Source organism: Lichenostomus cassidix, chromosome 1 (assembly GCF_008360975.1).
Source record: "Lichenostomus cassidix isolate B80296 chromosome 1, HeHo_3.0, whole genome shotgun sequence".
Lineage (NCBI taxonomy): Eukaryota > Metazoa > Chordata > Aves > Passeriformes > Meliphagidae > Lichenostomus > Lichenostomus cassidix.
Genome location: NC_139479.1, coordinates 87655109 through 87722823, shown reverse-complemented (window position 1 = coordinate 87722823; position 67715 = coordinate 87655109). Strand labels below are relative to the sequence as shown.

Below are 67715 nucleotides of genomic sequence, written 5' to 3'. Positions count from 1 at the left end.
GGCAAGGCTCCCAAGTTTCAGGTAAACATCATGTTCAGGAAAGTAATTTTTTAGATGTGTTTACAACATCAGCAGGGACAACTCACCAGCTGCCTTGCTTCCTCTCACTGTACTGCGGACAGCTTATCTCCCAGGGTTACTTCATCGTCCTCCTCGTGCTGTAGTTCCCAAAGAGCTAAGCTCAGCAGCAGTAGTGTTAGCTAGTCACAGCACATCTTGCAAGCTTGCCACTGTCTCTCCCCCATATCATACACCTGGATACTTCTTTTTCTTCGGCATAGACATATGGCTGGAGGGAGCAGTTCCTGATGAGAAGCAGAGCAAATTGCAGACAGTTTCCCTGTCCATCATGTCCTTTTCTCCCCTACTAGCTCCATCCTTCCCTCATTCCAGCTCTTTGTGGGATAGGGAAGTCACCGTGTCCTTGTCAGAGGCTCAGCCTGCCATCTCCTGAAGTCACGACTGCATTTGAGCCAGAATACTCAGCCCTGGAACACAGGACAGAGTGGGTACCTGCAGACACCCATTTTGTCACACTGCTGCTGTAGTTTGAGCCAAATCCAGCTGTTGCTGCCTGAGACAAAGCCCAGGCACTCTTGGGGTGGCAATCTTCAGAGACTATTCCCAGGAAGAGGTTTCACAGTATCACAGAGTGGCTGAGGTTTGAAGGGAGCTCTGGAGGTCATATGATCCAGCCTGTCCCTGCTAAGGAATCACCCGGGGGGCTTCCATCAACCAGGAGCCAATGCTATGTACTGGCCTCCCACTAGACTTTGTGCCACTGCTCGCCACCCTCTGTGCCCAGCCATTCAGCCAGGTTTCAGCCACAAGATGTATGTTTGCTTATCCAGCCCATGCATCAGCAGCCTGTCTGTGAGGGTCTTGTGGGAGACAGGGCCAAAGGCCCTGCTGAAGGTGAGGCATTTTTCATAGAAGGTTATCAAGTTGGTCAAGCATGACTTTCCCTGGGTGAATCCACGCTGGCTATTCCTGATGATTTTCTTGTCATTCATGTGCCTGGAAATGATTTCCAGGATTACCTGTTCCATCACCTTCTCAGGGATCAAGATGAAGCTGACTGACCCCGGATCCTCCTTCTTGCCCCTCTTGAAGACTGAGAGATGTTTGCTTTCTCCAGGTCTTCAGGTACTTCTCCCAGGTGCTTTGACCAATCAAGAGTTATTGAGAGTGGCCTTGTAATGACTTCTGCCAGCTCATTCAGCACTTGTGGGTGCATTCCATCAGGATTTGATGTAGTTCTTCTGTTTCAGAGGCAAGCAGATCCAACTGCCTGTATCCATAAGCGTGTTCTGTCTGTTTGACAGAGCACTGTCCTTTTCTCATTTTGCACTCTTTGTCTTTATGTTCCTCACACTCCACAGTGCTGTCTGCTATCTGGGTAATTTTCCACTATTTGAGCTGAGTGCACAAGAGTTGCAAACTTGTTCCTGGGCCCTCTTACTAGACCCAAAAGCTCCTGGATTATTTATCTGGATTATTTCTCCAGGTGAAAGCTTCTCTAAATAGGGCTTTAGGGAATCCAGATGTGTCTGGGTATTCTGCCTTGTGGAATGTGAGACCCAAGGGCACATGTTTCCCACCCAGTGCCTCATTGGAAGCAGCAAGTCCTTGAATCAGGGCAGATGAGTCCAGAGATGCAGCAAGTAGCATTCTGCAGGTTCAAGTGCTTTCTTCCCACTCGTCTGGCTGAGCTCCTCCTCCCAGACAGGCTGGCATAATGATCTCCACATCCTCAGGGCAGTTCTCAGTCTCGCCTAGATACTCAAGAGTTCCTAGAAAATCTTTTGCATCATTGCTGGGCCTCATTTTAGCAAGGATGCTTGTGTTTTCCAGGAACTCCCTCAGCACCACGGTCACCTGGGGCTTTGTTTCCTCCAGCCTTGCAGGCAGAGCGAGCATCTGTCGCAGAAGTCTTGGCTCTGTCTGAGGAGCAGCTGCCACCTGAGAAATCGCTCTTTGCTCATTCCCTGTCTCCTTTTTCCGGAGTGGGGCCCTCCAGGCCTGCCAGCTGACAGCTTTTAGCTTCCTCCAGGTCAGCTCCCATCATCTGCACATCCTTGCCATGGCAAGTATGGCCAGTGCCCTTTTGGGTCAGCAAGAGGGAAGGTGCTGCACACATTCCACATGTAAAAAACTACAGAAAGTAGAGAATAAACTTAAGAAATTTATTCTTGCTCCCCCAAAACTTCTGGAGATCAGGAGCCCAGCACAAAGCCTGGCTGGACAGAAGGATGCTGAGCAGCCTGTCTAGGGCAGGATTTGTGGCTGCCCTTTATCTTGAACCTCCTATAAGTCACTGATTAAGAAATACATACCTAGCAGCAAACACTTTAAAACTTTGTTTTAAACATTAGGAATTTCTAAAGCACTAATGTTTTAATGCCATGAGAAAGGTGAGCTGGAAATGGCAGCAGCATGGGTAACAGGGTAGTGGTGTAGAGAGGGAATCCCTTTGGCCATTCTTTGCTTCCACGCTTGAAGCTTCTGCAATCACCATATATTAAAATTGCCAAAATTTCCAGCCCTGGCTCTTGTGCACTGTACATCTCTGTAGCTGTGTTGGCAGTCCTGGTCTGCATTCCCTTAATATGGAGCCTGGGATGGGGCTGAAGCTCATGGCAGCAGCAGCATCCTTCACCTTAGACACCTTAGCAGCCTCTGTGGCAGAAACAGCAGGACTGCAACTGCACAAAAGGGCAAACGGCCTGATGCTGCCAAAAACCACATGAATCCTCCCCAGCTGTGGCTGTGCCAAACCTGCTGAGCTAGCTGAACTTGCTGGAGATGGCTTTCCCCCACCCCAGTGACTCTGCAGTGCAGTGGGTCAGGACCTGCTCTCTCGGTGAGCACTGGTGTGCTCTTCCCAAAGCACTGCTGCCACATGGCTGCATTTTTATGAGCTGATGCTTGCCAAAAAGTTGTTGCCTTCGGTGTTGTTGCAGAATGGAGTGCCTGGTGAAATCTCTACCCCAGGACGTCCTAATCACATGTAATCTCCTTCTGTCCTTGAAAGTGGTGCACTGAAAGAACCTGGGTATCCCATGGGCAGAAACACTTCACCTTTTATCCCAGAGATGGCAGCCAGAACCCCTCCTCTCCTGCCCCTAAGGGACTGGCTCTCCCCTCCTTGCTCACCCCCTCCGGTCCCAGGTAACATTCCCACTGATCATCACAGAACACTTTATACTTGACGCAGCGAATGCAGACAGAGAGCTGACAGTCCCTCTGGCAGCTGCCAGCTCAGAAGGAGCACAAGTAAGCCTGCCTGGGCATGTACTTTAACTCTAAATGCCCTGTTTTTCCACAAGTTTGCGTTTTGATGAACATAATGTTCTGGGAATGAATGAGCTATCACCAAGCAACATTAACTCTGTGTTAACAAAGGGTTTTGACATTGAATTTAAGCCTGAGGACAATGCTGGCACAAGAATGAGTTATCACAAGCTGGGCCATGGGTACACTGAGGATGGGAATCAGACAGAGCTTCCCACCTGCCAGTGCAAAGATGTGGAACAGCCTTTCAACAGCAGCAGTGAGGCCAAGAGACAACTTGTTTTGGGTCTGGAAGTCTCTGAGCAAGAGGATGCAATGGGGCTGCCTGCCACAGGCCATGAGATCTCTGCCAGATCTCTGACTTCTTATGCAATTGCAAGACATTTTCCTAATAACTTTGCCCTTAAAGCAGCTCAAGCCAAGCTGGCTGCCTGGGGCTCGCCTGGAAGTGGGGCTGTTTGGGGTTGTGGGATGGTGTCCTGGGGATACAGCAGAGTGCTGTAGGGCTGTAATTACCCAGAGAGTGCAGGATGTGCATCCTCCTGCCTCCAGCGGGCAGAGAGCTAAGCATAGAAATTGGAGGGGACAGTATGTGACAGGCAGGCCCAAAATCAATTGCTTCAGATGATGACTGGGTGTCTTCCAGATATGAGGGGATTTCTGATGGGCACAAGAGGGCTCCTCCGCACCACAGCCCAGGGGAGTGTGACCTGGGCACTCAGGGGCTTTGATACCACCTCCTGCACTGGCTTAAAACCTAGCCAGGGTACTGGTTAGTGGCCAGGGTCCATCCATCATCCCTTACCCAGAGAGTGCAGTCAGTTGAATGAGACCAGCTTGGCACAGGATGGCAAAAGGGGACGAGAGAAGGAGATGCCCCAGGAGCATCTGTCAAGGGCAAAGATGACAGCAACTCTCCCAGGGCAGCCACAGGCTGGGTGCTACAGTGAACCAGCTGCATCTGCCTTGGAGCACTGCTTGCCTCACTCCTTTCTGCTGCCAGCCCTGGACACCAGCAGCCCTGGACACCAGCAGCCCTGGCATGTGGCCCACAGCTCCAGCCACCCCTGCATCCCAATACCCACCTGCACAGAAATCCTCACATGAAAGACTTCACAGCCACATTACAGTGGATTATATGAGCAGGGGATAAAACAGGAGTTACAGCAAACTCAGTGCCTGACTGTCTCTTTTCTGTTCTTTAACAGACGATTAAGGCCTTGCCAGAGTGACGTCTACATCTTTCCTCTGTGATGAAGGTTAGGGGTTTCAAGCCTAGCTGCTGACTCATAACCAAGAAGAGGAGAAAAGGGAAAATTAGCATGAAGAATGTTGCTGAAATGGCTTGAATGTGTTCAGAGATTAGTGTAGATAATATATTGCTGCCTGTGTTATGGCTGGTGTGTTTAGTAGATGTTTTTAATGGGATCTGATCTTTTTAAAAACATGGAGCACCTGTATGTAGAGCATTTGCCTTATATCTGCAGATCCACTGCCAGAAAGGGCAGATTGTTAACAAGCTTCTCCAGAGAGCATCTTTAATTCCTCACCTTGTAACATCAGTGCTTTCTCCTCAGCCTAGATGCCTTTGGGTATTTTGGTGAGCTGCTGAACCACTGGATGGCATGTCCCTGTCCAGAGTCTAGCTTGACTCTGCAGGGATTAAAATTTGCTCCCCATGAATACGTGTCTGCAGACCCTTCTGGGACATGAGTTTGGTGCTCCAGCTTCCCCATTAAATATTCAGTTTCTCACTGCACAAACTGGCAAACTCAGCTGAGGCCTGGAACACGACCTTCATCTAAGCTGTGTCACCTCCAGTGCACGTTTCCTCTGGATCAAGGCTGAGGCAGGCGGGGGAGGCTCAGGCTGCTGCTCCTGAGATAACTGGAAGGATCAGGGGAGCTGGGTGAGTGCTCAGTCTAAACAATGGCTTCAGAGTCAGGGCTGTGATCATACTCAAATTAATTTCAAATATGCACAGTAACACAAGAAGCAATTTGCATAAGACGTCACATGGAGTTGCATACAATTTCGCATATTTAAACAAAGTACAATAAAGCACAGCTCGGGCGGGTATGTGAAATCACTTGTGCAGTGAACCGTGCAGAGAAACGACGTACAATTATCACCAAAGAAGAAAACAAATGGCAGCAACCACCCAGGATGCAAAGTCAGCTCAGAAGTTGTGAAACACCAGCTTCTTCCTTCATCCACCATCCTGATAGATGCTTGGAGTCAGGTTATCATGTGCTTCTTTTCCAGCAGGTGCAGAGGACGTTGGTCACTGTTTAATACCACTACTCACTCCTTCCTTCACATTTGCATCCGTGGCTTCAACTTTGCCAAGCATCTTCTTCATGCAGCATTCTTTCTGGGATTCATTTCCAGGCCTGAGGGACTCCTCCCTCACCAGCCACCACTCCTGGTGGTAAAGGCTAGAGGCCAAAAGACTGGCTTTGGGAGCCCAAGGGCAGACACTAACAGCTTCATTTTTGGTGATCTCAATGCTGTGCATGTTCAGAGTGCAATCCCTATGGCTTAGTTCTTGGTACCTCTGTAGGTCACATGAAGTGGGCTCTTTCTCAGCTCCTGGAAAATGACGGCTGAACAACCAACCAAGGAACCAAGAAAAGGGAGCAACATCCTTAAGTGGAAATGTATCATCCTTTGCAGCAAACATCAGAGGGCTGAGACCTTTAAACCTGCAAAAAGGACTTTCAGGCCCTGACCTACATTCTGTGACAGCCCTGCATCTCTCACACATGGGTTGGGTCAGAACTGCAGCAGTGAGGCTGAGCTCTGAGGGCTGACCCATGAGCACGCACTTCCCCTTTCCTCCCCAGGAGGCAGGCAAGCAGGGGAGGATTCAACTGCTGCTCCTGAAACAGCTGGAAGGATCAGGAGAGCTTGGTAAATGCTCAGGCTAAACTCAGGCTTCGGTGTTGGCAGCACCCTGGTCCTTATGAGCTCCCAGAGCCCTGCTTCATCCACCTTGTCTTCATTTACCCAGTACTTTAATTGCCCCCTAGCTCTAAATTTCTATTCTGAGCCCTTCCTCTGACCTTACTTCTCCTTCCAGCCCCATTATTTAATCCTAGTCACAATTTCTGATTCTGCCCACTCTCTCCTCACCCTGCTTTTTTCTGTCCTCCTTCATGTTCCTGCTCCCTCATACCTCTCTTTAAGCCTTTGCTTGACAGCCTCAGCTCCTTGTATATTAGTTAGGCAATTTGTTTCTCTCTGCAGGATTGCCTGAGTATCAACAAAGAATTGTCACCAAAACCCTGGAAGAGGCAGTGTTATGCTTAGTCACCCTTTTGTCCCAGCCCTCCTCTAACTTGCAGGTGCAAGGGGAAAATCTGTCTTTTCCGCCTATCCTGCACTCAGAATTACTGCACTGCGTAGGGAGCTACAAGTCAGCTAGCCAATTTGAGTAGCTACAAGAAACCCCCATTTATCCAGGCCAGTCTTTTTAGTCTCCAGTTTCATCATGGAGGCCCTGATGCTTGGTATAAGAGAAATCTCATTATATAAAGGAACCTCTTAGGGCTCCTGCTGTGTATCCAGCCAACGCAGGGTAACACTAAGCAGAGCCTCGGACCTCATTTGTGTGATGTTCACTCACATGTGATATGTCATACAAGAAAAGAATTGGCAAAGCAGAAAAAGGCATGGGAGAGAAACCATTTCAGGTTTAGATAACTCATCCTGGTGTTGCCAAAAAGGTCTGAATCTACATAATAAGACTGGCACAAGCCTCCACTGTAGGTGTATTTAATGACTGCACTCATGTTTTGGATAATGAACTCATTCAGGCAAAACTATGTGTGTTCACAGTGCACTAACCTGGCTAGATTGACTCCCCCAACACTAGCAGAGGACACCCACCATGGACTGCCTCTTGGTTTGGGAAGGGCTTAGAAAGCTTCTGCTGTCTGTGTCACTTTACCAAGGCTTAGATGGTACCTGAGAGAATCACGATGCGTGTGATTCTGGTGCATCCTTTCTTAGGCAAACTAATGAGGAAATCAACTGTCTCCCTAGCCAGGCCTGGCTGTAACTCAGATTTGACCAGTGCATGCTGTAGACATCACACTATGTTCCTCTGACAGAAAACAAGTCACCCCAGGCTTGTTTGCTTGCTTGTTTGTTGAACCCTTGTGGTATGTCCAGCTGTCGACAAAGTCCGAGCTTCAAACTAGACTGGCTGCCCTAGAGCATCTGCTCTCCTGCCACTGGAGTGCTAACTAGGAGGCACAGAGAGGCAGGACAGGGCCCTGGAGCAGAGACTGGCATTTGCTTCCCTGCCAGATCCCTTGTGAGGATTGATCTGAGGTTGAAGATGGTTTTGCTTGCATTCTGGTCACTCCCAGAGAAAGCTGGGCTTTGGATCAATGTGGAATGCGTCACTGAATGGCCTATTATTCACTGAGTGCAATGTGCACTTGGAGACACAGCAGCTCTCAATAAAGATTCAATTCTGCCTCTGAGGATCAAAGCAGGAATGAACCAAGGGAGCTACTCAACTCTTTTACATGATGCTGAAATGAGAGGTTGCTTGTTTCAGGGCGACTCTTTATGGCAGTTTCAAGTTGTACATTTCTCCTAATTAAATGGCCATCCACACACTCAGGTCCCTTTAGGAGAGTGCAGAGCTACCTCTGATTGAAGCTCTCCGTTCCCCCTGCACAAAGGTTCACACTTGAGTTCACATAGCTTGTCCACACTGCCATGCCTGCTCCACACCCACCCCGAGGAGCACAGTGATGCCCACAGCTCCACAGGTGTTTTCCCATCGCTCCCCTCATGCCTACAATGTTGGGATGGCTCTCTCACAAAGTGCACCACGAAGACACACAAAGGAATGATATCCAAAAGGACAGGCCTGGGAAGGAGGGCAGAGACAGAGCACATGGAGTCCGAATTTCCAGCCACAACTCTGGACAAGGTCCTTGAGCGGGGGAGGTAAACAAGTGTTGTTAGTTGCTGCCACATCCCTGCAGTACAGACACTTCCAGCTGACAGTTGCCTGATTTTTTTTTCCCATAATGGGATAATTTATTGCAGGTTATCGAAGGCACTCAGCTGGAGGGAATCCCAGGTTTTGGAGATGTTTTCAAAATGTTTTTCTGAACTACTCTCTTTCCCAGGAAATCACAGCGGTCAGCAACACCTCATGCTTGTTTTTTGACCACTCATTAGGGTGATTTTTATGTGTCTTGAAGTCATTGTACAGGTTTTAGATGTTCTTCTTTGATTTAAATGATTGCATTCATTCCTTCCATCTCTGCTGTCCTCATTCAGCATACAACTCCCAGTGCTAGCTCCCTGTTGGAGAACAGGATGCGGGGGAGATACTAGGGAAGGAAGCAAGGCTGGAGAATGGAAAGGAAGAGAGACACTGGAAAAGGAGGCAGGGCTGGGACCAGACTGGAAGGGTGGGAAGTCAACATGGACAGGTGGGCAGGAGTGATATAGTGAGGAGCGGTGACAGGACTAGACCAGGGAGTCAGTGTTTCAGGAAGCCTGAAGAATAAGGGACAGCTTGTAGAGCTTCTCCTGTGAGTCAGAGAGTTAGTCCTAGTGAAAGAGGGTATGTTTGGCTGAGTGCCTTCAGCCCCAGCCTGTGCAGAGAGGGCACCAGAGGAAAAGCATCTGATGACAGAGAAGTCAGCAGGAAGGGCTGAAGCTCTGGCTGGAAGCAGATGAGGTTTGTGCAAAACATTTCACTGCACCAATGAGTACATGAGTGTAATTTCAACACAATGACAATCTATCACCACCTCTGTCAAGTTTCTCCACCCTGCCTAGCCCCAAAGCCACTGACTGGAGAGGATCTTCCACCTAAAGCAACAGAGGTGAAGGACTCTGGCCTCCCACACTCAGCACAGGGGCAGAAGAGGTACTGTTCAGCCTCTCATGTGTGTGTACTCTGGGATAGCGACCACAAGAGTGTGTCTACTCTCTGCTGGGCCTGGGGCCACCTCCAACCCGCAGAGATCCTGTCCAGGGCACAGGGTGCCTGCAGCAGGAAGGGTCCTTCCAGTGGGCAGAAACCCCAGAGACCGAGGTCAGGTCTGATCTAGGAAGCCTGTTCCTTCCTATAACAGTAAAGCAGTGGATTAGGGACACCTCCAGTGCCCAAAGGACTCAGACAGCGACAGGACAGAGGGAGAAGGGGCTGGGAACCATCCCCATCACCAGCTGTCTTCCAGCCATTGCCGGGGAGCAGCCCTTCGGAGTGGCCAGCAAGGCTGGTGCGCCCCCCGCCCCCAGCCCCGACTGCCGCCGGGCTTGCGAAGTGGAGGAGTTGCAGGAGACAAGGATGCTTAATTACAGAGCAGCCCTGGAAACCAGCAACAGCAGCAGCACTGTGGCCAGGAGGGGAGGCAGCAGGGCTGTAAATAGAAATTGCGGAGGCAGCCGCGGGGAACAGAGTGAGGGAGGCTTCTGCGCCTGCAGCGCTGCATGTCCCTCCCATCCCCGCGGCTTCTGTCACCTCTCCCGGACACCCTGGCCCCCATCGTGAGGCGGCGTGTGACAAACAGCCCCAGCGCGTGCCTGGGAGGCAGCAGCTCCAGAGGCAGGACAGCAGCTTTGGGTGGGGAAGTGGGTGAAGGGCTCCTCCGCCACCGGGGGCCACCTCCCATGGAAATGAATGCAGGTTGTCAAAGGACCTCTTTAGCCAGCAAAGAGACCAAGGCAAGATGGACACGGGGCCAAATTGTCCCCTCTGCTCGCAAGAAGAGAGTATGGGATGTCAGGAGTCTGAGCCCCTGTCCCAGGGTGCAGACCCTCTCATCCTGCACTGACTTTTCCAGTGTAGCACCTTCCACAGCAGCAAGAGCTCTGCTTTCAATATTTTGCAAAGTTTTATTTAAAAATGTTGAAACTAACATCCCACAAGATTTGAATATTTCACCACAAGGAGAAGAGAAATCCTACAAAAATATATATCACAGCGCACAAGGGCAGGGGAGGGGGAAGAGCAAGACTGAGCAGGGGAGCAGGAGGGAGGCCGGAGGGGAGGATGGAAGCCGTGGCAGAACGAGACCGAGTGGCAAAGGGAGAACAAGAGAGGAGTAGGGAGAGTGAAACAGTAGGTAGGGAGAGAGAACCAGGAGGGAGACCATGGTACAGGACAGGAGTGGGAAGTGGGAAAACAGTGGGAGAGGGAAAACAACAGGAAAAGAGGAGTAGAGGGCCAGTAGTTGGTGAAGGAAGGGGACCTCTCTCTATGGATGGTCCTGCCAGGGTAGGGCCAGGACTACAGTGGGACGTTAGCAGGGATGCAGCTGGGGAGCTGGAGTTTGACCCAGGACTTTTGTGCTGCAGGTCTCAGCTCTAAGGCTGTGCCACAGGTGTGGTTTGTCAGAGCGAAAAAACAAAACCACAGTTTAGTTCAGAACAGTCTCAAGGTGGTTGTGTTTGAGAACTTGCAGGGAATGAACAAACCACTCCTTTCCAAGTGTTTTTCTGCAGTGGGGAGTGGGAAATGAAAGGACCAGATTTGCAAGGGCACTTGGGTGCCATTGAGGAAGAGGTAGATAGCCCTCTCTAAAATTTTGGGATGCTTGGCTGGACATGAGTTCCTGGAAACTGGACTGGAGGAGAGGTGTGGAAGCTGCCAGAGGTCTGCTCCCTGCCTACCAGTTACAACCAACCAGATGGAAAAGCCCAAGCAGGATTTGGTCCTGTGGTCATATCACACCCTTGGGTAAAGAGAAGGACACTCCAGTTCCTGCTTCAAAACAGTACAGGGCCAATGAAGAGGGGTTCTCCCTCAGACCTTGCCTCCCTTCCACTGCACTCACAGAGAGACCACCCTTGTGCTAACAAAGCCAGGGTTCTCCAGGAGCCCAGCAGAGACACAGTTACTTCATCTCACTCAGCCCACCTGGATGTTCCCCTTCAATAGCAGAGGAATGTTGAGCAGGATTAGCCCAAGACTATGAACACTTGCAGTTGGTTTCCCTGCACACTTTTCTCTCTGTAAAACTTCTAATGGAAAAAAAAAATTCTCCTCTGTTCATCTAGAAGACCGGGAAACTTGATGGGCTGTGACTAAGAAGGTGCTGGCCTCTGCCCTGGCTTGGTACTCAGTGCTGTCAACCCATCCATGTACACATCCTACAAAATATTACCCTGGGAGAGGGTAGAGACCTGAGGCATGCTCTGGCTCCAGTCTGTGTAGGGGAAGATGGTTTATAAGGCTCCAGTCATGGAGAAAACAGATCCAGAGAGATTATTTATTGACTGGAAGAAGCCCGTGTGTCCACATGTGTTCTGAGTGTTTTGTTCCAGGGATAAAGCATAGCAATGAATGTTTGGGCAGGACAATGAAGTTGTTTCCCTGTATCTAACCTGTTTTGTGTGACAGATTGAATGACTGTCATAAAAATGTATTTGGCTAGGAAAATGGTTCTTAGAAAAGATGTTCATCATACCCAGGCTTCTGTTATTGTAAGAGTTTTGTCTACGTAGCTTCACCAGCTTTCCCCTTACCACAGTATCCATGGAAGGTTTCACTCCCTGGAGATACTTTTACCAAAACCAGAGACTTGTAAAAGGGGGAGGAAAAAACCCCAAACCACCAAAATCTGATTTGTTTGGAGAATTCACAAAAGCCTGGCCAGGAGAGCACAGGGCTTCCCCACATCAAGTGTTGGAAAATGTTTTCATTATGCCTCCTGTGGTCCCCTTTCTTACAAACCTTCTCTCCATGCAACATCTGGAAAGTCCAAGGACAGCCCTTGAAGTGGAAGAGTCTAAACTCTGGCCTTGTTTCAACAAATGCTGTTGATCAAAGAACAATCTAATTAATCTGGTCTGGAAGATTACTTCAACCAGTTCAAGGCATTATATTGTAAATTGTCAGCAATCAGCAGTGCAGCCTCCTGCAGGCTGCATGCAGATGTCCTTCCCCAGCAGGGACATGCCAGGGAGAGGGGGAACAGGGGCAGCAATGAATGGGGCAGCAAGCAGGAACATCCACCTGGTCCTTCCCTGTCCAGCTGCAGCTTAAATGTCCACCAAAGCCTTGCATGGATCCTGAATAAGAACAGGCTCAGTAACAGATCGATCTACGGTAAAGCACCAATATCCCCTGCTGTAAGCACAGACTCAACCTGTGCTTAGGCTAGAGATCTCCAGAGTCCTTTTCCACCTACATCTTTCAGCCACTCTGTGCTTTTAATAAGCCAGTAATTTTATTTGACCTGTCATTTTCTCCAAATCTCTACTGTTTTTGGGAAGCTTATTGTAATTTACACTCTCATTTAAATGCCCTTCACAGTGAGTCAGATGGGACCAAAGAATACCTAATAGTTCAGCTGGGTAAACGAGCAGAACCAGGCCTCTTATGAAATTCCCTGTGCTTTGTCCTATAAAGAACATGCTTCTAATGCAGAGATAAAGGATGAAAGGGCTGCTTCCCTCTCTCTGAGATGACTTTTGTCAGAGACCTTGTATGGTGCATTAGGGCCTTCAAATTGTGGGTGATTTTCCTGCCTCTGGTCACATCAGTCCAGCAGCTGAATTGTTTGTACACTGTAGGGACAACCTTACCTAAATGTGCATCTTTTCACTTCTGTCAGTGTCAGTGTGGGGTTTTAATTAATTTGAAGGTGTCTATAAAAGCTAAAGAAGAGCAACTATTGTCAATAGGCTGAAATTTGCCATCTCACATGTCCTCAAAGTGACACCCATGGATCCATGCATAGGAAGAGGTGGAGATGCACGGATCTTATTCACACAAATAAGTGACAGTGTGGCTGCCTGTCCCACAGACCACCACAGCCCTGAAGGACATGTGCAGGCAACCAATTTGGACTACTACCTGTGCCAGTGCTTTCAGTTTCTAACCAGCTGGAGAATTGAATGAAGCGTCACCTGGGAGCCCAGATACCGCTCTCTCATGCCCTTGGTGAGCACTGCCTTGTGGGTTTCCTGTCACCTTGCACTCCAGGAGAGTGTACTTACCTACCAGCAGTACATGGTAACCCTTCCAATCCCAGGCACACAGTCCTGTCTGCTGCCTTGTTGCCAGTGCCAGGAGTGTCTGGAAGCAATTCCCTACCTCAGCCCAGCAAAACTCAAGTTCCTCATGCCCAGCTATGACTGCATGCCACACTTTAGCTGTGTACAGGACACTTGCTAAATAACATGGTGAGCAGAGGGCTCCACCTTGGATTTTCTGGAAAGTATCATCATAGGCAGGTGTTCTTCAGAAAACCCTTGCTGAAGGAGACTGAGGGGGTGGAGAGGGACAGCAAGGAGGCTTTCAACAGATCAAAACATTTGGAAAGCTAAAAGAATATTTTCCAACTTTAACTGGCAAGAGAAGTGGCAGGGGGATGGGAACTGATGGAAAAAAACTGTAGATGGAGAGAGGAAGAAAGATACAAGCTGAAGAGAAAAAAAAAACCAAAGGAGTGTTAGGCAGAAAGAAACTGGAAAGATGTGAATATCTTCCATCTAGGGGAAAGATAATATTTCCTTCAAGGAAATGGGTTGTTGAGAGGGCCCAGGTGCTCTGTGAGCCTCTTCTGCCCAAGCTTCACCCACCCTTGGGACTCTCAGGAGGGCCAAGGTCACAGGAACAGACACAGTTGCCACCATCTGAGTCACCTGGCGGGCAATCCTGCAGCCATTGAACTCCAGACGTTCACTGCAAAGCACACGACATGGGAAGGGACACACGGAGGGGTGAGGGCCCACGGGGACAGGGGTACGCCTTTCCACCTTGCCTACCCCCGATGTCAGGCATGCACTGGTGAGAGAGTCATGGAGATCCAAGTGTGTCTGTGCACATATGCTAAGAGAGGGGCTGGGGAGGTCAAGATTTCACACCACCACCAGCTGTCTTCCCTCCCACCCTCCTGCTCTCTCGTCACCCTGTCCTGCGTGGCCAGGGCGGGTCCCCAACCTTCCCCCAGCAGGAGGCTAAGGTGGCCCAGCTCATCCATTTGCCCAGGCACGTCCCAGTGGGGTTGGTTAATAATGGTGGTGGTGGTGGGCCGTGGCACAAGGAGGTTGATTTTTTCCTGGGGTAGCAGAGGCGGCGGGAGTCTGTGCTCGCCAGCTGTGATAAGAGGATGGGGGAGCCAGCTCAGCCTCTCCCGGGAGCTTCACAGGTTCACCAGTGGGATTCTGGGGGAAAGAGGGAATTGGAAATTAATTAGTGCTTACACTGCCCCAAACCCACCACCCCCGCTAACAAACGCCACCTTTATACTCCCTCATTGTGCTTGTTCCCCTGTCCCCTGCCAGCCCCTCCTGCCCCAGCTCACTGGCACTCACCGGTTGAGCTGGAAGGCTGCATTCTTCCCATGGCCACCCAGTTTCTCTGCACCCTCCTGGCCCTGCCTGGACTGCTCTGTCTCAGGCGTGGGGGTCAGGGGGTCACCGTAGGGCCCCAGGATGCTGACGGTGGTGGGGGAGAGGTCCGTGAGAGGCTGCTGGCTCTCCTGCTGCCTCCCACTGCTCTGCTGCCCCGAGTGACGCCGGCGTTTCTGGTTACGGTCCCAGCTTTGGAGAGAGTAAGGGGTGAGGTAAAGAGACAAGCCCCAGCCCTTGGGAGGTTTGTGGGATGGACCCCATTATGCTCAGCATTAGAGCCCAGCGTGGCCAAATGCCAAACCTTGCAAGGGATTGCAGCACCAGCTCTGCACCCCTGGGACAAATGGATTCCAAGCCCACAGTCCTCTTGTAGACACTGGCCCAGTTAGAGCTTCCATTGGCCCAAACCCCACTCACCAGAACTTGAATATGATTCCAGTGGCAACCAGGACAATGATTATGGAGATGGTGATGGTGACGTACAGCTGGGGGTCCACACCTGCGAGACAGAGGAGTGGGAGTTGTGATGGTCACTCCCTCCGGTCCCCAGAGAGCAGCAGGACAAGGGGAGCTTCCTGAAGAGTTTTGCAGAAAGCGCTGCTCCTGAGGGGTGAAAGAAGCGAAGGGCAGATTTACCTTCCCCCCGGGGCCCGAACAAGAAGGGCCGCAGGGTGGCCGGCGTCTCGCGCAGGTTGAGCCCCGCGTTGTGCAGGAGCGAGTGCGAGTTGGGCTGCGCCGTCGCCATCCCGTGCGGCGACACAAAGGTGTATCCCAGCGGTGGGAAGCCTGGGTTGGCCGAGTTTGTGTCCCCTCCATCCTCGTCCGACACCGTGGGACCCCACACGATGGCCCAGGGGTACTGGGAGGAGGGCATGCCGTCCTCGAATCCCGAGGGGGTGGCAGGCCGTGCCCCCGCGGCCTGGCGCCTCAGCCGCACCACATGCCGCAGCTCTGCTCCCCGCACAGGCAGGGCACGCTGGCGCGGCAGGGCCGAGCGGGAATCCGAGCGGGAATCCGAGCGGGAATCCGAGCGGGAATCCCGCTCCGGCTGCGAGGTCCTTTCCCAGATGCAAATGGAGCGCGGGGCCGAGGGGCTCCGGCGGGTGCAAAGAGGCCGAGCGGCCGCCGGGCCCCGAGAGCGAAGTGACCATATGCCAGGAGGAGGGACGGCCAAGACGACGAGGAGGAGATGCCAGAGCTGCAGGGAGTGGATGCGAGCGAGGAGTGGGGGCATCCTGCTGCGGGGTGGGGGGAAGAAGAAGAGAGCCTGATCTGAAATGTCCCTCCTGTTGAAAGGCCAAGCAGCCCACCGCCCACACTCCTGTTTTCTTCCCGCCTCACCTGCCAGCGTGGGAAGCTGTGAACCTACCAGGCACTGGGCTCCATCTCAGATGCAACAGTGTCTTTGCTCAGTCAGGATCTTGTCTCATCTTCTTCACTGGGAACAAAAAGGGAGGGGTGTCAGTGTCCCCTCATGCAGCGGGGACAGCTCTCTCCTTGCAGGCAGCGTGTGCCACCCCAGGCAAGTTCCTGGTCCCGCAAGGCAGGATAAGGGGAGTCCATGCACACACACGTGCACCTTCTCCTGCTCCCATGCCTCCCAAGCACGGAGGTGCATCGTCATCGTGCCCCCCATGCCAGCTCCACACAGAAACACAGGCGTTAGCATATGCTCACAGAAGCAAGGAGCGATCTCTGGAGCACACGTGCCCAGGCACATGCGCAGCTTCCCCAGGGACTCTCCTGTCTGAGGGCCGAGAGGGGGATTCGGCATCTTTGTTTGCTTATCACTGGAACAAGTTGGAATCTTAATTCCTGTGTTTATTTATAGTGTAGAGCGTGTAATCCATTTATTAAAAAAGAGCCTCTTCATTGTGTGCCAGAGCGAGGGAGCAAGAGGGGAAGCACAAGAGTGATAAACCAAGATGACTGAGAAAGAGTGAATCAGCGAGAAAAGTCCAGCCTCACTAAAGAATATAAGAGAAAAAATATGCCTATCAAATATTTAGTATTTACTTTCCTCTTAGCTAACAAGAAATTACCTTCCCAACACTCCTTGTCTTAATGTCCTCTGCACTGTCCCATCCCTCCCCTTCTCCCCTATTCCTCCCTTTTCTCTCCCACCTCCCAGGGCTGAGCAGCAAACACACAGTGAGGTCAGCTCCCCTCAGCCGTATTTCTGCCCCGGCCGCACAGCACCCTGCGGCACCAGCCCGGGGCAGCACGGCTGCCCTTCATGCTGCCTGCCCCTTCCCTTGGCTGGGCACAGCGTGGTGCCAGCCCTTCCCCGTGAGCTCTTACGTGCCTGAGCCCGGATCCTCTCCGCGACTGCACGCACACACAGGACAAAAAAAAATCATGCGAGATGTTCAGCCTGCTCCTTCATCGTGAAGGGGAAAGCATGAATGCCGACAACCCCCGGTCATGCCCTCCTGTAGCTGCCAGGATGGAGAAATAGGAATGCTTGGCTGAGGGAGTCAATGCAGAGTCCAACCCTGCCCCTCCAGCCCTGAGCCAGCTGTGCTGCACCTCCTAGCCTCCAAGGGGTTACTGCCATCTGCCCCTGCTCACCCCATGCCCTGAACTAAAACTCCAGCCCCTCCTGGGTGGGAGGCTTTCTCTTCCTGAGGAAAGAGCCCGGTGCTTGCTGTGATGTACACCTGAGAAGAGGGGCCAGGAGGAAGGGCACCCAAGACTAAGTAGCTGTCTAGCTCCTGCTGCATTAACTGGGGATATTTTTAGTTTCCTTCTGTTAAATATTTAAACAAAGTTCACAGAAAAAAAAAGAATTGTTGGCTAATGTGCCCTGCCCCTCCCTCCGGGGCAAGATCAGTCTCTGGAGGGATCCTGAGATGAAGATGAGGAGAAAAGAGCAGCTATTCTCAGCATTTCTTTGTACTTTGCTCCTGAATCTCTAAGCCTTGGAGGGGACTCACTATTAAAACGCAGCTCTGCAGAGAAGCAGCAGAATGGAGCAAGTTTCTTCTGAAGCCAGAGACTGGCGAGATCTTGGCCATCTGGATTATGATCACGATGCTGTTGGAAGATCATGTCTGGCAACACAAATCCACGACAGAATTTATTTTGGACTATGAAAGAGAGGGAATTCCAAGCATGGAGGACCTCCTTGTGTGAATCCCCAGGCTAGAGGGCACACAAGTTGCAGGAGGGCTTTCAAGGTGGCCTGGAGTGCCTGGGGCCGTTCCTGGGACTCACCATGGGGCAGAAGTTCCCTGGGTTGAAGAGCCTGCTCTACTTGTGGCACGGCACTCTCAGTCGCAGCTCAAGTCTTTGGGGGTTGGGGGCTGTTTTGATCAGGAAGCAGGAGATGTGGGTCTGGACTGTGCCATCCCAGCAGGGGCAACATTCTCCGGGTGCAGGTAGACCTCAGTGCCAGTGCCACAGGGAAGTGTGGTACAGTAGGGGTGCACACATAACCTCTGGCATTCCTCCTAACAGCGATGGCTCTACCCTCAGAAACGTGCCTGGGTGTAGGAATGCTGGGGTCACTGTGCTCTCCTCGCTTGTTGAGAGGCCTCAGAATGGAGACATCGCTGTTCTTCTCAGCTGAGATTGTGAGCTCTGGCAACGACACCCCAGACTATGGACTTCCAGGGTCAAAAGCCTGGGAGTAAGAAACCCTGCAGAGCCAAATCCTGGATGGCTTCCACACACGGTTGTCTAAATTTCAGCCCTACAGAGCAGGTAATGTCTGGAATGAGCCAAGGAGGGGTGAGTCCCAGCACTGACAGCCTCATGTGCTCATGATGCTGAGGAGGTGACAGCCCAGACATGGGGTGCAAGCCTCAGACTGGAGACATTGCTGTGCATGGGTTCTGCTGCTCACAGTGAAGACCTGGTGAGTCCTGGTGCCCCAACCCCAAAGGTGGCTCCAGGTGAGTGCAGGAATGATGTAAACTCAGTTGGTCTCTGTCAACACATTCTGGTTTGCTAATCAGATCGTGGTCAAAGACTAAGAGTGGGTCCTGCACTGGCACACCCAGGACTGATTGTGCAACAGCTGGAAGCAGGACAGAGGTGTCTCCCATAGCATGGAAGGTGTGGGACCAGAGGAAGGGTTCAGGTGAAAATACCAGCCAGTGCAGGCTGGATTCTGCCGTGCTTGGAGCATTTGTGTTTGAAATGGAGCATAGATGTCCCTGTGGATTATTGACAAACCAGCAGACAAAGCATGTCTGGGGGCACTCTGCGGTCAGCCACAGGCAGTGGGATTGTGTCCTGGGCACAGACCCTGCTGTGTTGGAGGGCAAGAGTAACACATGCCCTTCGTTTGGCTCTGGATGCAGCTCCCAGTGTGGATCCTGAATAAACTGGTAGATCTTCAGAACAGAGGAGGGGATGCCAATGCTCTTACTACCTGGGTGTATAAATCCCACGTTATACCATTCAAGAAGCCTTTGTGTGCCAGAGCAGAGAGAGTGGATTTCTACACCAGTACCTCCTGGCAAGGCTCCTGCTTTCATATGTGTTTCTCAGGTCTAATGGCAATAAAACTGGACAGGGCTGCTCCCAGAGTCTGAACAGGAACCTGTATGCTTTCACTCTAGGTACAGAGCCTTCAGCTCAGCGTTTCGTCCTGTGATGCACAGATGACAGAGTGTGAATGACAAAGCTATTTCCCCGGGGCACTTCATTGAGCTCAGTTTGTGAATCTTGGTGCTTGAAAGCAGTGAGTAAGAATTACACTGTTCTGTGCTACTGCATATGGACCCTACCATCAGTCCAGACTGGGGCTAATCTGTTAGGAGCTGCTCTCATTGCATTTGCAGGATGGAAGCATGGATCCTGCTGCTGTTCCCCACACCCATCTGTGCTTTCTCTCTCTTTGTAAGTCTCCCGCAGCATGGACCCACTGCTGCTGGGACATGAGAGAGCAGATCTTGGTAGCCATGCCCCAAAGCATATATAGCAGCTCACCAGGGGGGCTGGGAATTTACATCCTACCTAATGGCTAGGAGCAAAGCCTGCTACACTCCTGCTCAGAGCAGGGAGCTCAGACTAAACCCTGAATGTCACACCCTGAGCTCTGGAGTTCAGATACTACCATGCCCCAGGAAAGCCCTAGGATTCGCTTACGATAACTCCTTCTCTGTGTTCAGGATCCTTGTATACCTTAACGCCATAGATAAATCCTATCCAAATAAAAAAGGCATCACAGGAATAAAAGAACCAGCCGTGTGCTGTAGCTCCCTCGCATCAAATGCAATCTGTAACCTTCTGTTACAAAATGCTGAAGTTTGACAAATTCAAATGAGGAACAATACTATTAATAAAGAGGGTCACACACCAGCAGAATTCACCTAGGCAGGTGGTGTGTTCCCTACTGCCTGCAGCCTTTGCCTGGCTGTATTCCTAAAAGAGATGCTACAGTTCAATCAGAAGTTATGGGCTTGGCGCAGGAAATTAAATTGGTGAAATTCTCTGGCCTGTGCTCTGCTGTAGGTCAGTCTCAATGATCAAAATGGTCCCTCTGGCCTTAAAATCTGAGAATCTCACAGCTTTCTCGATGCCTAGCCGAGATCAGCTCTGACTGGAGAGCAGTTGGATGAAGCCAAGCGCACACAAGCCGTGTTAGTGAGGAGCGGGTAGAGTCTCCTTCCATCCGGGAATGGGAGAAGAGTTGCACCCGATTCTGTCTGGCTCAGCTGGCAGATGATGATCTATCTGTATTTTTGTAACATCTAGAGCTTGACTGCTGTGATACTGTGCCTCTAGGAATGAAGCTGTCTGCTCTCAGAGCGCTCCAGCTAGTTGAGAATGCAGCAGTCTGTTTGCTCGGCAACTCAAGCTGCCGGGAATGCATCACCGTGCCCCTCTGCACCCCACATCCCCTCGCCTTTGAGCACAGAGTCTGGTTCAAGGTCTCCAAACCAGCATTCAAAGCCCAGCATGGGACAGGCCCCAGTGACCTAAGCAATCAATCACCTCTCCTTATGCAGCGATGACCTCACATGACGGATATATTCCACTGGAACAATGAAATTGCCAACCAGTTTGGGGAGAGGGGGAAGGGATGGAAGAAGGGTAAAGAGGCTCATGACCCTGAAAAACGGAACATTTACAAGAGCTGGGCCAAGATTATGAAACTTACTGCTGGCTGAAATAACGCTCGCCATTAGCAACCCCGCAGCACCGAGAGCTTCATGCAAATCCTTGCTTCACCCAGCTCCCCCACTGCAACGATTCCACTCGAAATAGTGATGAAAAAATCAAAACAAACCTGAGGAGGACTCAGCCCTCCTCACAGAGAAGCAATGCTAGGTTGGCTGTCATTTTTTAAACTCCCAGCCAGCATTAAGGGCTATGGTGACAGCTAGTGATACGAGACTGTGATGTGGGACCACAGAACCTAGCAGCTGTCTCCAAGCACTGAGCAGAGCGAGTTCAGGCACTGGCAAGCGAGACCCCCCCCACACTGTGGTGCCCTGGGCACACCACACCTGTATTTTTCTCAGTGGCCATGAAACACCCCGGAGTTCATGGTCCAAGAGGCAGAGATGCAGTCATTACTGGTTTGGCAGCAGGAAGCATGAACCCCAGTGTTGGTGAAAAGGGCATTACATATATGCCCTGCTGTATTCGGCTGGGTGGGGACAGGGAAAGGGAGGAATCCCAGAGCAGATGACCCAGGGAAACAATTCTTCTGCACTCGGAGGAGTTTTGGCAGCTGGGACTGTGAATCCAAATGCTGGTACCCTGGGGTGGGAGATGCCAAGCCCATCCGGGAAGAGTTTCCGCTATGCGTGGGGCTGGGGACAACACCTCCCAAAGCTGGCTGAATTTGGGGGCTGGCAGTTGGAATGCAGTGCCTCACGTCAGGCTGCTCTACCTGATGTCTGAGGCTGAGAGGGTTGGTGGCAGCACCCGGGAGGATCCAGCAGGATCACGGAGGGGCTGACACTGCTCGCCCTGAGTCAGTGCGGGTCCTGCAGCGTTCAGTGACTTGCCGATGGGAATTCCCGTGCCAGGCTACCAGGGTGAGCACTTACGGGCTGGTATGGCAATCCTAGGCTGGGGCAAAATGCAGGGCTGGAAGGGTGATGCTGCATTTGGGCATTTTCATAGCGAGGGAATGGGCGTGTGAAGCCCATCAATGGTCCTCTGAGCTTAAGTCTCCCTGCATTTGGGAACTGTGAGTGTGGCCCCATTCCAAGCAGCACTCTAGGATGCCGGTCCCCTGCCATCTAGTGCCTGCCTGCAATACATGTCATGAGTCTGACAATCTTCTGCCTCCCAGTTTCCTACTGTTCCCGGGCATCCAAGTGCTTCAAGTGCTGAGTCTCCACATCTGAATTGCTCTCTCTTGCATGGTGCACCCTTGGCCAGGCAGGAGGTGGGACTGACCCCTCTGTTTCCTTTCTCCAGCTGCGCCAATTTGGCTGAAGTCGCCTTCCTCAGTGCAGGCTCCAGTGCTCCAGCACAACAGGTCTGTGATGGAGCCCGGAGCTGGAGGGCAAGAGGCAACGATCCCTCGGCTGTGCCCCCTCCCTCCTGGCCCCTCAGGCATCCCCTGCCCCCGACTAAAAGAGAAGGAAAAAGAGCGGGGAGGAAGGAGACAGCCGGCTAGAAGGAGACAGAGCACCTAGATGGGGAAAGGGAAAAGAAAAAGGGGGAGAAAGGACACAGGGAAGGAGACGGGGAGAGATGACTTGGAGACGGGCATGCAGCCTCCCTCCCCCCCACCCCTGCAGCCCCGTCCCCACTCTGTCCCCCAAGCCCGGGCGGAGAGGATGAACTTACCTTACGGGGAGACGAGTGGGGCGCAGCCGGGGCGGCGGAGCAGGGGGCTGGGGGAGCACAGCTGCTGCTGCCCGTGCCTCTCATGGCCAGGACGAAGAAAGGAGAGGAGGAGGAGGAGGAGGAGGAGGAAGAGGAGGAGGAGGAGGAAGGTTTGCTGAGGCTGAGCCTTGGCTGAGGGAGAGGGAGCGAGAGATGCCTTGAAATAAACAGCTGCCGAGGACTGGTCCAGCCCCTCTTTCTCTCTCTCTGTCTCTGTCTCTCTCGCTCGCTGCCTCCCGTTAACCCCATGGCTGCTGGCACGGGCGCGCCCGGCACCGTGGCCCCGCTGCAGCCCGCGGGGGGCGCCGGGGCGGCCGGGCGAGAGCAGCGGCCGGGCGGGGGCAGCGCGTCCCCCCGGCCCGGAGCCCCCTGCCCCGGCGGCCGGGCGCGAAGGCTCCTCCCGCTCCCTGCCCGCCCGCGCCGCGCTCCCGCAGCCCCGCGCCCGCCGCCCGCCGGACCTGCCCCCCGCCGCCTCCCCGCCGCCGCTGCCCGCACGGCTCCGCTCCGCTCGGCTCCGCTCGGCTCCGCTCCCCCGTCTCGTCGGTTATTTCGGGATCTTCACAGGAAGCGATTAGGTTGCCATGGAGAGAGGTGTCTCCAAGGGACCCGTCGCTCCAGCTCGCTCCGGCGAATGCCACCCCCGGACGGGTCCGTCCTTAGGGGCGGAGGCCCCCCGGGATCCCCCTCCCCCGAGCCGCCCCCCGGGGCTCACCCCCGCCGTCCCTCGCCTTTCCGCCCCGCAGCAGTGCCCTCGGGGAGATGCTACCCCCCGGTCCCGCCCCCCGTCCCCGCATCCATCATCCCCGGGCTTCGGCCCCCCGGGCCCCCGTGGCCGCCGCGGTACCGGGCGGGGGGGCGGCAGACGGGCGGCCCCGGCGAGGCGCATCCCCAGCGGGGCAGGCGGCGGGTTCGGTCAAGCCTCACGGGCAGAGCCCGTGGGACACGCGGGAGAGGTAGGAGCGATGGGGAAGGGGGGAGAGGAGGGGGATCCGTCCAAGGTGTGTTTTACCCGTTGAGGGATCACCCAGGTCTTCTGAGCGTGTCCCCGAGAGCGCTTCTGCCAGGGATCGATGGGATGCGTCTGGAAATGGTAGGGATGTGACAGCAAAATTAAAGAAAGAAGCTGATGTGCCTTTGAGGGGCCGAGTGTTTCACAGGGAACATCTCCCTCCACCATCAAGAACCAAACAGAAAGCACAGACCAAATCAGAAGGGAGCAGCTGAACAACCAACGGGCGAGAGAAGAAAGTCAATGACAGAGAGACAGTTTCCACTCCAGGGCCTGAAATATGAGGAAGCAGGAAAGTAATTTCCTCAGATCCTCAAAAACAATCAAACTTTTCATCATAAAGCGATGAGGAAAGACTGTGACTGACCCTGGGAAAAAAAAATACCATAAAGAAATAGTAGAGATAGCACTGAGCTGTAAAGCAAACTGCCACTGCATCAGGGATGGATGCAGGTGACAAATGGACACACAGTACCAAACCTGAGCACGGCAGGATGCCCAGAACAGGTCGTGCCAACTTTGGACAGATATCTGAAGGGGCTGAGCCTGTTGTTCTTCATCAGGCCTCCTGCAAGCTCCTGTGCCAATGAACCAGGCTGCTCCAGAGCTTTCCCACACCAGGATGCTTGAGTCTCGCATGTGTATTTGTGAGCATGTCTGGGAGACTCAACAGGTTTTTCGCATGTTCGGGAGCGATGTTGGTGTGTATTTGGATGTATCAGCACAGGGATGTGGTTGTGTTAAGGCTTACTGTCCCTGGGAGGCTGGGGTGTGGGAGGATGGAACTGCTGGTGGCAGTGTCATGGCTGAGGTTTGTGTGAGATGCTGCACCACTGTGTGCCACCAGGCATGCACACGGCAACCCCCCTGGCTTTTGTCCCCTTCATGTACATGGGGCTTTATGTCAGAGATTATCCAGGCTCCTGTCGCATTCTCCAGCCTTTTCATCTCTGGCTCTCACAGGACTTGTACAAATCATCTGTGCAAACCTTGCTCAGTGATCCCTCACACTCTCATCCCAAGAAACCCCCCGTGCAGACATGGTGGAGCAGCACAAGTCGGCGTTCAGCTCGCCTTGCTCTCTGCGCTTCTTTTCCTGCTTCCTCACCTGGGAGTAGCAGAGGGTAGAAAGCTCTGGAAGGGGCTACATCAGGCACACAGGCTCTCTCTGACCTTTTCAAATCCTGACGAATGTGTTTAGTATAATTGGGAAGCACAAAACAGAGGAGAAATTTCAACCAGGGAAAGGTCAGCTAAAGGGTGAAAATCCAAATGACGCAAACACTGAAAATCCCCCTGAAGAGTAAAACTACAGAAGGCAGCAAATGGAGTCAGAAATATGACAGAGGACAAGGAGCAGGATTTTGTAGGGACCTTGAGAGATGTGGTGGGGGGAGTCAGGAAAGCCATCGAGATGATGGGAACAGAGACCTCAAGGGCTGATGTCACTTGTAGCTCACTCTTACATGATATAAATGGAATGGCTTGTTTGGTTTGCTTTTCAAGGGAAAGCTAATGTAAAATTACATGGAAATTTGAGGGGAGAGATGGAATCAGGTGTTCCTGGCTGTTATTTCTGTCTGGCAGTGATCATGTACAGATCATTTACACCCAGGAGTCCTGAGGCCAAGCAGGCCACTGCTGCTGCTTTTAGTGTTGTTTCCTAAGGGGAGAGAGACCCATGAGGTTTCCCTGCTACCTGCAGAACCCCATCTGTCTGTCTGTTAGTTGCCATGGATTTGACAAAATAACTGTCGTCTAAAAGGTAAATAAACTCGAACAAATTGTATGAAAACCAGCAGCCTGACAGAGGAAAGAGATGCTTCCAATGCCTGTGCTGGAACAGAGCCCACAGCCATGCTGCTGGACAAAGCCCCACAGGTCAGAGCAGTCCATCCAGCAGGCCAAAAGAATTAAGCAGAAAATGTTGGGAAAGCTGTGTTATGTTAGAAACACAACAAAAAGCTACGTAAAAAAGCTATGTAATGTTAGACAGTGGTGGAGGAGCCCAGTGATACAGCCTGATGATATAGAAGAAAGTGCCCCTCACAGATGTGGCAAGCTGTGGAAAGGGTACCATCAAGAGACCCCCGCTGAAGGTATGGTAGTGGAAAATAAAGAACATACAGGAAAAAAGTCCACAGAGAACTCGAAGTTTCCTCTCCCCTTTTGCTCACCAAACAAGGGGTTAATAAGCTTTGGAATATCAGAGACATCCCAGAAGACTGGAAGAGAGCTGTGCCCTGCGAATATTTGTAAAGAGCAAACAGAAGACCTGAAAATTCTAGGCAAAGCAACAAAGAGCTGATATGAGATTCTCCAGTTAATGCCAATCAGCCTGGTTTGGAGGAAACTGATCTTGCTGCATAAACTTGTTTTGTTCTTGTCAGTCTTTGATGTGACTACAGGTTTGTTTGGAAAAGGTGATGGCTTAGATCTATACAGGCTTCTGGAAGTGTTAATTTCCCAAAGCATGCCAATAAGAAAAAAAGTGTTATGCAACATTAACAGAGCAGGAGGTTAAGTGAGCTGGTTAACTCCATTTAATGCCCTGTAAACACAAAGGAGGTCATCCCTGGAAGCCCACCATTGAGTGGCAGTGTTTCTTATGTGGATGCCCAGGAATGAGTCCTGGGTCAGGTATGACTCACCATTTTATTCAGTGCTTGGTGAGCAGATATAGTTCATTCTGACACAATTTACTGTGGGCACAAATATTGTTAGAGTGTTAAAAATAATGAGGATAGGACCAGGACAGTATGACCTGCCCCTCTCAGTTAGGTGGTCATTCTCATAAAACTTCTTATAAGACTGTTGAGAGCAAATTGTACAGCCATGAACAGGAAAAAAATGTTCATGTCTACAGGGAACAACTTCCAGTCCCGAAAAGAGGTGCCCTGAAAAAGATGTGGTGGATCATAACAGGCAGAAAACTGAACAGAAAATCAGTGGTCCAGGCTGCAGCAATGGATCTGAAGTGATCTCTGGCTGTGTAAAGGATGGGAATCAAGGAGACGATTAAACCTCTCTCTGTGTCTGAGTAAGTCTCATGCTGGAAAACTGTACAGTGCTTTATGCTCCATATTTTAAAAATAACTTTGAATCAAAGGTGATCCAAAGGCTGGAAATCTCAGTAATTTAAAGAGCTCAACCTGTTTAATATATCAAAAAGCAAAATGAGACATGACTTGCTTGCAGTATCACTCCATTCCTGGAGAAAAGTCTACCAAATATTCTGGCAGAGAGTAACAAGAGCCAGTCGCTGGAGAGTAATTAATCACAGAAACAAACTACCAAGTGAAGTGCAAGATCCTCTCTCTTCTGGAGTCTTTGAATCACAACCAGAGGCCTGTCTGGAAGACAGTTCCTGGTCTCCAAAATCCTGAGGGCTGTGAGAGCAGATCAGAGGAAGAATTACTGTGCAGTTACTCTCAAGCAGCTGATGCTGAGCTGACTTATGTGTAAGCCCTGTGTGCATTAGCCCAGTACAAGCTAAAGGGTTAAAAGCCTTCTGGATTGTTTTGGTATCCAAGAGAGTCACTCCAGCCTCCTTTGTCCTTACAGTGTTTTTGTCTTGGAGTCTGTGTTACACACAGTTGTGAAAAAGCGTCTCATGAGATGTGACTCTGCTATGTTTGGAGAAGGACTGGTGAAAAAAATATCTTCAGCGTTTTGACAAGTTATTTGGATTCTGTGGTGGTGAAGAAAGGAACAACCTAGAATGAGCCTGTACAGCTCTACAGCTTTAAAGTGGGACAGTGAGCACAGAGGGAAGAAAGTGGATCTATAGCACAAAGAGAATGGAGGTTTCTTTCTGCAAAGATCAGAGTGAGATCAGAAGAGAGGGATGATGCTGGGGGGTGGTTACAGCCAGGATCAGAAATCCCAAACATTCAGAAATAACAACACAGAACGTTTCCATGTCACAAGATTTATCTTAAAATTATGAAATGTCGTACAGACTTGCTTTCATCTGCACTCTTCGCCTCCTACTTTCGGCTCTTTTGGTTACATGAAAATCACATTTCACAGTTTCCCTGTGACCATAAGATAGGTGTTTGCTTTGTGAGGAAAGCAAAAGCATGGAAGTTACTGACTCCAGGAGGCTGGAATTTAATTTCAACACCCAGCACCCTGATCTAGGGATGAGGCCAAAGCTTTGATAAGTTGTGGGGATGTTACCCATAACTTTTCCACTCATGAGGACAATGACCTTCTCATTTGGAGAGCACATTCAAAGGGCCTTCTCGTCTTTGCCCTTGATGCAGGATAAAGAAGGAGCAGACAAAAATGTGGGGACCCAGCACACAGGACATAGGACCTGGGGCTGAAGTGGAGGAGAAAGAGAGAGCATCATGTAGGATGCTCAGGCTGCCAGGCTTTATCTAACTAATAATGAAAGGCAGCAAGCGTGTCAGAGTGTGAGAGAAACAGATCGATAGAGAGATAAAACTGAGATGGAAGGAGCTGGCAAGGGGGTGGGGAAGAGAGTAATAAAACACTACACACCAGCAGGGTTACGTTTGCACCTGATTTGAATGCACTCTGCATTGGTGTAAATGAATACAGCAGGTAAGAGGCTATATTCACCTAGTTCCTCGTGAATCAGGCCTACACACAGGAACAGAGAGGCAAAAGCAGGGAGGAGATGGAGCTCTTGTCAATAGTGCCCTGTAACCTGACTTCACAGCTCTCAGCCAACCTTATCTGCCCTGCTTCTCCTTTCATCTTGCTATGTGGAGAAGCCCAAATTTTGCTTGCCCTGAGAATACAGACCAATAGACTTCCCTGGGTCACCATGATTTTCCTGAAGAAATACCTGCTGGGTAAAATGTGTCTCAGTCACATTTTAACTGACTTGAGCATAGGAAATGCTCCCTACTACCTTGTTCATTGAGGACCCAGGGTAGCTTCCAACAATGCCCTGAGCCAGTGGGTGTGAGGCACTTTCCTAGGAGAGTTGATTGACTGTGCTGATGCACAAGTACCATTGGAAACCAATCAGAGAAGCTTCTTTGTTCAGCTTCAGATTTTTGAGGCAAAGATGCTGTGGCATCTGTAAGCTAAGATCTCCAGAGCACATAAGTGAAAACATGCCCTACAAGAGCAGGACTGAGGGTCTGGGTGCCTTCCCTGCTTGGAGTACATAATTGCTTCCTTGGCCCACGACTCAGAGCTGTTTTCCTCCTTCTGCCTAGAATTAGTTTAAAGTGATGGCTAGCTAATCCTCATGGCATGACCATTAACATTAGAAGTTCAGCTTTCCACACTGACCATCGCTGTCCACACTGCTCCCTTCTTCTGTCAGCAGCCTCAGCGAGGAGACCAAGCACTGAAGGAGCCTCAGGGACTGAAGGGGATGACTCTGAGAAAGGCTAGTGACAATCCACATGGCTGTTCAAATGAGCTTGGGAGACAATGATCCAACTCCCCAAGGCAGCCACGGGTATTTTCTAGCTCTGAAATTGTGTTTGGAGCAGAATTGTACCCCAAAGGAGCCTTCTCCGTGACTCAGCCACAGCAGCTGTGTGACAAGAACGAGAGTCAAAGCAAGAGCAGGGAGTTGTTGATACTGGCAAGTAAAACCCTAACAAACGTAGACTTTACCCAGATGAAGACTTCAAGATGTTACACTTATTCCAAGATGTTATGCTTACAGAAGTCTGGCAAAGCACAAGTCAACTGCCTTTAATATGTGCTAAACTGATCCAGCTGAAGACCAAATCTCTTGCTAGCAATCACGTGCTGGAGTGCAAACTTGCCCTGATAGCTCTCTGATTTTAACATGCTAAAACCATGCTGCCTGCATAGATTCCCATCAGGCTCCCATCAATTTGTTGCCTCTTTTTCTTTCATGGAAAATCATTGATGATTTCTAAAGGAGCCAGCCATGAGGAAATTGGTGATGCACTGAAAGGTCTTAGCCAAACAGCTTAATATTGCTTATTGAAATGCATGCTGACTGCACTCCTCCCAGTCCCCCTCACAACTCACCTCTGCCTACCATTTATAAAAGATGAGAAGAGCTCTGAAGGTGGTTTTTTTACCCCAAAATGACCCCAACTTTTTAATTTCTCTCACCTGGCACAGGGAACTGTGCCCTGGACAATGCCTCCTGACCGCATTGCTGTAACTCATACACCCACGAAGAGATACTTAAGGTGCACCATAAACATTTCTATCCTTGTGGAGCGTTTAAACTATCTTTTTATGGCCATACCCTGCCTGCATAAGGGATGCATTTCTTGACAAGTGCGATGGTTAATGATTCAGCAGATAGTAAAGTCATTTTTTCGTAAAAATTAATGCAGCAGAGGAGGGGAGGCATGCAGAGATTTAAGAAATTCACAGCTTAAATACTTAAATACGGTGCTTTGCAACATAAGATTTTTTACATTTACATATCCCCAAAACACTGCCCAAAATAGTGAGATCTTAATGGTGTGAAAGCAAAAATGAGAGCAATGTGTGGGCACACACAAGGTATTCCATGCACCTCTTTTAATTCTGGTGTGGTACTTACAGAACAGATCATTGAGATGTGGAAAACACCACGCCATATAGTAGTGCATCTGTTTTCTCAGCAGTTATTTCAACATTAATCATAGAATCACAGAATGGTTTCAGTTGGAAGGGACCTTAATCATCTTGTTCCAACACCCCTGTTGGGGGCAGGGATGTGTCCTATTAGAGCTGCTTGCTCAGAGCCCATCCAGCCTGGCTTTGAACATTCCCAGGTGTACGGACGAAGAGCAGATATTCAGCAGACTGGAAAGATCCATAAATAGGTGGATATTCATCTGGCATCTGCGACCGGCTTGTTGGGGCACATCTCACCATGGCTGGGCAGCCTGGCAGAGTTTTGACAGAGGATGGGTCGTGAAAAATAGGGTAACAGTGAGCAGGCGCTGCTGGTGAGCAGGGTCGGGCATGAAAAAAGTGCAGAATGGAGTTGAGGGCTGGCTGGTGCCTGTGACCAGCAGGACCAGGGCTGGGGACCAGCCGGTGGCCGCTGTCAGCCTGAGCGGAGGCTGCGCCTCGGGCAGACCGCCGCCTGGGCTGGCCCGGGGACATGACCGCTGCCGTGGGAGAGTGGCAAGGGCCGCCAGGAGTGGTCGGGAATGGCCGGGAATGGCCGGGAATGGCCCGGGACGGCCGGAGGATGCGGCGCACGGAGCGGCCGGAGGGACGGCCGGGGAACTGACGAGACGGCGGCGCGGCCGGCAGCGCTCAGCCCCGCCAGCGGGGGGCGCCCTGGCGGCACGACTGCGCCGCCGCGCGCCGCCCGGCCCGGCCAATGGGGAAGCGGCGGAGGCGGGACGAGCTGCCGGCTGGGCCAATGGGCGGCGGGTGCGCGTCACACGCGGAAGCGGCCGCTGTGCGCCGGCGGTGCGGGGCGGTGCGCGGGCCGGCCGGGAGCGCCCGGGCCGGGGCTGCGGGGGGAGCGAGCGCGGCCGCGCCGGGCCGGGCCCCGCCATGGCAGCCGAGGGCAAGGTGTCGGGGCAGAGCCAGGAGCAGTTCCTGCTGCTGGCCAAGGCGGCCCGCGGCGCCGCGCTCGCCAGCCTGATCCACCAGGTGCTGGAGGCCCCGGGCATCTACGTGTTCGGGGAGCTGCTGGACATGCCCGCCGTCCGCGAGGTGAGACCCGCCAGGCCCCGCGGCCCCGCCCGGCCCTGCCCGGCCCTGCCCGCGGCCCGGCGGCGCCGCCTGACCCTGTGTCCCCGCAGCTGGCCGACAGCGAGTTCTCCCCCGTGTTCCGCCTCCTCACCATCTTCGCCTACGGCACCTACGCGGACTACCTGGGTGAGGCCGGGCGCGGGGCGGGACCCCGAGCCCCTCGGCCCGGTGTGGGCATCCCGCGGGGCGGGAAACGCGCCGGAGACCCGGGGCACACAGGGCCTCTCTCCTCTGAGAGCCCAGCCCCCTCCCCCGTATGCAAGCAGGGCTGAGTCCCCATCCTGACACACGCCTGGCTGTGGTTTGGGCCCCACACCACCGGGTACCTGCCTGTCATTAACGCTGCCATTTGCCGCCTGCCCAAGAGCATCCTGGCAAAGACGTTTTTGAGGGACCAGGGGAAAGGCTTAGGTATCCATTGGGATGTGCAGACTCTCATAAATAAGGCATGGGACAGCTAGAAAGGCTGAGTTGAGGGTGGCGGGAGGAAAGGCCGCTCAGAAAAGGTCTTTTGAGCTGAGAATTGATGGGGATGGCTTGGCAAGACAAGCATCGCTTGGGGGATTGGTGTGCAGACACTTTGAGAGACGGGTGTGGTGCAGATGCTTCTGTGCAGAACTGGGAAATGAGGCATAAATTCTAATACCCTGTTCTTTCCCCTGACAACAGCTGAAGCAGCAAACCTCCCTCCCTTGACAGAGGCCCAGAAGAACAAACTGAGGCACCTGTCAGTCGTCACTCTGGCTGCCAAGATCAAGGTAGTGGCCCTGTTTTTCCCTGAGTTCTCCTCCCGCTGGAATTACCTTGTGCTAGTTACCATCATGTTTCCCCAGTGCATCCCCTACTCAGTGCTGCTGGAGCAGCTACAGCTGAAGAACGTCCGGCAGCTGGAGGACCTGGTGATTGAGGCTGTGTATGCAGATGTGCTGCGAGGGAGCTTGGATCAACGGAACCAGCGCCTGGAGGTGGATTACAGCATTGGGAGGGACATCCGGAGGGAGGAGCTTAGCACCATCACCCGCACATTGCAGGAGTGGTGAGGAGGAAGCCCCCACTACTAACACCCTAAGGAGGTTTCAGGAGTGGCCGATGGCTCCCCTGGATCCTCTGTGTGTCACTGAGGGTGGGTGATGTTGGGAGGTGACCTACTCGATCCCCTTTCCCATACTCCAACAGAAAGGAATTTTCCAAAAATAATTTTCCAAATTCCCCTGTTTATGGCTGGAGGGGTGATGGGGCTGCAGCAGCCTTTGCACAGAGCTGGCTGCTGGCAGGAGGCTTCCTAAGTGTTTATCTGTAGTTCCTAACCCAACATTGCTTTGTTACCTGTCCCCCTCCTAGTTAATAACGTAATTCCCTGTGTTATTATGTTGGATTCCTGCCCCTATATTTTCCCTGCCTGGCCTAGCTGTCACCTCCCAATGTTTTTGGCCTATGGAGCTGAAATCTGCTGTCTTTCACATTTCTCTCTATGCTGTGCCAATTCCCTGGCCTGTTCAGTTCTTGGTCTCCTCTCCAGGTGCCAGGGCTGCGAGGTTGTGCTGTCAGGCATTGAAGAGCAGGTCAGCCGAGCCAACCAGCACAAAGAGCAACAGCTGGCTCTGAAGCAGCAGATAGAGAGCGAGGTGAGTGGGTGCAGCAGGGAGCAGCCAGTGCCCCTCACCTTAAAACAGCTAGAACCAGTACCCTGTGGTTGTTACAGTTTTTGCTGAAGTGAGGCATTGCCTTTTCCCTAGGCCAGACCCCCCAGGGACTTGTGCCTGAAGAAGAGTCCTAAATCAGCTTAATGCTCCTCTGCAGTGCAGGGGCCTGGACAGATGTTGGCTCTTTTGCTTGATGTGAGCTTGCAGCTCTTAGCTCCAGGGCTTCCTTTAGAAACAAATTAAAAAAAAAACCCAAAGTGTAACTAAAAAATCCCATATCCAAAACAAACTCAAAACCTTGGGAAATCCCTTAGGTCTTGCTTTGCTGCTGTTGCAGGTGGCAAACCTGAAGAAGACCATTAAAGTGACAACAGCAGCTGCTGCAGCAGCCACGTCCCAAGACCCGGAGCAGCACCTCACGGAGCTCAGGGAGCCAGCCCCTGGCACCAACCAGCGCCAGGCGAGCAAGAAAACCTCCAAAGCCAAAGGGTGAGCAGTGCAGGCAGACAGAGCGTGTGTGTGTGTGTGAACATCACTGCACTTCTCTCTGTGCACTTAGAAAGGAAGTGAGGTATGACCCTCAGTGTCCACTCTGATTTTTTTTTTTTTTTCCTGTGCCCACAGGCTACGGGGCAGTGCGAAGATTTGGTCTAAATCAAACTAGTTGGATCTCCCTTCACAACTGGGAGGGTGAGAGGAAGAGATTTGGGGGATGGAGGGGGTAGCAGGGGTCCCAAGTGTGATGCTTCTGAGCTCTTCTCCATCTTGCCAACTAATTCTCCTGCATGTTTGTTCTCTTTCCTATCTTCTTTACTGACGTTCCAGGCAGCGTCTCCCTCCTTTTCATCACAGCATTTCACACTCTGAGCTTCAGGTTGTACGCGTTGCTGTTTCCCCAGCCGCTCAAGCCCCCGTCGCGATGGCCACGTGTTTCTCTCTTTCTCTCTCCCTGTCTTTTGACAGGTCAATTTTAGGAGCTGTAAAGGTGTGACAGTCACCTTGGCACCCCCAGGGCATCACAGAAGCTTGGAAAGAGGGTGCTAGTGCTCAGCAGTCATTTTGGCTCTATGAGACCCCTGGGATACTTTGCTCCAGGACACCGTCTTTGATTGTTTAATCTTTGTTTTGCTAGGTGGGAGGGTAGTTTTTGAAGGGATTCTTTTAAAAAATATATAAATATATTATAAATATATATAAAACAATAAAAATACAGATCTATGGACATATCTATACAAACCTGTGCTCCTGTGGGTGGCGTCTCTTTGCTTTGTATGCTGATTCTGGAGGTCTCAAAATAGTCTGTGGTGTTAAGAGCCTCTGTCCCATTTTGGGGTGGAATATCCTCAAAATACTCAGTTCTCTTTTCAAAGGTAGTGCCACAGTATCTCTATTGGGATGAGAGTCCATAAAGCAGGAATTAATCATAAATCTTATTCAAAGTGTTTTTTGTGTGGTTGATCTGCCTCTGGACCCTTCAAAAGGTGATTTGCAGGTATTCTCAGAGGAAGGTGCAGAGACAGAGGAAAAAGTCCGTATTTGTGTCGATACAGTGTGTCCTGTGATCCTGGACAGAACAGAAAGTGATGTGGGGACTTGCCTGACAGGTGAAGGTAACAGAGTCAGTGCCCACATGTGTGAGTTCTCACAGCATAGATGCTGCACAAGCTGTTCTTGGGTGGTGGTGGTGTCTGGTTGAAAAAAAATCCCAATCAGTGAAAATGACTCCTGTGAGATGCCCAGAAAAAAATCTAACTCAGATTCTTCAAAGGATGCCTCCTCGAGGCTGGCTTGGAGCCGAGTCAGAGGGATGTCAGTGTCACACTGCCTCTCCACGACGTGTAGCTGATGCAAATGTAAATTGACACCGTGACTCCCACCCCCGCTTGGTTCTGCGCCTTGTGCCAAGACTAAAATTTGATTCCCTGAACCTGTGTTCCTGTGTGTGAGCAAACCACGGAAAAAATAATCCAATGAAGGAAAGCTGTGAGCTTTGTGTCACTGGCTGGGGTGGGTTTTCTCCTGGGTCAACACCCTGTGCAGACAGGTGAGAGTTGGAGCCGAGGCAGTGTAGGGGTGAGCAAGTCTTGTTCAGGGGGTGGGGAGGGGGGTGAGACTGTGCCTGTTTTGGTGGTAGCAAGGTGCCACCTCAGTTCTCAAACCCCACAAAATGCAGGTTTCTGCAATAGCTCTGCTTTGCTAATTCCAGGCTGCTGTAATGCAGCACTGAGTGTCAGCAGGAAAGCCCTGTCACCCGAACCCGTGAACTCCTAAAACTTCCAAGCAGCTTTGTTTGTCCCTCTGTGTGTGATCACAGGGCTGGGCATACCAGCTGGCTCTGCTGAGGACAGGGATATGCCAGCTGTCCCAGCTGTCCCCTGCTCCCACTGGCTGAGGCCTCCCAACAGCTCAGACAGCCCCACACCTTTTCCCCCTTCTGTGACACGAGACATCAAGCTCTTTGGCTCTAGTTGTCTGGCACAGGAGTGCCAAGTAGGAGAGTTTTGGTATGAAGTTGTCCAGATGGGAGACACAAATCTGTCTGCAGGAGCACGTGAGGGGGTAGCTGGGCCAGGATTGTGTCAACCTACCGAGAGAGACTTGAATTTGCAGCCATAGGGAGACTACCTGACGAATCCCTAAGTTGTAGGGAGGGGTGGTGACAAGGCTTCCAGCTTTTGTTTAAATCACCTTGAGCCTTCCTCCCTGTGCGTCACATCGCCTTCATCTGTCTCTGTCAGTGAGGAGAGGCACTGCGCTCGCTGCGTTTGTGATTGTCTGCAAGAAGCAGTAACATCCACATGTATCAGATCTTCTGCTCCCTGGGAAGGGCTAGTCTGGGACTGAGGTGCCAACAGGGGAGGTGATACCTGTCAAGGACCTGCCAGATGTCTGGCACCTCACACCCTTTGAAAGATTTGCTGCCTACAAAGCCGTTGGGGTGCAATGAGAAAGGAGAACGGGCTTGGCATGGAGCTGAGCAGCCCAACAAAGCACGTGTCCTAACAGCCACTGGCTGAGGTCCAGCGGGAGCTGGGCTGGAGCAGTGTCACCTCCAGGGAGAGCTGAGGTTACCAATAATGGAGGAGGATATTTGTGTCCCACAAGAGCCTGCTGCTGCTTTGGAAGAGCAGTGTAACAGCTCTGCCCTGGGTGTCTCAGCTCCTCTCTGGTCTGTTGGGCTTTGCTATCTTTAACCAAACCGTGGCTATTAGACACAAAGGGTCTGTTTAAATGCCCTGAATCCACAGTTTAAATCCAGGCTGCAGATCCCGGGAGTGGAGCTGGAAGCCAGCACTGGGAGTTCCAGGCCAGTTGCATGTGATACTGCTCGTGTGACGCCTTGTGCAGCAAAGGCTGGGCAGAGCAGTGCCTGGGCTCTGTGCCACGCACTGCCATCGGCCTTGGGAGCACAAAACCTCCACACAGGTGAAGCAGCCAGAGTGTGGACCAGTGTGGGTCCAGGGAGGGCTTGCCACTCCAGCCCCAGGCTGTGCTGAAGCCCCAGACTCCATCCTCACAGCTCAGTCACAGTTCGTACAAGTCTGGCTGTGTCCTTCTGCTGTAACTTTGTTATGTGGCATCCCTGCTCACCCCCATCTCCCAGGGTCAGCTCATCTCTTTGGTAGCAGCATTTGCCAAGCACAGCCACAGATAGGCCTTGCTTCCCCTTCCCATTTGCCTGGTGGTGTTATGGATTTTGGGAGAGTTTGGGATTAAACAGAGCTCTGAAAGTCTTCCATTTTGTTTACTTTTCAAAGGGAGCACCTTTTAAGACCTCCATTAAGAAAAGGAAAGCTGGAGGTAGCACATAAAATTACTTCAGACCTTTGGTAGGACTGAAAAATAAATGAGAGGGTTGCAGTGCAGAATGAAAGTATTGCTGCAAATTGCCTTGCTGGATGGCAAACAGAGGGCAGGAGCATAGGTTTGCCTTTGCCCTTCACCTGAAAACCATGCTTTTTATTTTTCTGCTCACTTCAGCCGTGACTCTGAATTTCAGTAGGAGAAGATGTGAAGATTAATTAATTAGTTAACATTTATAAATCACTTTGAAGATGGCGAGAGTGAGGTAAGTACTGAGCACTATTATAAGTTTTCATTTTTAAATGTCTTTATGTTTTAACCCATTTTTTTCCAAACAAAAGACTGAGAAAACAGACCTTGAGTAGAACAGAACAGAAATATCTGGGCACATTAAGCCCTGCAAAGGAATCAGGTTTAGGGGACTGTGGAAGAGAGGGTACACAGAAATGTCCATCCAAGCATGGGGAGCAGGAGATCTGCCATCCCTAGCACAGAAAATCTAACAGCTCTTGTGCAATGATTCATTGCAACCCCCTCTTTGGGTACCTAACATGGGGTTTTCATATGTGGGTTCAGAAAAGGGAGGAGACAGGACAGGACCTGAATGGCTATCACTGACTTCTGATTTTTTTTTTTCTGATTACAACCTCCAGCTGCCCTGTGCCAAGAGGTAACCATGGATTCTTATTAGGAATTGGGGTCAATGATGGTAATTATTCTTACTGCATTTCTGGGGCACAATTTCTTGGTTTGTTTCCTGATGAATGGATGGGCTGGTGTGTATCCAAGTGCTGTTACACATTACCAAGTCTCTTTTGTGTCAGTGACACTCGCTGAGGGGCATTTCTCTCCACAGAAGGTTTCCCCTGCAGGCCTGTCTGGTGAGCAGGGAAGACAGCAGCCCTGCCCCTGCCCAGCAGCAGGACATGTGCCCACCACCTCCATCCTCCTGTGAGCTCCTGGCGCCAGCTGAGGAGTGGTGCTGCAGCATCCCACAGGAACGCTGCAGAGGCCATGGTGATGGCAGCCAGATTGCATCCGCCGGTCTGCAGGATGAGCATGCAGCTGTGTGTTCCCCCAGAGCTCCCTGCAGGGATGCCTTGCCTCTGCTCCAGCAGGGCAGTGGCTCACAGCTCCTCTGAAGGCCCTTTGTGCAAGGTGGGTGCCTGCAGTTGGGTTTGTTGGGAGAGCTGGCACAGATGGATGTGTGTCCCACTCTGCTGCCTGTGGGGCTGAACCTTTGCACAAAGACCCCCTGACAGCAGCAGCCCCTGTGGGCTGTGCCTGCTGCTTGCCACGGCTGGACCATCCTTTTTGGGATGAGGCCCTGCCTCTGCAGGATTCTGATGCAGAGCAAGGTAGAAAAGTCAGAAGAATCTCACAGTTCTTGACAACTGCTGTAAATGCATCTCTCAGATCTCTGACATCCTTCTTGTCTCCTTTTTATGCCCTGGAATAGCTGCTCATTTTCCTTCTGTGACCCCTTTCCCTTTTTGCCATCCTCTCCATGGGAGTCTGTCTGTGTTGCCACCTGCAGGGCTCTTCTTTCCTCATCCCTTTTCCTAGTACTAGTCACTCCTTAGCTAAAATACTCATAGAAAAACCACCTGTTTTCTCTGCTGGTTCCACAGGCACTCCATCTTTTGGGTGGTTTTTTCCCATCTTCTGCAATTTTCCAGGAGCATCCCTCTTGGTCCAGGGTGGAACTAGGCTGGACTTTTGTCAGTCTCCTCTGCTGGTGGCAGGCTGTGCTTCTGCCAAAGAAAGGAGTTCATTTGCAAAAATTCTTTGTGCAATGTGCAATTATATTCCTGTCGTGATGAATTCAATAGGCAGCAAAATGTCAGCTGGATTCAAGAGCTGTGACCCTTACATGGTAACAGGAATGTTCAGAATTCCTGTAGCACTTGTGAATGTGTTAAAAGCAACCCTGCACCTTCCTGCTCTGAGCACAAGGCCCAGCCCCTTCAGATCAGGAGAAAATGTTTCTCTGGAGGCTTTGCCTGCATCTGCCTCTGAAGCATTTCACACTGCTCTCAGGATGTGTGAAGATGGATGATCTCTTTGGTAGGAGCAAAAGCAAGAAGGAGGCTCCTGGTGACCAAGTGTGATCTCTTAGCACTATGGTCTCATAGTCTCTTGTGAAAGCTTCTCAAGTGCCAACCCCAAAGTGGTTAATTTTATTGTCCCCTTGGCAGGCTGCCCCAGAACCCCACTGCTGTCATGGTTAACGTTTTTTAATTTCCAGTTTAAATGAATTCACAGCTAGTTTATATTCTCTTGTGCCAGTGCCAGTGTGTCTCTAGCTGAAGCTGTACTTCCTCCCTGGTGTTTATTTCCCTGGAGTACAGATTTCACTTTGCTTAACTAACCAAATCAGCCCCCTTGTGCACCGTGAGCTCTCCATACTCTCTTACTTGCTCTTCAAATAGAGTGCAAAAGTGCTCTTACCTGCACTTCTAATTAAGCTTTCTTGGCTAGAAATGAGCACAGTTCTCTTCCACAGGTGAAGTCTGATCAGCATCTCACACAGGCACAGTAACACACATCTAGAGCTACCAGAAATGCCTCCTGGATTGTGTGTCTTCTCCTCTGGTGATCCAGAGTATTTCTTCTTTTTTGACGGTTATAATCAGAGAAGCTCCAGTTTATAGCTAAAACCTTGATTTTAGGTCCTATGCTCCTTTTTCCTTTCACTTTATGCTACAAACTTTAGCCCTTTCGCTGTTACTAACACCTTCAAGGCCACCTACGTCCTCCTGAGTGATACCCTCATCCAATTGGGTGATGTGGATGGGTTTTATTTATTTACTCATGCATTTATTCTTTTTCAGCCTTTGTTCTCCTGTTCTCTTGTTAGTAAGGGATGGATATTGTGAAGCTAATATCTAATACTCCAGCTTACCTCTGGACATTACATCACCAGCAGTTGGAGATAGGTAGTGTCTGTTCTATTCCCCTTCCTTTTATTACCTTTTTCCTGCACGCTAAGTTTGTATTAAGTGCCCTCAGGATTTAAAAAGCCAGACAGATGTGAGGAGATAGTGGAAGTAATAATAACTGAAGTTCCCCCATGGGAACATTTTTTGAAGTGTTGTCTTTAAAAAGGAAAATTCCCAGGAGGAAAAAAAAAACCCAGTTACATTTAAGACAGGGCTGAAAAATAAAATCAAGTCCATTTTTTAGAGTGTTTTGAAAAGTAAAAAAATATTGCAAATCAAACAAGTAAATTTTAACTTATACACTATATTGAGGTCTATTTTAAATCCTTTTGTTCTCCAGCACTGGAGCCAGTGCCTGTAGGATTTTACCCTCTGGCCCTATGGAAGTGCATGTTTTTCTCCCAAACCATGGTGCCCACAGAGAGCTCTGTGTTCCACAGCTCTTTGTGGTCCCACCTGCTTTGAAGTCCTTGTCAAGTCACAAAGCCTCCTCTTCCCCTTCCCACCCTCCCCTTCAGTCTAGCCCTGTGCCAGTCTGTTTCCCTCTCCCACTCACAGATTTTTGAAGCCCAAAGAGACTGGTATAATCACATCTCTTGGCTTCTCGAGTGGCCAAGAACTCCCTCACCCCGTTCCTGTGCCCACTCCCCAACTCCTCTTTGAGACACCCCGTGGGGTTTGGAGTAGGGAGAGCTGGGAATCGGAGGTGTGCTCTACTGCTCTCACACAAGGTCTGCGTTCATTCCCAGTTCCATCGTGAGGTCGCTGCAGGTTTTCTGCTGGGCTGAAGAGCCCTCTACTGTCAGAAGCCTCATTCCCGTTTAGGTAACGCCAGCCCGTGCTCCAGTGGAGGGAACTGTGACACAGGACTCGAGTTCATGTTATCCTGTAGTGCTAGGCAGCGTTTCCAGGCTTCAATCCCTTGTCTTCTTCTTCTTGAGTCTTCTTTGGTGTCCTTTTTATTGTCTGATACCCAGATTTCCCACAAGTGGTTCACTACTGTGATACACCAAATTGATCAGTGGGATGGAGCGCCTCTCCTACAAGGAAAGGCTGAGAGAATTAAAGAGAATTAGGATTGTTCAGCCTGGAGAAGAGAAGGCTTTGAGGTGACCTAATTGCAGCTTTCCAGTACCTGAAGGGAGCCTACAAGAAAGGTGGAGAAAGACTATTTATAAGGGCATGTAGTAACAGAAGGGGAATGGCTTCAGACTGAGAGAGAACAGGTTTATGATAGATATTAGGATGAAATTCTCTGCTGAGAGTGTGATGAGGCATTAGCACAGGTTGCCCAGAGAAGCTGTGGATGCCCCATCCCTGGCACTGCTCAGGGCCAGGTTGGATGGAGCTCTGAGCAACCTGGTCTAGTGGAAGGTGTCCCTGCCCATGGCAGTGGGGGTTGGAACTGAATGATTTTTAAGGTCTCTTTCAGCCCAAACCATTCTGTGATTCTTCACATGGGAAATATTTTACCTCTGTTCTTGGTGAACACAGGTTAATGCCCCCCAGTGTAACCCATCTGCACAGATGAAGAGTTATGCAAGTACCATTCATTTCCTTGCTTGTCTTCCAATCCCAACTCCTTTTGGAGTCTTCCATCTTGAAAGAGCACAGACTATGTTTATGTCCCTGGGTGAATGTCTTTTCTGCATTCAGTGCAGCCAAAAATGCCTAGTGTTTATAAATAAACACCACACCAACAGTTACTGACTGTTCAGTACATCTCATCTTTTTCCAACATTTATTACTTTCATTGTTCTTTGGGTCCTCTGAAAGCTTCATCACCACTGGTTTAATACCTTCTTTCAGATCATTAATCAAGTTACTAATGAGCATTAGTTTCAGAACAACATCCTACTGGAAATAATTTCATATTCTACAGTCTCTTTCCCCCCTCATTACTTGAAATCTATCAGTGAACTAAAATTTATAATATTGGCCCTTTTGTTGTTTTAATAATTACTACCTTATTTTACATCAGAACAGAGTCTTGTGTGGCCAGGTAAGATGCTTCGTGCAGGTGTAACCTCTGAGTTGCTGTAGTGCCTTTGTTAACCCAACCCATAATTTAATCAGAAATTATCACAGTTGTTGGACAGGAACAATTTTGAGAAGTGAGATCACCTATTCTAAATGCTGAGGCACGCATTTTTATTTTTAAATTTAATGCATTTTGCATCGCTTATCTTGATTTAATGTCAGTTTACCTGGTTTACAGGTGTGGATATAATCTAATTTTTTATTTACAAGTATTGGCACAGTGTTAACTTTCCCATACTTCTTTTCCCCCAGTATTCTACAGTTCTCCCTTCAAAAAGTACAATTAAAGATGCACAGATCTTCAGGGTTACCCACAAAAACATGTAAGGACAATGTTCCCACTAGCTCCAGTGGGTCTTATTTTCATGATAAATTTTCAGTTATGGAAAACTGAATATACAACAAACAAAACTGCCTGTTTCTGGTTTATTTGTGTGTAGCTGGTGTATTCTCATCCAAGATTATGCTATCCATTTTCCTACCAGTGTTTCTAGCCTCTCTCCACCTCATTCTGCCCACCTCCTTTTCTCTCCATCTCTTTAAAGCATGTCAGGCCCCTCTGTCCCACTTCAGGTGCCCTACTTGCTCCTTAGGAAGATACAGTAGTACCACTGAATTGCACTGATTTGGTGCTTCAATTGCTCCAATTTGAAGGTGACAGCTGTGGGAGAAGGAGCAAGAAGGGATTTTATCTCCCTTGGATAGATAGGGATGACTTGGAACCACACCCTGCCCGTTTGAAATAAATACTGTTTGATTTCCAGGTTGGAAACATCCAACCTTCTCTTTCTCCTTTTTGCTGGCACAGCTGTCACAGACATTTCAGAAATGGAAGAGTCTCATCCCAGCCATCCCTGTGCCCTGATACAGGAGGTAGACTGCTTTTAAGAGGAAACTGTACTACTGTTTTACTTGAAACTGTAACTAATATGAAAAAATTAACCCGACATAGGTGTGGTCCAAACACCCATGCTGGGGTGGTGGAACAGGAGAGGAGGGCTGGCTGATTGCACGAGTGTTCTTGTGTTCAGGCAGCTCAATTAGAGCTGCACACCCAGACTCAGGCAACTGCTTACAGCACCTTGGGGTTCCTCATGGCTTGTCTGAACAGAGGAAGAGCAGCAAATCCTTGGTTGTGCCATTCTCTGCATTTTTCCATTGGTTTCATACCCTATATCAGTAATCAGCAAGTAAATTTTCACCAAACTAGGGTATCAGTGAAAGGGAGAGCCCCAAGCACCACTCAGCCACTCAGAAAAAGGCCCCAGTGCCAGTGCATATTATTCCCACTGGAGTACAGATCTGCCCCCTTCCTCCTGGCCTTCACATTCTCTCCTCTCAAGCCCCTTAAACAGCTGATCCAAAGGCACCATCCTGCCCAGATCAATGCCAGCCTGGGGCAGCTGAGGTCCTTCTACAGCAAAAGCCTGAGCAGCAGGTGAAGGAGGGCCTCCCAGGACTGGAGGAATCAAGGGAGGTTCCCTTCTTTGGAAAAAACCCTCCTGCTTTCTGAAGTCAGAAGTTCATGTACCATGTCAGCCTCAAGGCATGCAAAGGCTCAATATACTTCCCCTGCTTGGTTTGGGATCTCTAAAACTCTCTCCTGGGCTCCTGTCTTAACCCAAAGTTCCCCTCTCAGTGAACTTCTTTTCCATATTCCTAGACCACCAGTGCCTTGCTGCAGCTGGAGAAGGCAGAGCCTTTGGGAATGACTGTACAGCAGTTGGCAAGGCTCAGGCAGCCAGGTAAATCAGCCTCCCACTGCAGAGTGGAAGAGCACGCAAGCTTCCTAAATCTGTAAGCAGGACAGCACCCAACAGGGAACAGAGGCTGAATCCAGATAAAAGGATTTGGGATTAGATCAAGATTAGGAAATCCATGCCCAAAGAGGAATGGATCCTCACGATCAAAGGTCAGTGTTAATCTCCACCACCACAATAGCCATCTTCCTGTGTTGCATCTCAGACACTGCCTCAAAACCTGGCCAGGACCTAGCAGCTGGTTCCTGCCACCACCTCCATGCTGTGAGCACCTTTCTGAGCTCAGCTGGTTCTTTGCTGGATCAAAACACTGAGTGCCACATCTTGCACTGGCTCAAGACTGCCAGACATGAGAGCTGCTGCTGCTGCAGTCCCTTCTTTCACTGGCAAAGCCAAGATGACTTCCATGAAACCTCTCCCAAGCCCTGCATTTTCTCTGTGCAGCTCCTCCTTCAGCCTTGCTCTCTTCAGGGCCTGCCTTGACTATGACACCTCCAGAAAGTCATTCCATTGCCAGGGACAGCTGGCTGCTGCTTTTGAAGTCCCTTCCAAAGCATTCTATGACTCGTCCTGGGGTTTGCCATGGGACAAAACAGCACAGGGAAGTGGTGATAGAGCTTGTCACCAGCCAAGACTCTGTTCTGCACTTCCTTGAAGGGTGGAATATGTGCAAACTCTGCCCTGAGCTTTCAGAGGGTGGATGTTGCATCCTTTTTTCAGGGCAACACAGTCAGTCCCCAGCAAGGTGTGTCTCTCTGCTAGTGCCCACATGTACAACAGAGGGATACACGGAAAGATCCCAGCACACCACTTAAAAGTATAAGTCATTAATCCATTTCCTGCCTTCTGTTCCGAATAAACTGATGAAAACGTTTGTGTAAGGGTGTGTGCCTGAGCAGGAAAGTGGCCAAGAACCCAGCAGATCTTCCCTGGTCCCATATTCCTAATGCCTCTCAAGTTTCACCTAATACTGAGGTTAAGAAAAGGTCATTCATAACATCAGCCTCAGTTGCAGTGATATAATAAGAACATAATGGAAGTATTCCCCGTCTGTGCAGGAACCCCAGAGGCCCAATTCAGGGCTGCACAGATGACCAGGCAGCAAGAAAGACCAACCAATTTCCCTTGAGTGCAAAGCAAAACTATAGCAATTAGAGGGCATTTTTGGCAAATGGTGGGTTCTTGGGTCTTCTTTCACAATTTTCATGTTGAGCATCATCTCACCCTGTGACTACACAGGAAGGCTATTAGGCTATTTTCTATAAGAAAACAAAGCCTTAGAATTTAACACCAAGTTTCTCCTCAGCAATTTCCCAAGGATGTGAAAGAGGTAACTTAATTCCACAGCAGGCACAATTAGGTCGGCCGACGGTAAAGACTGATGCAACAATTCTTTACAGTTTGTTTCTTTATTCAGTAAACATCTAGTTACAAGTTTCACAAATTAAAAAAGTGGGGGAGCTGATTCAAGAGGGGTCGGGGGGCCCACAGGCTGATCCAGCTTTTGTTCTGCTCCTCCCTTCTCCAATGCACACATCCTTCTGCTTCTCCACAGATGCACCAAGGAGCAGCAGGGGAAGCCTCTGTCCCGGTGAGGGGACTGACAGGGCATTCTAGCAGAATTCCCTCATATTCCTTTCACAGGGGACTAAACATAAACTTCAGAACCAGCCCAACCCAGCACAGAAAGAGTGGAAAGGATGGAAGAGGCAAGGTGGCAGCTCCTCATGCCCACCACTACTGGCAGAAAGAACAGAGCCAAGGGACAGCAGAGATGGAATGGGCAATTAATGTGTTCCTTGCACATCAGTGAGATTACCCATGCCCCACTGCAGCACCCAAATGGGGTGAAAAAGAGCAATGCAGATTAGTTGCTTTGTTTCAATTCTTAAGTGGGAGGGAGGTTAATACTAAATTTGAGGAGGGTCCAAGTGGTGCTTTGAAGGGGCTTCAGAGTTTCACTGTCTGTACCTGGGAGGAAAGGAAACAGAAGACGTAAAAAGAGTAAGTGGTGCCTAGAAAGCAGGACAAAAGACAGATAAAGATATGTTTAAACCTGAGTCTAAGACATCAAAAAAAGGGGGAAATGTCCCTTTTCAAGCACTAGATCAAATCCTAGTGAGCCCTATTCAAAGTGCAGGAGAGCAGACACCAGCACTTACTTATATTTCAAACTGGATGGACAGCAAATGGTCTGTAAATTACATACAATAACAACATAAACATTCCACAGATTGCAATCCTACATCATGTCAAACTATTTCAGCCATCAGTTAAGGCTGACACCACACGTCTTTTGTTCATGACAAAGCTAACTCAAACAGCTTCCATCTTCCTGTTCAGCACAGCATCTTCTCAAAATTCACACTTTCCCCTGCTCCCTCAAAGAGGGAAAACCCATTTGCAACCAAAACTTCAAAATCATGTAAGATTACAGCAAAGAAAAAAAAAAAATAACCCTATGGCTAAGAGGCAACCACGCAGTGGAAGACGAGGAAGAAACTTGTGAAGACTTACAAGAGCATGTAGGTAGATTTGGGGGTGGCCACGCTGCACCCCCCACAAGGTCTGCTCCGAGTTCACCAGTCATACCGGCGGGACTGTCTGGAGGGAGAATCCTCAGGGCCCTGGATGGCAAGGCGAGTCCCTTCGGCGCGGCGGCCGCTGCCGCCTTCATGACGCCGGTAATCCAGGCCCCGCTGCGGCCGGAAGCGCGACGTCTCTCGCCGCCACTCGTCGTCAAACGCGGCTGCATCGCCTGCGCAGGGACAGAACGAGCTCAGGGGGGGAAGAAGCCACCTGGCTTTGCTGGGAAGAGGACACGGGCACTACTCACTTTCATCCATGTTGATGTAGTCCTGCCTCTCCTCCTGGTCGCCTGTGCGATGGTTCCGGGACCGCTGCATGATGTGGGCTCTCTCCCTGATGTGGTGGCCAATCGACATCTGTTCCAAGCCGCTGTCCGAGTCCCTTACGGTTCGCCTTGTCTCACGGATCTGGGGGCACATTCCCACGTGGAATCAACGTTTTCATTCCTTCTCACAGCCCCCTAAGGCACCCTGATTCCTGCCTGCAGTATTTCAACCACCTTGCACTGCCACCATTCCCAGGACATCAGACGCAGTATTACGAAGAGGGAAGAATGGATTCCCCACTGCCAGCACTTCCCACTTCCTCCCAGGGGCCCTTGGCACGGCTCAGTGAGTCACAAGAGCACAATGCACTCCTCGAACTGCAGCTGACAGCAAAGCCAAAGTGCTGTGGGTGGCCACCCACAGAGCCACCAAACAAAGCCCACCCTCTCACAGCAAGGCCAGCAGCCTCCTCCTTACCCCGCCAGGTGCTGAACGCATCTCTGAGGTCTCCTGATAGACTTTGGGCCCATCACCCAGGTTGGAATAGGAGATGACGGTTGAGGAGGTAAAGGTCTGGCAGTTAGCACCACTTGTCATATGCTCCTGCAAGAAGGAATGGGGAATGGTGGAAAGAAGGGATGGGAGGGGAGATGGCATGTAATTCTCTCTATACAATGAAGTAGGAAGAAATTACAGTAGGAACAATAAAATCCCCATGGGTCCACTTTTCTGGAGAATACATGTTCCTGTTAAATTAATACTTATTTCTCGCTAAACAAGTCCACCCCCACACTTCCTTCCTCACCCCTCTCCTCTCCCTGCACTCAGGAACAAGCTCTGTTACTGACTCTCAGCAATGAAGCAAAGCTTACAGCCTCTGCCACCCTGGCAGGTGTGGCTCAGTCCATCCCAAGCAGCACAGTAAGACTGGAGACATTAGAGGGGTGGCAGGAGCACCCTCAGCACTCCCCTCAATACAGAATGGTTCATGGAGGGGTCTTACCATGTTTCCAATCATGTCGTTCATCATCCCAAACATATCTATAAAGCCACCTGCCTGATGAAAAGAGAACACAAGAGTAGTCAGTCTGGGAAGATACATGAGGAAACAACAAACCATCTGCAAAAAAACCTGCTGCCTAAGAATAATTTTGATTTTTTCCCCATTCTTTCAGTAGTGCAGGAAAAAATCCCCAGAATCTGGGGTTGCTGTTCTCTCCATTCTCTCAGGTTGCATTACCCAATGTTCTGGCAAAGGTTGTTCTTTTAGTTTGGATCCAACTGCCAATGCACTGGAGTTTGTGAGCCTGGGGACTCAGCAAAGTTAAGAGAAGAAATCTCAGCATGTGCACAAACAGTGATCTTAAGGAAATTTCCACTGATTGTTTTCTTTCCAGCAAAACAACAAATTTGCTTATTTTCCCCTACAAACACCTGCCTTTTCCATCCTGTAAACCTGAAGGCTGCAGTAACACCCTGGGCCAGCAGGTCTCACAGGTTAATTGTGCAATATGTAAACAAAATTACAATGTCACTTCAAACTTGCTGATTTCTTTTTTTTTGTTTCCTCGAGTAGCCTCTTGTTCTTGTTTCCAGCAGAGCAGTACTCACACAGAAGGTTATTATGCTTTGAAGTCTGTATTTGTAGTCTTATTAATCCTCCTCTGAGCTACAAAAATTCCAGGACGCTAAAGTCTCTTTCATTGATGCAATTCTGCAGAGCAAGACAGCTGAAGTTGCTGGATCTGGAATAACCTATTTCCACTGCATTATTTTGGTGGAAGACAGAGATCAGCACGCTCCGAGCGCGGTGTTCTCACGTACTCACAGCCATTCTCATTCCAGCCCTGTTTACCTCGAGTGTTCTGCTGGCTGCTCCAGCTGCCACCACTGGCAAAGGAGGTGCAATAATCACCTCTGCCTACTGATGGCCAAGTCCTTTCCCTGCATCCTCACAGCTCCTCCATTACCTCCAGATCTGCAGCTTCTTCTCAGACATATGAGGTTATTAAAGGACTACCTGCTCTTCCCAGATATTAACTGTCCCAATTCCCATGAAATATTGTGCTATAACAGCTTTATGGCTTTTCTCTGGTCAAGGTGCAAATACAACTTCCCCATATAAACAGAGTTAGACTCTCTCTTCTGAAACAGCTCACGGACAGGATTAAAACATTAGAGGGGAAACAAGGTAAAGGCCTGAAGTCATAAAGCAACTCAATGAGAGGTCCAAGAGAAACCAGATGCTTCCAGTTTCAGTTCAATACCCTTTTGCCTATTCCATTTACTATAAATCTAAAGCTCATCCTGGTCTGTTCAGACATTCCCATCCTCCCTACCTGGTAAGATAGCTGGTCATGCTCACAGATGGCTACATTTTAGCACTGGTTGCACACAGTGCTGATGGATCTCAGTATGGAGTCACTACTTGGAAAGCCTCTAATTTGACCCAGAAAAACAGAAAACTTACCATGCCGAGCATCCCAAAGGGTGAAACAGCTCCTGCCTGCCAGGGGAACAGAAAAACAGAACAGAGAATGACTGCAACAGCCAAACACTAGATCCTCATCAGAACACACTAATCCTTCTCAGAAACAGAACTGGGAACACCCAGGCTCTACAAATGTATCAAGAAAGCACCCCACGGATTCCTGGGGTTTTCAAGCCATATCACCCCTAACAAACCAGACATGAGGTGATGCTCCTAAATTTGTCCCCATTATATGAGTCACATCCTTGAAAAATAACATATTTATTCCCTTCTGTGCAACCTAGAATGCAGCTGCATTCAATGAATTAATACCGGCGGAGTAAAGAGAAGGACCAGAACACCACTGCCTTAGAGATTAATTCTGCACCCACCACCTGTGTGAAGGCAAGGGGGGTGCCCAGCCCAGGAATGGTGGGAGGCAGACACTGACAGGGCAGTTTGAGAAACTCTAGCCTGTACTCAGCCCCTCTGTTACCTGCATCCTGCGGCCAGCCTGGCGAGCCCCAGGCGTGGTCCCATCCGTGATGCCAAGGAGCGGCCCGAACCCGAAACTCCCAGAAAGCATTCGGTTCATGTGCTGCCGGTGGATGGCAAAAGGATCCCTTTTGGAAAGGTGGAGAGAGAACAATGGTGAGGACAAAGCCCCATATAATCCACTCCTCCCAGTTGAGCTCTTCTTATGCAACTGTATGTTCTTTTCTGAGCTGGAAATTCAGAATCCTGAGAAGTCAGCTGTGCCTTCCTTGGGGCTGGAAGGGACTTCTGGATCCCATCACCTTTCTTGTGATAGAAGGTTTTACACCACAGAAACCCTCTCAAGTACAAATTCTAAGCAGGTCTGCTCACAAGTAGGTTGGTGTTCTGCTCCCAGTACTGCTTTGGAGCCAAGCATGGCCAAGGCAACTCCAGAACCTTGCTGCTCTAACATCTTTTGTAGGCAGGTGCACAAAGACCCTCTTGGCTGCAAAGAGAGGGCTACACTTAATGTCACCAGGAAGCAGGAGATCCTGCATGCTGTCCTCTCACCCCTCCATGTACATGCACATAAACAGTGAAATGCATGACTGGAACCTCCAGAATGGACTGACACCCCTCTGCACCCCAGGGGCTGAGACCACATATAACTTTTACAGATTTGAGGAAGAAAGGGAACAATAACTGGGATCCCTGACTGGTTTCCCCTTGTTTTGCAGCCTCCACTTTGAGGGCTGCATGCACTCACACATCCTGGAGAAGCAAGAGGAAGAAAAGGAGGGTAGGGATAAACAGTCACAGAATAAAGCAGCCACAATAAGAAACTTCTGGGAAATACCATAGCTTTTTTCCTGCACACATTATGGTCTGCAATTATCTCTCCTGAGCATTAATAACCTCTACAGCACAGACTATTCCTGAGATCACAAGAGCACCTACTACGAACCAATACTTTTCTGCCTCTACTGGAAATGCTTCCCATAATAAAAGCTAGACTCATAGCTGCCATGTTAATGAGAACAGGCTGTCATTCTGTGACTAACTGGGACATCAAGGTCTCCTCTCCTGCTAATTTGCTCACAGCTGATAAAATTCTTGCTTACTACAAATTTCAAAAGCAAAAAATGGACTATTCTTCTACATGCATAAATTCCACCCAATTTCTAGTAGTGTCTTGTTTAACATAATCAAATTCTTTCTGTATTACAGTCTATTCCTTATCCACTTTGGCAAAGGCTGCCAACTTAGTGTCACTGCCAAAATTTATCAATAGCATCCAATTTCTGGACTGAGGACGGAAACAAAAACATTCAGTGAAAGGAATCCCAGGAAGAGCTCTTGGGACCTTTGTTAGATTTCAATACTCGTGTTTCAAAACTACTCATTGTCTTCTTTTTACTTTGTTCCTCACAACTTGACAACTGCTTCAGCAGCCTCCTCCAGCTCCATTAATGATTTCCTGTGCAGAACAGCAACAAACACTGGACAGAGCAGCAGATTTTATCTATCTCAACTACAACCCTACTTTGCATAAGAAAAAAAAAAACACCCTTGCGCAAAGAACAAGATTAGTTATTCCAGCCCTCCCTTCCTCTCAGACAACTGCGATGCCTTTTGGCCTACTTTATTACGCTTTCCTGCAAGACCACGCTCCAATATCGCAGCAACGAGACCGACGCGATCCGTGTTGCTCTCCGCGCTGCCCCTCCGGAGGATGTTGGTGTTTGTCCGCAGCCAGCCGCGCTGCAGCGGCGCTGCCCGGGCCCGGCCGGCCTCTGCCCGCCCGGTGGGACGCGGGGGCAGCGCACACCTCCCCGGGGACGAGCCCTGCCGCAGCCCTCCCTCCCTCCGCCGATCCCCCGCAGGATGCCCACCCCGACTCACATGGCAAACATGGGGTCCTCCGGCTCGCCATCCCTCATCAGCCGGAACATGCTTCCCTCGCTCGGGGGCGGCCTCTGCGGAGGGGAGAGGGCGGTGAGCGCAGCCGGGGCTGAGGGCGGGGAGGGGCGGAGCGGCGGAACCGGCCCCCCCGCCCCGCCGCCAGCCCGGGCAATGACGGCGGCGCTCCCCCCCGCCCCGGGTCCCGGCCCGCCCGCCGCGCCCGTGCCCTGCCTGCCTGCCTGCCGGTGGCGGCGGTCCCGGTTCGGCGCAGCCGGAGCCCCCGGGCCGCTCACGCCTCCGCGCCCATCGCTCCCGGACCGCGCTGCCGCCGCCCCGCCCGCGCCCGCACCGCGCATGCGCGCCCGCCCCGGGGGAGGGCGCGGGTGAGGCCGGGCGGCGCGCACAGCGCCCCCTGGCGCCCCCGCGGGCATCGCCGCAGCGCGCCCCTCCCGCGGGCAGCAGGCAGCGGGAACTGAGGATGCGGGAACAGCGGAGAACAGCGGAGAGCGGCACTGCTCATCGCGCCGCTCAGCTGCCTCACGAGGGGCAGAGCAGGGCAGGCTCCGATCCCTTCTCTGTGGAGACCAGGGACAGGACCCGTGGGAATGGCCTGAAGCTGTGTCAGGGGAGGTCTAGGCTGGATATGAGGAAAAGGTTTTTCATCCAGGGGGTGGCTGGGCACTGGAACAGGCTCCCCAGGGAAGCAGTCACAGCACCAAGCCTGACAGAGTTCAAGATGTGTTTGGACAACGCTCTCAGGCACATGGTTTGACCCTTGGGGATGGTCCTGTGCAGGGCCAGGAGCTGGATCGTGATGGGTCCCTTCCAACTCAGAATATTCTGTGAGTCTGTGGTAACCCCAGTGGCTCATGGCCAGCTGGTTCCCAGCCAGAGTCCACAGTGATGCCTGGCCACTGCAGGGGCAGCACTTGTCCCAGGCTTCCTGCACGGCATGGGCATGTAGGAGTCACTGACAGAGCTGCTCGGCTGTGCTGAGCACATGGACAGCGAGTGCACGCCAGAGCTCTGCTGGCAGAAGCAGAGAGGGTACTTTGTAAGCCAGCTGTGGGTCATCACTGATCCTGGACAGCTGCTGGGAATCACAGGCAAAGCGTAGGCACTTGTGTGCACCTATGGTGGAGGTGGGGAATCTCCTGAATCAGGGGGATGACATCTCTGTCACCATCCCTTGGGAATTCTGGTTGCCTTCAGCTACCGCCAGCTCCACTGGATTACAGGGAAGAGAGCAGACTGACTCATCCCAGCTCCAGCCCAGAGCACGCTTCCTCAGCTGTGCTTCTGTTTACTGTTGCATCCGGCCCACCATGTGCAGGAGCCAGACTGGACACATGCCAGGGGACTGGAAATAGCAGGTTGCAAGAAGTGGTTGAGAAATCGAGCTCCTGAGTTGTGGCAGGAGTCATGTCCTTGGATTTCGGAGTCTGACAGAGGAAAATGACCCAGTAGTGTGCTTCACTACTAATGCATAGAGTACTTAGCAATACTTGCTACAGCAGGTCTCAAAACTGCTTGGTATTGAGAAAGAAGATGTCTCACTGGAGGCCCGTGCCTGTGTGAATGCAGAAGGCTCTTCAGAAGTCCCTTCTGTACACAGTAATTACATTCTGCAGAGGCTGAAACCAAAACGTCCACAATAGGGGAACTGTTGACAGCACAATGGTGCAGGATCAGGAGGTGGACACAGGTCCTGTGGGCAGGGCATGGGCTAAGCAGGGCCAGAGCTCTCAGAGGGAGGTTGTTCATAAGTGAGCTGCTGAAACAGCCTCCTGTCACCAGCTCAGAGCTCATCTGTGCATGCTGAAGTTCACACAAAGCCCCTGCTAGCGCTGCCTCAGCCTCTCTGATGCTGCTTCTGCAAACGTGAATCATCCTTCAGAGACCTCCAGTCTGGAAAGCTTTTCCTGTCTGGTGTGTTCTCCTTTTGCTCTGAGGCTCTCTTGGTGTTTGATTGGAGTGTGGAGTTGACCTCAAGTGTCAAGATGCAAAGGGAGGTAAAGAGCTTCTAGGGCAGAAACGTAAACATTTCTTTTGGTTTTTTTTTTTTTCATTTTTTCTTTCTTCTTTTCCCCAGATCTTGGATAAAATAAATTGCTGTCCCCTTGATACCAGTGATCCTCCCACTCCTGCAATGTCCTAGAGATGGTAGAGCTCTTTCAGTTTTTTCCAAATAATGTCAGGCTTTGCTGCCTTCAAACAGAGAGGGGAAAGGAACAGAAAGGAGTCTGGAACAAATACTGCTTTGCAGATCCTTTTTCTGTCCCTAATGCTGCTCCTCTGCAAGTGCAACCCCAAGGGCTGAGTCTATGAGACTAGGGGCTCAGGCTGTGGCTCCCCCCGGGTACTTCTGCAGCCGTACAGGCAGTCCTTGCACCTGACAGACACACGGATGTCCTTACACCTGATGGACATGTTACCAAAGGCTACATTTCCGGGGCCATTAGCAGCTCAGCAAACCTTGAGGGAGCCTTGCTTGCAGGGAGTCATGTTGGTGGCAAACGCTGTGTGAAACCCTGGAAGGAAGGAGGAATTGGAACAGCAACCTTTTCCTGGAATGTGGACAAGGCCACAGTTCTGAGGAATGCAGGAGCTGTTGCTGCAGTGTTTGCAGGAGAGGTTTCAGCACAGCACTCAGCACGCTGTGCCTGATGTGCTCCACGGTGATGGCCATTGCTGGGGCAGAACAACGAGCGACGTGGGGGTGTGAACAGAAAGCAAGGCTCCCATCTTGCTCTTCTCACTCTCTATTCAGGCTGCTTCTCTTCCCACCGTGAATAAAAACCACTACGTCTCTCCATCTCCTTTTATTTCCGAGCAGCCCAGGTTGCGCTGGGGGAATGGGGGAGGGAGCAGGCGCTCAGCAGGCGGCCCGGAGGAGGTGAGCGAAGGGCAGAATGCACAGCCATGAATGGCGCCGCTGCCCTCGGCTCCACCTCGCCGCTGCCGCCCGCCGCCCCCCGGCATCCCCCCGGCATCCCCGCCGCCCGCCCGGCACGGCACGGCACGGCACGGCACGGCACGGCACGGCACGGCACGGCACGGCACGGCACGGCACGGCACGGCACGGCACGGCCAGAAAGCGAGCTGCGCTTCACGTGGGGAAGGTAAATAAAGGGGACGGTGAAAAACCGTGCCTTGTTACCTGCGGCTTCCAGGGACCGAGCATTTGGGCCAGGAAGGCAGGAGCGGCTTCTGAAGGCGGCCGAATGTTCCAGGGCCCCTGGGGACGCCTGGAAGACAAAGAAATCCTCGTTAGCAGAAGTCAGAGCTACCCACGGCCATTTCCTCATTGGCTCCCTTCATCTGTGCCTCTTACGTAATCCTCACCCAACAACTAACTCTGACCTCAGATGAAGGGCACCCTGAGTGAAGGACAGCTCTGATTTGATCCTCAAATGTGACAATTCATATTTGGGATGCTACAGCCAGCTTGTGGTGGCTGCAGCTCGCGTTGCATGGGAGCGATTACTTTCAGAATTATTTTGCTCGTGTTAAGAGTGTGTCTGTCACACTGTGAGTGAGAACCACGACCTCCATCTGTGCTATGTTAGCAAAGACAGGCTCACAAAAAATCGCGATTGAAAACATCCCTCCCCTTTCCAGTCTTCTGACAGGCTGTGTGTCACCCCTCGTCACTCCCTTCTACTCCTCTTGCTTCCTCTCCTTGTGTTACCTACCCTGCTTCCCAGCCCTCCTGCAGGGCTTATTTAAATGTGCTGCCTCTCAGGATGCCATTTCCCAATGCAAAGTTGGCCAGTGGTTGAATTCTTGGGCATTTCCTCTTAACTTCACTATACAGCATCGTGAAGGAAGAACAAAGCTGATTATCTGCCTGGGTTTTTAATGGACACAGTACAGAAAGATGAACAGTGTGGGTTAAATACAGAAATGCATTCAAACACATTCCCTCTGCACATTGAGATTTTGCTAGTTTTGCTGTAAGCGAAAGGACAGATATTCTCCCGTTTCTGGATTTATGTAAATCTAAGAAAATTTAATGCAAATACACATCCTTCTGCTCTTTTGTTATTCAGCAAACAGTTTGGAAGAGGTTTGGAACCACTTAGGGGTTAGCTCAGTAAATATAATTCTTAAAATACCGTTATTGTGTTTTGCTTTTGCTCAGAAAATGGCTCAGAGCTAGTTAGTTCAGCCTTCAACATAAACACGAAAGTCACCGTCCCCTCTGCCCCCCAACAGAACACAGTGACACGACTAGCAAGGTAATAAGCCAAAATGCATAAATAATTGCTTCTAGGTGCATTCACCCCGCATATGCTAGGAGCAGAAAAATAGATAGCATGCATGAGAGCCCAAACACATCTCAGCCACGTGCTCACGTATGATGGCACACGCCTGCAAGCTCAATGCATACCTCAGCAGAAAAGTACCATACTTTCTACACTCACAAAAGTAAAGGAACGCATCAGAGGGAAAATATCCCCTCTGGACACAAACAGGTATGTACAGCACCTAAACACGTGCACACACCCACAGAAACACCAAGCACAAACAGGGTACAGCACCAAAATTGTGACACTGTACGGAGAAAATGACATTCCCATTGTTGTCTGGGCTGCAGGCGGACATGCACAGTGTCTGTTCCACACAACGATCTGTCATGTAACTTCTGCACCTCCCTCATTTTGTCTAAAGACATAAGTCCCTGAAAAGGATGGAATATATTCTGCTGAGCTGGCAAAGCAACTACAGACAAAGACTACAGAACATACTGAGCAGGGACTGGCATCTGCAGAGCGCACAATGAGTGTACTCGAGTTTGCAACAAAGGGAAAAGCACAGATGGGAGAGAGGAGCAGAGAAAAGCTGCAGATCGATCTGACAGGCGAAATGCAGAGTGGCACAGATCAGGTGGAGGAGCAGAAGTCACAAGGAAGAGCTAGGTGAGACAGTCAATGGATACCCTCAGGGCTTGAGGGAAGCAGCTGCACACTAGAAGCCCAGGGAATCTCACCACCGGGATCCAAAGGGCAAGAAGAGTCAGAATGCAGAAACAGGCAGGTCACAAGGCATGAAGAAGAGTTTCGCATTGGATTTAAAGGGAAAAACATAGTTGATACAAGCATGCGGGGCAAAATGGGACATGTGAAAAACAAAGGAGGGGATGCAAGATGAATTTTGTACATATGATGCAGGATGTCACAAAGAGAAGCCAGGGAGAGAGCCATGGGAAGAGTGCTACCAAGAAGACAGGCAGGAAGCAAATGCCAAGAAGTAGCAGATGAGGTAAAAATTTCAAAGGGGACATGGTGGGGAGCGAAGAAGGGACAATGTGAGGTTGCACACTGCAGGTGCTGGGGGAGAAAGGAGAGGTCACTGCTGCTGTGCCAGTTTGTAGTGCTGACCCAACAGCCCCATCCCACAGGTTGCTGGAAACAAGCTTCCCTTGCACAAACAGGTGTTTGTCTATTTGCATCTGTGGGTGCGCAGTCTGTGTCAACATGGAGCTTTGGGCACGGCAACATCTCTGAATGTAATCCTTGCTTTCTCCCCTCTAGGATGTTGTGTCAAGGCCTGTTTGTGCACTAATGTGAAAATGTCTTTGCCAAGGGATATGTGTCAGTGTGGTTTTGTGTTTTCAGTAGTTGAGTGTGTAAAGGAAAAGGGTAAAATCCTGGATTGGTGAGAACGGCAGAGCCATGAGCCACGCACCTCCTGACAAACAGAAGCAGACAGGAACATGTGGCCACTCTACAGAATTTTTTGGCTCCTATTTTTGGGTGTATCTCTAGAAATTAAGATTTTCTTCTTGCAAAAGAGGGGGATGAAAGAGGGGTACTTGAACTAAACCAGGGCTTGAATGCTGATACCAGCTAGACCTGAGGAATTGGCCAGATGGGTTTTGTGAAACAGTAGAGGGGAAGAAAAATTAGTGCATGCATTTTCATAATTTGGTTTATTTTGGTACTAGTCTAGATCTGTGTGTCTGAGTTCCAGGACTGTTTTTTGGGGCAGGCACTGTGCACTGTGTGTAGCTGGGAAGAACGTCAATTAGTCAGATCATGAGAGAAGCAGCTGTAGCTGTGGAGGAGACGAGATGACAAGGTGGGGACCTTCTACCTCCCTGGCACACAGTTTATAATTTATCCAATCTCTTTCATACTTTCCTTCAGGAGATATGTACTCAGTGCCCTCTGTTCCACAAATACCGATGGCTTTTGCTGTTAAATGCTCAAACTGAGACACATTCGATTAAACTCAAGAGCCCCAGCTCTAAATCCTGACTTTGCACAGAGGCTGAGTTTGTATCTGAAAGACAAGAAGGGCTTGTGTACCTCAATACGTTTTCCAACCAGATGGATTAATCACCTTGCCTTGTACCTGTGAGAATGACTGTGTACACGTGTACATCCATATGCGCTCATGTGCACACTTAGTTCTGTAGGTAGGCTTACAAACGCGTGCAGATTTATTTTCTTTCTTCCTTTTGTATGAGCCTGTGACTAAGAGCGGGACAATACAAACCTTCTGGGAAAGGTGAAGGGAATTTAGTCATCCCGGTCTGCTCAAGCTGATAAACAACGGGCTGAAGCGCGGCTACGGGAACATCTGTTTCGTTAGCAACAAATCCCTGCAGCTGCAAGTCACCACCTGCGGTGCTGCAGGAAGGACCTTTGGCTAAAGGGGGACTCGGAGCTGGGCGGTGATCGTTCGCAGCACCGGCAGAGTGTCTGCCCGAGTCCGGGTTCGAGGCGGGCGGGCGGCAGGGGGCCGTGTTGCCCGCCTGTGCTGCCCGGCCGGTGGCCCGGAGCGGGAGGCTCGGTCCCGGGCGGGTGGGAACCGAGGCCAGCCGAACCATGCCCGCGCCACGGCGACGGGAACGGCACGCCACCCGCGCCCTCGCGCGCCTTCCCGCCGCCCCACGTGCCGGCGGCCCCTCCCGCCTCGCACTGCACCAAACGGCCCCGCGCCCCAGCCCCGCCGCGCGCCGGCCGCCGCCAGCCAATGGCAAACCTGTTGCCAGGCAGAGAGCTCATTTGAATGGCCCAATCAGGCGTCCCAGCCCCGAGCCCCTCCTTATATGGGGAGCGGGGGATGCGAGCGCTAATCCTCCCCCCGGCACGGCAGGCTGCCCCGCCCACCCCATCCGCGAAGCCCCGCCCATCCCGCCCGAGGCCCCGCCCACCCCCTCTGCCGCGCGCGGAGCGCGGGAAAAGCGCCCAGCGCCGGGCGGGGCAGGGGGGAGCAGTGGGGAGGGAAGAAGGGGAGGGGCGGGAGGAGCCCCGCCGCCGGGAGCGCTTCCAGCGGGAGGAAGGGCGGGCAGCTGGAGTGGAAAATTCCAGGCAGGAGGCCGCGTGTCGCCAGCGCTGCCCTCCCACACGGCCCCGCAGCGCCGCTTCTCGCCTCCCCCGGATTCCTCCTGGAGAGCCAGCCAGTCTGTACGGGCGGCTCCCGGGCGTGCTGCGGGCAGAGGGCTCGGCTCCCGTTCCCGAACGGTGCCCGTCGGTGCCGCAGCCCCGCGGCTCGGCGGACAGCGGGACTGTCGCCCGGCCTCGACGGGGCCGTGCGGCGCCTTGCGGGGACCCGCGGTGCGCCCCCGCTGCCGGGCGGCCGCGGCGGAGCGCACATTGTTCTAGCGGCCCGTCCCTCTCTCCCCTCCCTCCTCCGCCTCCCGTCCCTCTCTCCTCCCTCCCCAGGTCCCTCCTTCCCTCGTCACCGGCGCTGTATAAATCCCCTGCCCCGGCGGATCCCCCCACCGCGGGAGACCCTGGTACTTTGGCCCCCGGGGCGGGATCCCGCCGCCGCCTGCGGACCGCTGGGACTTTGCGCTCCCGCCGCTGACCCCTCCTCGCTCTCAGCCTCCCTCCCGCGCACGGTTCCCACCGGCCTCTTCCCTTCGCTACCGGGGGGCCAGGATGTCGGAAAAACGCGTCGAGGAGGCACCGGCGGAGCTGAGCGCTAAGGTGAGACACCCCCTTCCCACCCGCTCCCCTCTCCCCGTGCTCGCGGCCGAACGCGCTCCCGGCGGGAGGGGAGGGAACGGGATCGGCGGGGGAGGGGGCGGGGGGGGGCGGAGGGCTCCGCGAGGTGCCCGCGCGGTGGGGGGCGCGCGCGGCCCCTCGCGCGCCGCCCGGCCAATGGGGGGCGGGGGCGGGGGGGGGGCCCCCGAGGGCTCTCGCGCCCCCCGCCCCGCCCCCGCCCCCCATTGGCCGGGCGGCGCGAGCGCGCGCAGGGCTCGGCTCGGCTCGGCTCGGCTCGGCTCGGCTCGGCTCGGCTCGGCTCGGCTCGGCTCGGCGCGCGGCGGGGGGGCGGGCAGGGCAGGGCACGGGAGGGAAGCGAAGCGGTGTCAGCGCGGAGCGGGAGCAGCGGCAAAGTTGTGCGGACACAGAGCGCGGGCCCTCGGCTGGCGGGGGAAGGAGGAGGGAGGGGTGGAATAGAGGGAGAGAGAGAGGTCCGGAAACGCCTCGATCCTACGGACAAGGTTGCTTTTTTTTTTTTTTTTTTTTTTTTTTTTTTAATAAATCGTTAACGCTCTTCCGTGCCACTTCTGGTTTCCACACGCGTGTGCGAGCTAAAAGTAGCTGTGACGCGCGTTCGCCGCTCTTTCCCTTTGCCAGGGCGGGCGGATTTAACGCCTAATATGTCTCCTCGCCCGCTATTCCGCCTCTCCTCCTAGCCTTCTTTGTTCAGGCATCCCCGTCTTTTATTGCCGCTGACCGCCGGAATGTTGTTGGTTTTTTTCTCCCCCACCCCACCGCACCTCATTTCACATATAGGAAAGGAAAGAAAAGAAGGAAAAACTCGAAGAGAAAGCAGTCCACAAAGAAAAGAAGAAGGAGATAGTAGAGGTGAGGCCCTTCAGAGGGACAGATTGGAGACGTCGGGGAGGGTTTTGTGCTCTCTGTAGGTAATGAACATGAAGGAAATATGGGAGGTTAAGAAGGGGCAGGCCAAGGGAGCTGCAGGATAGGGGTAAAGAGAGCGAGCTATCGGATAATTGTGGAGAATGAGCCTTGAAGGACTTAGGAGTCAGCACAGCCCATCACAGAGAAAAAAGGTCAAAGGAGGGAATGGAGCTGAGAACAAACTACGAGAATGTGGCACAGGAGATGTGGTCCTGCGCCCACTGAAGTATCCTAAGGTGCAAAGGGAGCGCAGGCTGGCGAAGGTGGAGGGAGGAACAGGATGGAAATGCACAGATTGATGGAGATCGGAAGGGATCTGGAAGCAGAGGTACCATGAGCCTCTGCTAAATCATTAGCCTGTAATCACAGAGATGCTTTGGTTGTCGGGAGGGATGGCGGCAGCTCACCAGGATGTAAGCTTGTGGGAGACAAGGAATTTGATGGTGCTGGGGATGGACTGGGAGGATTGGCTTTGTATAGGAAAGATGGCTGGGAGGAGTGTTCAGCGGGGGGGTGGGAATGAATAACAGTATTGGAGCAACAGTGCACTCAGTGCATGCCTGAGACTGGAGTTGGAAGTGGCTGGAGCTCTAGAAGTTGTTGCACTTACAGCAAAGAGCACGTGGAAATGTCATCTGGCACCAGTTTCTGCTCTGACCAATTTGTTTAATTCAGGATGAGGAGAATGGAGCTGATGAGGATGATGAAGAGAATCCTGATGATGTGGATGAAGAAGAAGGTGGTGATGAAGATGAAGGTAGGGAAAATTGAAGGAATAGGAGGCTGCAGAGGAATAGAGGATTGTGGAGGGAAATTCCTTCTCTGAGCCCTCTTGACTGTGAGATTACATTCCTTTAAATGCTGCTTCAGTTTAACCCATGACTTTCCTTTCTTGCTTGTGCTTAGAAGGAGACGAGAATGGTCAAGAGCAGGATGGCCATGCAGAGAAACGATCTGCAGAGGAGGAAGAGGTGAGTAGTAGGAGTGTGAGAATAATGGTGGGGAGAAGGAATGAGGCTACTTGCTGAGTGCTGATCAAATCCATGTGGATGCTGCTGCTGAGAATCTCAAATTGGCCTCGAGTCTCATTGCTTCAGCAGCAGATGGGTAAACAAATCTGATGTGGCAAGGGGATAGTAAATCACTGTACGCTCCTTGTAGGATCCAGGTCCTTCCACCAGCAGTCACGGTGCTGAGTGAGAGAGAGTTGAGGTGCTTGAGGTTGTGCTTCGCAATGTCCTCTCAACTAACCATGTCTTCTGGGCTTCAGGCCAGGAGATGGACTTGTGAGGGTGGACCTTGGGGTCTGTCTGGAGTGATGTGAGTCAGGACTTGGAAATAATGGTGTGGGTGTCCCTCTGAATGGAGCTCCACATCTTAACCATCACCAACAGAACAGCTGTGTCAAGCATTCAAGTGTGCTTTAGAGGGGAATGGATTTAGGGTGAGCCTAACAGAGATCTCCATATGGAGGAAAGAACAGCAGTTAAGAATTCTGTGGAGAAATTATTTTCCTTGGAGTGATGGTAACTGTTTCCATGTCTGATGTAGGATGAAGTGGATCCAAAGAGACAGAAGACAGAAAATGGCTCTTCAGCTTGAGTCCTCCCCTCCCATCTCCCCTGTTCCGTCCATCTCTCCTCCTCCATTCCAGCCTGTGCTTGCACTGCCCGTTAGCCTCTGGCTTCACACAATCTCAGATGAGGAAAGATTAGAAATGCTCTCAAACGGGGAAGACAGCAATTCCCTTCTCACCCAAAGACCTAACCCGTCCATGACATCCCCCAGCTGAAATTATCCCAGTCCCCCTGCATCCCTTCACCTGGGCCCCACTTGCCAGTGCTCTTCTTCCCTCAAGAATCTCATGGTTTCCTGGGCTCACAACCTCTCCAGGCGCTTCACGTGGCAAAGCACCTCCCGTCCCCTTGTCACCTGCCCGCCTGTTTTTGTCACTGGTATGAGATTCTTGAGAGCTCCTGCTCCCCAGCCCTGCTGCCAGAGCTCCTCCCTGAGCCAGGAGGCTGCGGGCACAGATCTCATGGTGCGTTCCCCAGTCCTTGCCCTCCTCTCATCCGCTTTCCCGCTGAACCCTGAGAGACAAAGAATATTACAAGCAAATAATGGTTCTATTAAGCGACACACGGAGACAGGATTTATTTTAAGCTTTTCTTTTTTTTCCAAGTTTACATGACAGCAAGCTGGCCCTCGTGAATTTTTCGGAAGATAAGGGTTGCTTTTATATATGAATTTCATCTGAGCTGCGTATTTTTTTAATTTGGAGGCTTTTTTAAAACAAATCAAGAGAAACAATTGGGGACCAAACTTTGATTTCCATTTTTTCCCTTCAGATTTTCTTGTGACCATTTTTTGTAAATTAAAGGCAATATAGCCACAGCATTTTCTATGGCACAGACATCACGAGGATGATAGATATAAATATATATATTGTTTTCAACAAGCACTGTAAATAAAAGCGTTTAAAAATATTTCAAACCGCTGGTGTGGATGGATGGCTGTGTCTTCGCAACCTGCAGGGGTCGGTGGGAATTGGATTGTGGGAAGAGGGGGTGGCTTGCCCAGCAGTGGGTGGAGAGAGGAGCCAGAGGTTGACCAAAGGGCGAGTGCTGGTTGTTTGAAGGGCCACTGGAGCAGTGTGTTTGCATCCTGCTCCCTCTGTCGTGCTGCACTTACAGCGAGGGCATGGCACAGACACTGGACAAAGCTCCAGGGCTGTCCTGAAGCTCTCGAAACTGCTGTTGGGCCTCAGCACTGGGCAGAAGGGGTTTGGAAAGGGAAACCAAGCTGTCGCTGCTGGCTGCAGCCCAGTGTTGCTCTCACCGTGCGCTGCCCCATGGCCTCCTGCCCTGGCTGGATTCATGCATGACTCACACAGCGCCACTCGCAGCGACCAGGGAGCGTTTTAAGAGGCAAGAGCTTCAGTTCTTTGTCCCGCCAGCTGTCTGGGGGAGAGCTGTCAAGCGTTTGTCTTTTTATCTGCGCAGACCTTTAAAGCTGCTGTTCGTGTTTCTTCTTTTGAAACTCATACTTTGGCAGTCGCGCGAGGAGCCACCGGGAGCTGTAAATAATACCAACTTTTGTGTGAGCGTCAGCGGCTTTGTGCTTGTCCGACTGCAGCCGCGGATCAGACACTGGAAGAGCAAACACTTGTCTCCAGAGGGGCGAAGCAGCCGCTGTCATCCTCTTCGAATGCCCGTGTTGGGCTGCAGGGCTGCGTGCAGGGCGCACAGGGACACATTGCTGCCAGGCCCCTGCTGCCCGTGGGTGCTTCCCGGCTGGGATCGCGCTGTGCCTCACCCCGGCACCCATTCCTGCTGGGGCTCCCGGCAGCTGGAGCCACAGCCAGCTTGGTTGCCCTCTCCCGAGAGCCGTGTTCCAGCAGCAGGGCGCTGCTGCCTGGGAGTGACTTGCAGCACCCCTCCCTGCTCCCGCCCGCCCTGGGCGCTGGGCTCCAAGGGCTGCTTCAGCCTGCTCGTACCTTGCTCCTGTGCTGGCGCAATTCGGTATTCCCAGCATTGCTCCATTCAAAAGAAGTACAGATTCTAGTCTCTGTTCAAGATTTGGGCAAGTCCTAAGGACTTCCCCAAACTTTCTGCTCAGCAGCCAGCGTTTGCTATTCAGTACTGAGCGCAAATTATCATTGGATGATAAAATTTCTGCAGAGGCAGATTACAGTTCTCATACTTCCTCCCCACCACTGCTGCAGTGCCTGGCTAGGGGTAGGGAAGAATGTACTTGCCAACGAGAAGTTATGGAGACATAACTCCATCTCTGCTTCCTATGTGGATGCAACACCAGTACCACTGGCTCTATGCAGGCAGTCATCCAGAAGGAAGTGGGGCAGCAGCTGATTGTTAGGCCAGCACTAGCAATGTGAGCAGCCATCCTTCATGTCCTCTGAGGGAAATACTGCAGGAAAGAGGGAAGTGACAAAGGCTTGCCAGACAGCTTCTCCATGTCTCTATGGGCCCCTTGATTCCACAGCTTCTACTATTTCTTCCGTCTTACTCAGTTTTATTGAACACCTTTGTCATTGTCTGTGGATAGTTAGACTATACAGCTAGAGATACAGAAACAGAAAAATATCTGCTTTGGGATTTTGTCATGTCGGTGACCTGCAGGACATCATCTCTGACTTGAAGTGAGGGTTACAGATAACACAATAGAGAATCACAGCGTTTCTTGCTTTCCTTTAGATCTGCAAAGATCCATGCTATATCCAGTGGTATTTTGGCTGACAGAGTTAGCACAGCAAGCAGTTGCATAGATTTCCAGAAAAAGTTGAGAGTACAGGGCTTTGCACTGCACTTCATCTCAAGCCTGTCTGTGTGCTTGGTTTGCGTCCGAACCTGCAGGTGCTTTTCATCTTTCAGCCTAATTCTTCTTCCACAGTGAGATAAGTCGTGTTGTGCTGGTGTCATCAAGGTAAGAACAAAGCCTGTCTTCACCAGCGACTCCTCAGAAGTGATGATACCATTCCGGGGCCTTATTTGCCTTTCTGGGCTCTGTGCTAATTCTCTGCTCATTTAATTTAATTCCTGTGACCATCTGTTAACCTCATCAGCTGGGGGCAGAGCTGCCTCAGCTGTCCCTCCCTTGCTTCCGAAGGAACCTGCTGCAAGATTACAGCAGATCTGGTCCTGCCAGCCAGGCAGCACTGGAGATTTCCTTCTTTCTCCTCCTCCTCCTCCAGGTCTGCTTGCTTTGAGGGAACTGTGGAGGTGTCACAATCGTGCTCTTGCAGGCTCTGCTAGACTTCCCCCTAGACTGACAATTTCTGCTTCTGATGGTCCTTTTGTGTAGTCTGGAAAAACAAAGGCTAACACCAGTGCAGAGAGCAGGTAGAGCCACCTGTGAGGTCTTGGCTGGGTCCCTGTCCTAGCTTGGATGAGGGAGTGACCCCTCGCTCCTTGGCAGGGATCACTGGACAGTGGGACCTGGGCCACCAGGGTGATGAGCAAACCTCCTGACGGCTGTGGCTGGGAAAGGGGTGTCAAACCACCAGGACAGCTCTGGCTGCTGCAGGTGAACAGCAACGCTGCCTTGTTGGGAGAATGAAACCAACTGATGCTTCTGGTTAAGCACAGCAACCTGATGTAGCTCTGGAATCAGCTCTGATGTGACCAGGAGAGTTGGGCTAGGGATCTTGAGATGTCCCTATCCACCCACCAATTTCTATGATGTATGAAGAAAGAGAGGCCTGCCGTTGAAAATTTGAGCTGAGTCTGAAGATATTTTGAAGATATTCAAAGATATTTTGAAGTGCTGAGCTGAGAAATGAATGTTCTTTGTATCTTATAGCTGTCACCTCCTCGTTTCCCCTTAGGCAAATGACCCCCTCTGCCTCTTTGGTCTTTCACACCAGTTTTAACCCACTACAAGACTGGAATAATTAAAACCATCGAACAGGCAGCATTGTGAACTCCCTTCAGACCTGGAAAAAGTGAGCCCTCCAGCCACTACTGTTCTGGGAGGAAAACCCTTCTTGCTTCGGGAAAGTCTTGTTGCACTAGCTTTAAAAAAACAGTGAAGATCAATTATTTCTCCTCGTCCCCCCCACTGCTCCCTCTGGGATCAGGGGCTTCTTTAGTCCCTCTGGTTAGGAGACACATTGCTCAGCCATTTCCCATATGCCATATGGGAAATTGAAACAATTTGCCTTCCCAGATCCTTAAGAAGCCCGTGTACTTTTCCCTCCCACCTCTCCCTTATTTCAAGCACGGAGTCAAAGGCAGACACACTCATGGCTGCTCCAGTCTGTTTTCTCAGGGAAGGAGTCTGTGTTTACATGTGTGGGCTCAGGCTTGGGACATATTGCAGATGGAGAGGACGTTCATTAGAGGGTGAATTTGGGGTTTCCTTCTGTGGTGAGTTGACCCTAGCTGGACCCCAGAAATCCACCAAAGCCACTCTAATGCTCCCCTTCTCAACAGGATCGGGAACAGAAAATATAGTAAAGGCTGATGTCAAGAAAGGTTCATGGGTCAAGATGAGGACAGGGAGAGATCATTCACCAATTACTGTCACAGGCAAAACAGTCTTGACTAGGGGAAAATTTAATTTAATTTATTACTAATCAGATCAGAGCAAGATAATGAGAAAATAAAACCAAATCTTAAAACACCTTCCTCTCACCCTTCCTTTCTTCCTGGGCTCAGTTTCACTCCCAATTTTCTCAACCTCCTCCTCTCCAGCAGTGCAGGGAGTTGCAGCCAGTTCATCAAATGTTGTAGGTTCTCACAGAAACCACCCCTGGAGCTCCTTTATGATCAAAACCTTGCCACACAAACCCAGTACTATTGCCTGGTGAGCTTTTGTGGTTTTAGCAAAGCCTGGACAGTCACAGGAGTGAAGAGAGACCTAAGGTCTCCAAGTTTTCAAGGGTCGCAGCCACACAATATGGCTCATGGGCCCAGCGTGGTGTCACCAAGCACAGCTTCGCTCTTGTGGGAGGCATTAGACACAGAAGAAGATGCTTTCCTGTCTCAGGAAGCCCGAGTCCCAGCTGGAAGTATCTGTGCACAAGAGCAGTTCCTCAGCCAAGCCTCACAGAACTGGGATATCGGAGCAGACAAGCTTCACCTTGTCAGGTGTCCCTGTGCAGGCAGGCTGATGCAGGGGGCTCGGTGACATGGGCATGCCACCCCTGAAAGAGGGCAGAAGAGCACATGTGTGTGCTGTGGGTGACATCTGACTGATGCTGCTTGTCACCAGGGGGCTGTAGGAGCTGCACATTCTATTGACCTCCAGTGTTTCTTTGAAATGATGTTTATTGTTCCTGTTCTCTGCTGTGTATCCTAAACAGCTCATCTCAAAAAGTCCAGGTCAGCTTTTCCAGTGTCCTGTCTGGGTACAAGATGCATTATTCTCAGTTTAGTCCCTCAGTGTGATGTCAGCAGGGTGTTTGCTACATGTCCTGCAATAAAGGATCTTGTCCCCAAGTCCAAAATGTTACTGGGGCTCCCTGCATCCAAGATACAAGATCCTGCAACTAGTAAAGGATGTAAGATGTAGCAAAAATATTCAGTTTCCACAGCCCTGTGATTACCTGTGACTGGCAATACTTCCCTGGCAGCTCAGGAAGAGTCATGGCTTAGACTTTCGCTGGTCTTACAACAATTCATGCATCATTTTAGGATGCATTTATGAGACTACATAATTTGTAATGGAAACTTTCAAAGCCCCTTGCCTGAAGCATCCTCCAGCAGCTTTTCTGTTGCTGTGTATCCAAATGACTTGACAGAAAGGTCTTTGCTGGACAGCACCTCCCATCATAACCCCAGTTAGCACTCCTTCAGGCTTGTCCAGAAGCACACCAGAAATCCCACCGGAAAAATTTAAAGCTGGTTGCTGTTTTCTTATGGGAAGTTTCTTGGTACTTATAAATATTTTCCTATGTCAGATCCAGTCTTGAAAAGAGCTGAAGCTATTGAATATAGCTCCAACAAACCTCCCGAGCTTCCAGGACAGCAGCATGGTAAATATGGACCCAGATTTGAGCTGGGAATTTGATGTTTCTCCACAAGGTAAATTTCACAGAAGATTCAGTAGGGATGTTTGCAAAAGCCAACCTTGTAATTCAAATGAGTCAGGAGGTTTTGCTCATAACTAAAGAAAATACAGACTTCTTCAGGGTCTGTGAATCCCTTTCCATAGCTGTAGAAATAAGCATTCTGGCATAGCATTGCTAATGCTGTGCCATGCTGACTGTAGTTTCTCGTTGGGAGAGGATCCTGTTCCACCTCAGTTTCTCGATGCTTTAAGGGGCATTCAGATCACACCCCGACTTCAGATCA

At 51.1% G+C, this 67715-nt stretch overlaps 4 protein-coding genes and 1 long non-coding RNA gene across 17 annotated transcripts; 2 read left to right on the top strand and 3 right to left on the bottom strand.

Annotated features, from left to right (window-relative positions):
- Nucleotides 1-10156: 10156 nt before the first annotated feature.
- PIANP (PILR alpha associated neural protein) lies at nucleotides 10157-23593 on the bottom strand. 7 transcript variants are annotated; one of them, XM_085068768.1, is made up of 7 exons: nucleotides 23447-23593; nucleotides 22399-22569; nucleotides 16007-16075; nucleotides 15274-15875; nucleotides 15055-15136; nucleotides 14599-14826; nucleotides 10157-14448 (listed from the first exon to the last, which is right to left on the bottom strand). In XM_085068768.1, the coding sequence occupies exons 3-7, from the start codon at nucleotides 16021-16023 to the stop codon at nucleotides 14427-14429; spliced, it is 951 nt and encodes a 316-aa protein (XP_084924894.1). In that variant the 5' UTR covers nucleotides 16024-16075; nucleotides 22399-22569; nucleotides 23447-23593; the 3' UTR covers nucleotides 10157-14426. The 7 variants fall into 7 exon arrangements, with proteins under 7 accessions (XP_084924894.1, XP_084924895.1, XP_084924900.1 ...); XM_085068769.1 differs by lacking the exon at nucleotides 23447-23593 and adding an exon at nucleotides 22896-23044 and having other exon boundaries at nucleotides 15274-15872; XM_085068774.1 differs by lacking the exon at nucleotides 23447-23593 and adding an exon at nucleotides 22896-23043 and having other exon boundaries at nucleotides 15274-15904; nucleotides 15979-16075.
- Nucleotides 23594-30821: 7228 nt separating this feature from the next.
- On the top strand, nucleotides 30822-34002 carry COPS7A (COP9 signalosome subunit 7A). Of its 3 annotated transcripts, none has more exons than XM_085068761.1 (8): nucleotides 30822-31084; nucleotides 31174-31249; nucleotides 31793-31881; nucleotides 31957-32159; nucleotides 32643-32748; nucleotides 33104-33255; nucleotides 33391-33456; nucleotides 33730-34002. In XM_085068761.1, exons 1-7 carry the CDS (start codon nucleotides 30923-30925, stop codon nucleotides 33428-33430), a joined length of 828 nt encoding a protein of 275 aa, XP_084924887.1. In that variant the 5' UTR covers nucleotides 30822-30922; the 3' UTR covers nucleotides 33431-33456; nucleotides 33730-34002. The 3 variants fall into 3 exon arrangements, with proteins under 3 accessions (XP_084924887.1, XP_084924879.1, XP_084924869.1); XM_085068753.1 differs by having other exon boundaries at nucleotides 33592-34002; XM_085068743.1 differs by having other exon boundaries at nucleotides 30823-31084; nucleotides 33391-34002.
- Nucleotides 34003-44702: 10700 nt separating this feature from the next.
- MLF2 (myeloid leukemia factor 2) lies at nucleotides 44703-54215 on the bottom strand. 4 transcript variants are annotated; one of them, XM_085068683.1, is made up of 9 exons: nucleotides 54177-54215; nucleotides 51017-51090; nucleotides 49134-49260; nucleotides 48638-48673; nucleotides 47171-47224; nucleotides 46645-46770; nucleotides 46149-46308; nucleotides 45830-46070; nucleotides 44703-45283 (listed from the first exon to the last, which is right to left on the bottom strand). In XM_085068683.1, the coding sequence occupies exons 1-8, from the start codon at nucleotides 54198-54200 to the stop codon at nucleotides 45892-45894; spliced, it is 780 nt and encodes a 259-aa protein (XP_084924809.1). In that variant the 5' UTR covers nucleotides 54201-54215; the 3' UTR covers nucleotides 44703-45283; nucleotides 45830-45891. The 4 variants fall into 4 exon arrangements, with proteins under 4 accessions (XP_084924809.1, XP_084924800.1, XP_084924817.1 ...); XM_085068674.1 differs by lacking the exon at nucleotides 54177-54215 and adding an exon at nucleotides 51256-51380; XM_085068691.1 differs by lacking the exon at nucleotides 54177-54215 and adding an exon at nucleotides 51248-51343.
- A 4162-nt stretch (nucleotides 54216-58377) lies between these two features.
- On the top strand, nucleotides 58378-62394 carry PTMS (parathymosin). Of its 2 annotated transcripts, XM_085068708.1 has the most exons (5): nucleotides 58378-58959; nucleotides 59773-59844; nucleotides 60577-60658; nucleotides 60808-60872; nucleotides 61453-61661. In XM_085068708.1, the coding sequence occupies exons 1-5, from the start codon at nucleotides 58912-58914 to the stop codon at nucleotides 61501-61503; spliced, it is 318 nt and encodes a 105-aa protein (XP_084924834.1). In that variant the 5' UTR covers nucleotides 58378-58911; the 3' UTR covers nucleotides 61504-61661. The 2 variants fall into 2 exon arrangements, with proteins under 2 accessions (XP_084924834.1, XP_084924844.1); XM_085068718.1 differs by lacking the exons at nucleotides 58378-58959; nucleotides 59773-59844 and having other exon boundaries at nucleotides 60586-60658; nucleotides 61453-62394.
- LOC146445175 (uncharacterized) lies at nucleotides 62066-63287 on the bottom strand. The gene is made up of 2 exons (XR_014853878.1): nucleotides 63067-63287; nucleotides 62066-62977 (listed from the first exon to the last, which is right to left on the bottom strand). It is a non-coding gene; the product is annotated as an uncharacterized LOC146445175 (long non-coding RNA).
- Between the last annotated feature and the right edge of the window lie 4428 nt (nucleotides 63288-67715).

Coding starts and splice junctions, on each gene's coding strand:
- PIANP (XM_085068768.1), bottom strand. Junction 14,827..15,054: donor GGAATCATATTCAAGTTCTG/GTGAGTGGGGTT, acceptor CTCTCTCCAAAG/CTGGGACCGTAACCAGAAAC. Junction 14,449..14,598: donor GCAGCCTTCCAGCTCAACCG/GTGAGTGCCAGT, acceptor TCTTTCCCCCAG/AATCCCACTGGTGAACCTGT.
- COPS7A (XM_085068761.1), top strand. CDS start 30,923: ATGGCAGCCGAGGGCAAGGTGTCGGGGCAGAGCCAGGAGCAGTTCCTG. Junction 31,085..31,173: donor ACATGCCCGCCGTCCGCGAG/GTGAGACCCGCC, acceptor GTGTCCCCGCAG/CTGGCCGACAGCGAGTTCTC. Junction 31,882..31,956: donor CTCTGGCTGCCAAGATCAAG/GTAGTGGCCCTG, acceptor ATGTTTCCCCAG/TGCATCCCCTACTCAGTGCT.
- MLF2 (XM_085068674.1), bottom strand. CDS start 51,372: ATGCGCGGTGCGGGCGCGGGCGGGGCGGCGGCAGCGCGGTCCGGGAGC. Junction 49,261..51,016: donor GAGGACCCCATGTTTGCCAT/GTGAGTCGGGGT, acceptor CCTTTCCAAAAG/GGATCCTTTTGCCATCCACC. Junction 47,225..48,637: donor CCTTTGGGATGCTCGGCATG/GTAAGTTTTCTG, acceptor TCTTTTCATCAG/GCAGGTGGCTTTATAGATAT.
- PTMS (XM_085068718.1), top strand. CDS start 60,587: ATGGAGCTGATGAGGATGATGAAGAGAATCCTGATGATGTGGATGAAG. Junction 60,659..60,807: donor AGGTGGTGATGAAGATGAAG/GTAGGGAAAATT, acceptor GCTTGTGCTTAG/AAGGAGACGAGAATGGTCAA. Junction 60,873..61,452: donor GATCTGCAGAGGAGGAAGAG/GTGAGTAGTAGG, acceptor TGTCTGATGTAG/GATGAAGTGGATCCAAAGAG.